General features: G+C 44.8%; 1 long non-coding RNA gene across 1 annotated transcript; it reads right to left on the minus strand.

Moving 5' to 3' along the window:
• Positions 1-33,091: 33,091 nt before the first annotated feature.
• On the minus strand, positions 33,092-48,739 carry LOC142591041 (uncharacterized). Its single transcript, XR_012830314.1, has 4 exons — positions 48,615-48,739; positions 39,174-39,200; positions 37,266-37,292; positions 33,092-33,165 (listed from the first exon to the last, which is right to left on the minus strand). It is a non-coding gene; the product is annotated as an uncharacterized LOC142591041 (long non-coding RNA).
• Positions 48,740-72,089: the final 23,350 nt, after the last annotated feature.

The following is a 72,089-nucleotide window of genomic DNA, read 5'->3' on the forward strand; positions in this document are numbered from 1 at the left end:
TAACTGGCGAAACTGGAGTAACCTTATTCATTGACTTCGAAGGGCTTGTCTATTTCCAACATTAAATTCACTCCCTTACCTTACCAATTTTTTTGCCAAGAGCTCATTCCTAATTTAATATCTATAACAAAGTGCAACTTTTAACCCACTTATGCTTTTCCCCACTGCGGAATTGTACTGTAGAGAATACTATGAAATCATGCACCAGTGAATGTCACTTGGCTTAACCGCTATATGCTTCGTGATGCAGTTTCTGAAAAAATTGTATCGTTCTGGCAATGACTGAGTTTATTTCTTCAATTGTATATGCACCCCAGGCCCGATAGGACAAATGTTAATTACAGGATAATTTTTAAATCCCATTCGTGCTGAAGATTGCGCGAGTTAAATTTTCGCTAACCTTATGGTGCTTGATCAGATCAAAATTTTATAGTATGTTAAATACTGTACTTTCATATATTGCAGGCAATGGTAGCAGAGACAAGATGCATGCATGTATAAATAACATGATGACGTGGCCAGTATTATAATTGCTGTAAAATGCAGATAGCTTTATTAGCTACGAGAATGCTGTGCATTATGACTGTTTCACAAAACAACATCAAGTGCCAAGACGCATTACTCATGAAGCTTAGTAGCATATGAACTTTCATCAGCCTCGGGAGCAATACGTCCGCACGCACTTATCGACTCGCGGATAATTAATAATTCATGTTTTGGACAGACGTCAAAGCCCGCAGGTCATCTGTGTGAAAACTATCAGGCGTCGATGACCGAGAACATTAGTTCGAGGGATAAGAGGACGTCGCCCTATTATAATTTGGAAATGTTCTATGTATACATTAGTTTCAGTAATCGGTACTTTGTTATTTTTTTTAATTCATTACTTCCTTTCGTCGCTAAATTTATGAGCGATCTGTCCAGTACAGCCAAGAAAGTCATTCCGTATGACAATTTATCAGAACAGCACAAGGCTGTTCAAGTATGCTAAGGACACTTAATGGCTCGTAAACCGTATATCGTGGTGGTTTCAAAACAGAACCATAAGGAAACAATGAAATTACGGAAACTAATACAATAAATAGTTCAGCTTAACATGGCTACTACATAGTCCAAAAATAAGCAAATGTCCTCAATCTTGCACATACGTTGCCGTTCATGATCTAGGAAAGCTTGCTGCATTTTTCTATTCACGATGGATAGCAGGAAGACATCTTATGTATAGAATGTGTAAATTAGATCCCCCGCATGCTGCCACTTATCTTTGCATACAGATATATTTTTTTTGTTTTTTGGGAGATGTGCTGCGATTTTTACATTGAGACGCAAATTATTCACCACCCATATTCTCAGTTTCTTTATTCAGCAGCCTTACAAATATTCAAAATGGTAAATCTGAATGACTCAGCACAGCGCTGCCGTTAGCATAGATAATGGATCTAAATATGAAATTGATCGGATACCTGCTACGAGCAGAATGTTTGTGAAGACTGCTCTTGATAGCTAGTCTGGATCACCATAGACGGCGAAACAGCGTTCGCTTTAGAAGAGATGTCAGGTTTTATGGAGGCTTTGGAAAGAAGCACAGCGAGTACACATCAGTTTCCTAAATATATGTACAAAGATCTATCTCTCTACCATTATTTGGCTATTTTAATTGCCGCCAACCTTGTGCACGTAGTTGACTAGCTCTCGCTATTTTTTATGCCAAGCGTTGATTCGGTCTTGCTGCGTGACTACTTGAGTTTATGCACAAAACTCCGGTATCGATTCAGAACCGTCGTACGGAACCCATCCAAGTCGCAGCCATTATTTCAAAAGGTGAACTTCTCGTAAAACTCGCATGTAGGGATTTACAGAATCGCTCAGCGTGACTGCGAAGAACGCCATGGATTATAACAAAATGATGACTTTCGTTGGGCCAGGACTTCTCTTAGGCAGACACCTGAACAATCTTTGCAGCATGTTGCAATTGCGATATGGCTGACAATTGTTCAAGGTAGGCTTCTGGTCGTTAAAACAAAAATGCCACCATCTAGTGTAAACACATTTATTACTTGCAGTTAATTCGTTGCTTTGATATTCAAATATAAGGCTCATGACCATTCTTTTCACCAACATGCGTGCTTGCGTTCCCTTAACAGACCGCTAGAGGAAAACAAGGGTTGGCGGAGCGGCAGGAACTCTATCCAGTACAACTTGGCAAAACCTGAAAGAGAGTTCGTTCAAGCCATGTTGTCCAGAACATTCGTCGATCGCATCGTGATAATGAAGCAGACACTCGGTAATCCGCAGGAACACATTCTCACTCTAGCCTATATTTGATTTAGGTTACCTACATGTTGTTCCACGCAACACACACAAATATTATAGATGGGGATGAAAATAAATGCCTCATGATGAACTGGTGCGCTAGTTGGTTACACATGTCTAGAGTTCTTCACATGGCAATAAACCAGATACAGCCAGCACTTCGTAATGTCTTCACTCTGTCGGTCCCTGTCGATTAATTGCGCGCATTGATCAAATTACATATAAGCTCTTTCGAATAGAAATCGAATGCGAATAAAATACGGTGAACTCATCTCACGATGACGGTCAATTTTCATGGGAATAGGAATAGGTAAATCCAGCGATTCATCACATTCGTGAAGTCACCATTATGAAACGTGTTTAGTGGTGATTCTGCCTTTTTCGTTGCTTCGACTATATGCCACATACTCCGATCTTGGCATGACGCTCGCTTATCAAGGTGGCCCATGAACATAGAAGCAGGACAGCGACTGTGTAACGCTGAGGCAGTGACGATGGAATAAGGAATTAAGAATGACATCGATGGAACCATAGGTGCGCCTACTACCAGGGCGCTCCAGTACGCAAGTTGCCTACTATATTTATGCAGGGAGGGCAGAGCCCTCCGGCAATGCCGAAAGCTGCCGTCCCTCCACCTAAACTCTCAGTACCTGAGTTGTATTACCCACCTCATTTGAGGTTTCTCTTGAATTGCCGTTACCCTTTCAGTGAAATTTTATTCCGTTTTGAAGGCCACTGAATCATTGTCGGTGAGGACGTGCGTAGTTCTTAATTCATACTTTCGTTTTATTTTCGCAAATTCTGACAGCAAGAAAACACAATTCCGTTACAGGTACCAGCGGCGGTTACCTCATCAGAATTTTTATCTTCAAAAATTTTAAATTTGCATTATGAACATAATGCGCAAACTCAATATACTTATACGGTCAAAGGTGAGTATATACGGTAAGTATATACACAGGTCAAAGTTTATTGTACTTTTTCATGGATAGGAGGTAGCAACTAACAGTTATGTATAATTGTATGGAGAGCCTATGCCTAGGTAATTAATATGTTGTAGTATGTTCGCCTCGCTTCAAATTGTTTTGCGTGCGTTTCCGATCCTAAAAGAAAACCTGCAGACTTGACAACTTCTGCAGAATAGTTTATCAACCCTGTGTCAAACGCACATGAAAGATATGTGTCTCAGTATTGCTTCCCTTTCCAGCAAGCTGTACTAACGAATCACGAAAGAAAAAACTGGTCCGAAAATTGCAACATTTCCTAGAGATGGAAACATCGCCACTAACATCCAGAGGTCTTAAATATATAAATATAAATATATAGTTCAAATAGTAACATAAATGAGTAGTAACATCACTACTCATTTAGTAACATCACTCGAAATAAGAATCAATACAAGTCATGCGCAGCAGCGTTTATACTCAGACTCACAGTGAAAAAAAAAAGAGCTACACTTTCACAGGAGATGCGAAGCGGTATAAAAAAATTACACGAATTTCTTACAGTATAAATTTGTCTAATAGCTGATCCTATGTAACGGCCGCACCACCAACTTGACAGCCGTTGATGAAAACAATCCAACCGAAAAACAATCGCGTTCGCTACGCTGATTCCGGTCACACTCAACAGCGAATTTTCGCCTGCGGCGTCACTTCGCGCGTCACTACTAGATGGCGAGAGGAGGCGATCACGAAGGTTCGCGGGGCATTCCACACGCGTACTGGAAAACTTTCGCCAAGTGGCCGAGTCCCATGTAAGCCGCGTCAAAATAGCGACTAAGAAGTACGGCGCTTACACGACTCTAGCCATTAGTTACAATGGCAATATAAGTTGTAGTAAGCATTAAATTACTCATTAAAATAACAAACGTGGTCTAATGCACGGACCATGTAAACCTGTAAATATATGACTGGATTACCACTAGTCTTAACTCTTGGAACGTTGGGATTACGAAGAACGCCGGCAGCTGGGGTGAAGAATTCGTACAGCCACGTAATTAACATCGACGACGCAAATTAGATCCATCACCATGAGAACCTGCTTATTTTTCATGTCCACTACAGGACGGCCTGTTAGCGACCTCCCCTTACCACTGTCTCAACTTTGACTACGCGATCTGGAACGCTTGGGGCACCGTAAGCCAACTGGGAAGGAATAGAGCGCCCATAAATTTTGTAGCCATTCCTGCTCGCCTTTTATCATTGCACTCTTCAACGAATGCCAACAGTTAGATACGACTGTCAGGTTGCGTAAGCGTCAGCCGCGCACAATCGTTCACTGCAATGGCAGGGATCGAGAAGATGCGCAATCTCCTTCGCAAGCACGCGTTTCATTACCACGTGACCTTTCACTTAACCAAATACTGAGGACGTGCAAACAAAGTGCCCGTCAAGTCGCGACCCTTTTCGGCTCACTCTTACGTCTTACACTCTCAGGCAAAGTTACACCCTTGGGGGTGTATCGATGCCGCACAACAATAATCGTCATCTGCCTTGGTTGAGTTTCCTTTCTTAAAAACTCCACGCCTGCTACTTTCCTTTCGGGAATGCTATGTCATGCTGATAATGCGCATGCCGTTCGTTGCTCGGAAGTACCGGGCTCGTCGCGTTAGAGAAAGGAAATACGGACATGACAGATGACAATTATCGTTGTGTAGCAAAAGGGTGCAATTTTGCTTAAGAGTGTACTTTCGAACCCACTATGTATGGGTTTGTCACTCATATGCGTTGCGTCGAGCTCGCTTCCAACGTTGCGCAAGTCGCAATGTGTACAGGCTAGAAACACGGCATGAGCGCCAATGAAAAGCCAACATTGGGAACATCGCATATCGTCAGTTCCCCAGAATTCATATGACGCTCAGACAGAAGCGTATTTTCCACTGTATAAGCACCAGCGGGAAGATAACACTAGGCGTGTGCAGGGAGAGAGTGCACGTGAAGGGGCAAGCCATCTCGCATTCGGAGCTTGAACCCGCCGCAGATTACTTCCAAAGTAAATCGCGCTATCCGCGTATGTAGTACTCTTCAGGCGTACGGACAGCCCGCGCCTGAAGCGTATTTATTTTAGTGTTCCTGTATATGATCCCGCAGGGTGTAGAGTTGCGCATGTGTCCGGCATTTGTCCAGCTAGGCACTGAAACCACTCCTCGCGCGCGCAGCAGGCAAATTCCGCGCGATTTTCCACGTGCTTTTTGTCTGCTGGTCGCGAGCTACATGCAGCATTGATTCAGATGACACTTTTGATAGCAGGTTACAATCAAACAATTGGCGTAGCCGGAAGGGAGTAGTGTGCCAATCCCCCGCAAGCTTTAGTTCGTATGTACATACATATACGCACTTATATAAAGGCACTCACGAACATACATATAGGGGGCAGGACTCTTATATGCACGTTATATAAGGACACATTAAAACCCCTATAGCCCCCATCGACCGCAGGGCGATCGAGGCTTTCCGCGCCACGGGCACAGTCAGGTATTTGACTGACTGACTACGCCCCAGGCTCGAACAGCTCAAACGTTCGCCTGCAAACCCACAGTACCTTGCAACAAAAAGCGGTGCAATGTATTTCAACATGAATATGAAGTTTTCTCGTCGAGACAGGAAGGTAAGAAATATTTCAGAGGATGTTTAAAGAAAGCTTCACACATGTAATGTAGAGAATTACGTGGGTGTATTTTGCCTGCCGAAGCCAGCCGAAAAATGGTCGTCGACAAGCGAACTATCATTACTGCAGTTATGCCAGTGACAATTAACAGAGCGTCATTTATCACTAACCTTATAACCCGCATTCACAGCAGCTGCAGCTTTTTTATATATGCGGTGCGGGCACGTAAATTTAAATGCATTTCAAATGTTCACATGCGTGTACTTTATGCACAGGTTATTTTTACGATTAATTCACACCGCAGGCTAAACATGTGCTTCGTAGCAGCAGATCTGCAAGTGGGAAAAGATTCCAGGTGCAGGAGTTTCTAGATCAAATTTATTTCATGCAAGGGATTGGATAGTAATGGCTGCTGACAGCAGGGGATGAGCTGCTGGTTCTTAGAGCCTAGGGGGGCAGAATCCCAAGCCACTGGAAAAGCAGCATGCTATTAAGAGTAACAGCTTATTTCTATTGCATTAATCACACCAGGATGGCAAATATGCAAAGTATTTATTCACACATTGCAGACCACAATGTGAGAAGAAATCTTGCTTGATCTCTTCTTACTACTCAGGTCAATTTACTGTACCGCAGCGTTTCATTACCATACAGGCAGAATTTTACATTCCTCATGTCGACTACGGCCGATCTAACAAGCGGGAAGGTCTATTGCGGGCGCTAAAGGCTCAAGCTATCACAGCTGTCTAATTAGCGAGAGCGTGCGAGGTTTTCGCTAACTACGCAAAAATGAACACTAGCACATCAATCAACGTTACGTGAAAATTACAACGCCTGCAAAAAAAGAAAAGCAGAAGCGAGAAAACCCAGGGTGCAGCGGGCAAATTGTACCAGCTAGTATTTACTCTGTTTGGAACACACAGTTCGAAACCCACATAGTCAGAACAATCGTAAAAACAGCACAGGAAATTGGGCGAGTTAGTAAGTTAACATTCTTAGTGTATATGTGCAGCGCGACACGGACATATCGTTCATTCTTTGTCACTCGTCTCTCGCGCTGCACATATACGTCAAACATCGTTCAAAAGTGAACAACCTCTCAAGCCAGGCGTACGAATCTCGGCATTAAAAGTGGAGTTACTTAGTATAAATGTTGCTTTAGTGTAAACAAGGCGAACGCACCTCACATATCCGGTCCCTTTCGAAGCCGGCCAGTCGGCCTGTACACAGTAGCCATACAAGTCGCCGGCGCTCATCTATCCGTTCGCACGGTACTACGTAAAAAACTGTGCCACCTTCCGTGTGGTTTGTGCAGTTTGGTGCGCTGCACCCTGTCCTACTGGAGTGCAAGTGCCAATATGATGTCTTTCGTATCACTTCACGAGGGCCCTTGAATTAACGGACACTAAAGGCACATACTAAGTCAAGCTTAAGTGTTATATTAGAGCTCGGGAATATCTAAGCGTCGATATTATGGTGAACAGAGCCTTAATAATCGAGAAATCGAGGTAAATGTAGGACATGATTAGAGACTGCTCCGGGAGATTCAAGCACTTGCCCGATGACGAAAACACTCCTAGGTTAATTTCTTTCGTTAGTACTCAAGCACTCGTTGCAACAAAAAAAAAACATCACCGTACTGTATTAAAGATGAATACAAAGAGGGCGCCAAATAAAACAACAGACGAAGGAAGGACACATGAGACACGTAGGCGCTCTTTGTAATCATGCATAACCAACTCACCCACCAGCACGTCCTCAGTATAAGATGAAATAAAATGATACTTGTTCAGTTCCATGTTACTTTCAGAAAAAAGAACTCATTAAAATTACCGTTGACAACAACACGGGTGGTCGAAAGGTTTCGTTTCCACTCGGCTCTGCGCCGCCCAGGCTTTCGTGTTTCAGTACTTTGCTGATCGCGAAGTGCTGCGCTGGTTTTGCTGGCTCGCGAAACTCGCACAAACTATAAGTTGCAAAAAATTCAACTTAAATGTGGTGTCACGGGATGCCCGAATGGTCTACGCCACTTGACCAAAAAGCAGCTACAGCGGCGAATCCACCGCTCTGTCTTGGCTCGGTGCCGCCGTCTGTCGGGCGCAATTTTTCTCGCAGACGGCAGCAAAGGACGGTCACGGCGTATGCAATTTCACTATTCCCCGGTTGTGTGTTGGGAGATATGAACTTGGAAAAGGTATTCGGACCCTTCAGATACAAGTTTCTCGTAAACTATGTCTTTTCATGTTTGGAAACAAGTGTTCCGATGTTTCTGGAATAGTATTTAAATAGTACACGTCGACTTATTATTTGCCTTTAGTGTCCCTTTGAGAAAATGGTTTCGCTCGGGTGCTCCTATCTAAATACATGTAAAAGGAGAATTCGTTTTTCTCGGCAACCACGGCGCTAAATTTGACATGATTTGTTGCATTTTAAAGAAAAACTTAAAGTCTAGTGAATATTTGTTTCGAATTTATAATTTAGGACGCCATATATTTACTAAATATGGGCAAAAATTGCTTTTCATAAAACAAAACTATCAAGTTTACATCTCCGTAACTCAGCAAATAAAAATATCCTAATTATGAGAATTCAATCTCGTAGTACAATTAAAGCGGACAAAATTGGTATGCTACATATGAATCTCATAAAATCTAGTAATGTGTAAATACAGAATTTGCAGAACCATTGTACACAACGTAACAAATTCACGTAAAATATAAATTGACATACCTAATTTGTTCGCTTTTAACAATCTAAAGAAAGCCATTTACCGAACCACGATGACTGTTACTGAAAGACAACTATTAATTTGTGAACTTCGTGCTTCCAATGCTTTCCAACTTTATTTTTTGAAGATTCTTTCCACAGTATTCATCCCCTAAATCGAAATTCCGCCCTCAAATGCAACATATTTTATTAAAATCGATGCAGGCATGATCTCAGAAAAGCTTTTTGTGCGTTTTACATGTATTTCGATAGGCAGCGTCCATGTTGGGCACGAGCTTAAGCTTCAAATGCACAAACGCTTTTTTGAGATTAGCGTAGGACCCCCAGCCGATGATTGCAACACACGCTCGACGGTCTGCTGGTTGCAATGTCGATTGCATTGGCGGAAACGACCAGTCGGTGTCGCGCGCGTAAAGTTAGCTTCCTAGTTGCGTAGTCGAACTTTTGACGTCATATTGCGTCACGTGATAGCGCTCGGTGAATAGCGATGCGAGCGGTGCCGGAAAAGTTATGCGCAACACGGGCCCCTGTGGGAGCATATACAGGGACGCTAATTCATTTATTCCCGGCCACGGCAGCCGCATTTCAATGCAGGCGAAATGCGAAAACACCCGTGTACTTAGGTTTAGGTGCACGTTAAAGAACCCCAGATGGTCTAAATTTCCGGAGTCCTCCACTACGGCGTGCCTCATAATCACAAAGTGATTTTGGCACATAAAACCCCATAATTTAGGATTCATTTATTTCGCCGGAGGGAAATAAATGAAGCCAACGGCATAAGGCATGCTTTCACAATTAGTCAAGCTATTGCGTTATGGAGTCCCATTGTATATGCTTATAAGTAACGTCATAAGTTGTGTTCAGGAACTGGTATAGTGAATTATAGTGCTTTATGTTCTGTCCGAAAGAATCTCATCCTGAAATTATTTCTTCATTGCATGTATGTGCAATACAAATTCGATTTTTCATTCAAGTGTATTTATGCCACATAATCAGCACAAAACAAATGTTTCCTCCTACTATGCTTGATTGAATACGCCTGTCGTACGGCTCATCCGAGAGACGACAGTCTTTTGGTGGTACGAGGTGACTCAGGCTGTGCAATTCAACTGTCACCTGCTAGGGTATATATATATATATATATATATATATATATATATATATATATATATATATATATATATATATATATATATATATATATATATATATACATATACATGCAGGAAAGAGACGACCAACTTTTAGGAAGACTTATTTAGTGAACGTTTTCCGCTGGTGGACCGTCCTTCGTCAGAGAGTACAGTGACTGTACTCTAACGAAGGCTGGTCGACCAGCCGGGTTTCAGCGCCAATTACGCCTTGCCAAAGCGTCAGTGCGCTGGCTGTGTGACAACTCAGGCGAAAACCCTCGTCTGCGAAGACAACGTGGGGGCAAATTACGCTTTCATAGCACAGACTGGTGTGACTGGGATGCGGAGGAAAATTTGTGCGATCGTTTCGGCTTGCTTCAAGCACTATGCGTCCACCAAGCCCGAGTGTCAGGCCATAATGGCCGGCGTCATCAGAGTACTGCGGCACCAGTAAGGAGCTGGGGTTGAAACCGGACCAACCAACCTGCGAAGGGAAGTGGTCACATTATACAGGTTGTCTCAGCTAAGTTTAGCCAGAGCTAAAAAATATACGCCCTATAAGGCGGTGCCAAAATGCATGTTGCTGACTATTGTATCGAGTAAACCACACAACTAATTTTTCATTCTGCTCAATAGGATAATGAGAAATTAACCAACTTCTGAAGCAACGAAGTTAGACCAAATATTTCAATTAGGAATTTGCAGAGCGCTTTGCGAAACGTCCGATTAAACAGCTAGTGTTTCTATCGGGCATTGGTGTTATTCCGCATACTGCAGATACCCACAAAATAAAAAAGATACCGCGCTCCCAAACAGTTGTCGTACAAACGAACACATCATCTAACATGGCGTGCTGCCGCTTTAAAGGCGACAGCGCAGTGACGCAGGTGCTGGCTGAGCGATCAACGCCAACGATGTGCTTCCCTCGCGGCGGTTCATGATAGCGGCAAGCAGGCGCCGCGGCAGCACACCCGGTTAAATGTTATGTTAATAATAACATTTGGGGTTTTACGTGCCAAAACCACTTTCTGATTATGAGGCACGCCGTAGTGGAGGACACCGGAAATTTTGACCACCTGGGGTTCTTTAACGTGCACCTAAATCTAAGCACACGGGTGTTTTCGCATTTCGCCCCCATCGAAATGCGGCCGCCGTGGCCGGGATTCGATCCCGCGACCTCGTGCTCAGCAGCCCAACACCATAGCCACTGAGCAACCACGGCGGGTAAATGCTATGTTCGTTTGTACCCTGAGCGTTTGGGAGCGCCGCATTCAGGGCGTGCAAGCGTACATGTCACGCGCTATATTTGTGTATTTCACGGGTATCTGCAGTAAGCAGAGAATCACTAACACCTAATAGAAATACAGTTAGAAACTGTTTATACGGATGTATTGGAAAGCGCTCTGCAACTTTCTAATTGAAATATTCCTACTAACTTCGTTGCTTCATAAGTTGGTTAATTAATGCTGAATAATAATAAGTTATCCCAATTATGCATTTAAGCACAATACAAAAATAATGTGACTTGCTCCATATGATATTAAGCAACATGCATTTGGTCGCGTTGTCTTAGATTGCATGGGAATATTTTTAAACTCTGGATAAAGTTAGCTGGCACGCCCTTATAGGGGGACTCTGAATGGATGCGCGGCTGCCTTCTGGTACAGCACGGCAGAGAGCTGTTGTTGCAGCTACATGGCACTGCTGCACTGCACGGACAGAGAGGTGAAGGAAGATACATCGCCAACACGAGCCGCCTCGGTTGTCCAAACGTCCACTTCTCCAGGTGGCAAGTGATTCGGCTCACGTACTGCGTGAGCAAACGAGTAGAGAGATAAACAGAGAGAGAGAAAGGCAAAGGAAAGACAGGTAAGTTAACCAGAGATTATCTCCGATTGGCTACCCTGTACTGGGAGAGGGGGCAAAGGGATGCGATAAGTGAAAGAGAGCAAATGATTTGAAAAAATGAAAAAAAGAACATGTACACACATACAAATGTACACACAAGACAGACTGTTTCAGGGGGCACTGTCACAAAGTTTGTGAAGGCGTTCGTAGTGTTACACAGTGTCGCCGTTCAATGCTACGTCACACAGGGAACAGTCACAGTTTGTCATAAATTCCCCTGTCTTTTAAGTACCACAGCAGCGCCTTCATAGCGAAGCGCGTGTGGCTGATGAAGGAGATGACCTGCGACTTCTTCCTCTGTCAGAGCAGGCCATCGCTGACCGGAGGAACAACGCCCGTGTGGTCATGCCGAATGAGCTGCTGGCGCGATCTCCACTCGGTGGTCCGGCAAATTGTTGAGCGCCTCCTTTGCGGCAAGCAAAAGTACGATACAGGCCGCCTGATGGTGGGCGGCAACGTTCCCCCAAGCCGCCCAAATTACGGCAGTGTCACATTGGTATTCGGCATTGTTGGTGGTATAACGCGAAACGTAACAAATTAGAAGTTGGTCTAATGCATATTCAGTGTAGATCTTGGAAATTTTAAAACGCTTATAAACCACATTAAATTGACTCTCAATGTTTTACTAAATGCATTTACTTTATAACTTGCTTGTGCATGTAAATCCCTCGGTGGAACGACAAATGAGCGAAAGAAGGCACCGATCATGCATCAAAGCTATGATTCGGTGGGCTCCAGTTTTTCGACAACCCAAGAGGCAATGCCCAAGAGCTGATAGCCATCCAGAGTGAATCTAGATAAAGTTATGAAACTGGATGCGTGGCAACGGGCAAAATTTGTCTTGGTACCATTAGTTCTTTCATCTTGGGCGTCACAAGAGCTCGTAAAGATCCCGAGTTAAGCCAAACTCCACTCATCTTGCATATCACTCCTGGATTCAAGACCGAGCCCGACACTTCAACGCGCTCAGTTTACGTGCATGGAGTGCTTTGTGCCAATTAGTCGCCTGTGTACACGAGATGCAAAACATTACAGGCAAGAGCGTGTTTCATCGTAAAAATTGGCACAAGCATTGTGATTTAAGCAATGATTTTTTTATGAAAAGCAGTGAAGTGTGTTTATTTTCCCAAGTATAGGTAACAAAGCAATATTTATCGCCAGCAATAACTGAAACAAAAATGAAAAACTACTTTTGAGAGCTGCCACTGGTTAGCAATTCTTGATTTTTCTTCTCCTCTCCTCTCTTCTCCGAATGATCGTGGTATTTGCATTTTTGAATGTTAGGTGTCAGGTCATCCATAGACGTCTTGCACTTTTCTAAGGCATCCAGACATTTGCTTTGTGTCTCATACACAGTACGCATAGATGCCCACAATATGCAGCTGATCCCTTCTGAAAACATTTTCAAATATTGGGCTCAGCAAATGCTTTCGTAGTTGATATGACGAGCTAACAACAACAACAACAACAGCAGCAACAACAACAACAGCAAGAACAAGAAGAACAAGAAGAAGAACAACAAGAACAATAATGATAATAATAAAATATGAATATTGATATATACATAGATATTATACACATACGTATATCATATGTAAACTGTTTAAACAGTATTTCATAGGCAGCAGGCTATCCTGCTCTGGTTGAGTCTCTCCATAGGGTTACCAAAGGAGCAACAAGTTTTTTTAAGACTGACAGCTGAGCGGGAGACGCGCGTGCATTCGTAAATCCTTCTGTGATGTATTCGTGTATGACACATTTTATTGTAACATAATCAGGTCTTTATTTTTGCATGTTCACACATACAAGCCAGATTCAGGAGTTCATGTGCTGAAAGTTGGTAGAAGGGTGTGCTTAAGCCCTGTCTTTAGACTCAATTCGCCTTCTAATCAACATGTGTCGCAAGAGACAGCAACAATTATTGTCCCGATTCTATTCCAATGTACAGTTTTTAATATGCAGTTACACTCTTAAGAGTGCTGCAAGCACTAGCCTTGTCTTGAGGTTCCGTACAGTTGTAGCTTATGTACGGTAATATTATTTCATGTGCACGCACCTTTACTACAAATAAGGTTACTGGAAATATGGCAGTCTGACCTTTGCTTTTTTTTCCTGTTCGGAAAAGCAATGAACAACAGGCACTGGGGCATGCAAGTGTGAATAGTAAAGCGATTTCGAAATTAGGTGAATAATGATGCAATAGCCCATGGAAATTTCAGTCATATTTGATTGGTGAGTTTTGAAATCTCTGTGCCATAGCCACCGACTACGGCGCCCGAGCCCCCTCCGGAGTTCTTTTTTTCTTTGCGGGGGGGGGGGGGGGGGATGGGGGCTGAGCCTATCCCGGTGATGCCGTAACCTACCCCAACTCCCTCTTAATCTGTCGTTGCAAGAGTTTTGTCATCCACATCATTTGAGGCTTCTTTTGACTTGCCTCAACTTTTTCGCTTAGGATTTCGCGGTGGATAATAGCTTACTGCATCATTGTTGGTGTGGACATGCATGAATTTAAACTGATACTTCGCTTTATTACTGCAAATCCTGATATTATGAGAACACGCGCATTAAAAGTACAAGCGGCGGCTGCCTCAACCGTATTTTCTCACTTGTTGGTTAAATTTCCACTGTAAACATCATGCACATATACAATACATTTAATATATGCACAGGACAAAGTTTATTGTACGCACTTCGATGGGGGCGAAATGAGAAAACACCCGTTTACTTAGATTTAGGTGCACCTTAAAGAACCCCAGGTGGTCGAAATTTCCGGAGTCCCTCACTACGGCGTGCCTCATAATCAGAAAATGGTTTTGGTACGTAAAACCCCATATTTCTTTTAAAATTTATTGTATCTTGAAAAAGAACTATGTAGCCAATCAACAAGTATTTCTAAAGATACAGATAGCATATGCCTAGAGAATGAATATGTTGCTGTATGTTCACCTCACTTCATTATTGTCACGTGTAGTGACGTATAAAGAATACAGTAGCAATACTGTGCAAGACGAAACTAACTTTTATTGGGCGAACCTGTGCCCACAAAAATAGGCTACACCTAAAGAACGGCGACAACAGCGAACACAGTCGGCGATCGTAAAAATCTGATCAGCGGGTCAAGCGCGTCGGCTTTTGTACATCAGACGTCGAATGTTCCAGAGTGGTCACTGGGACCCGCTTGCCTTCCACAAAGTCCTACATTATTCTCGTCGTGCAGGCATGCAATCAGATTACACAACGTTCGGTCACAGACAGAGGATGGAACCATCGATAACCTTCGAGAAACTTCCGATACATGCAGGCGTGTACTGCGCTGTGCGATAACAATTGTTGGGCGGTGAACCGTGGTCGCCTGATAAAGATAGGCAAGTACACGTGTCAATATGCTCTTCCTGCTTTTGTGACCCTGAACAAAACCTATTAAATTTATAGACCCCTTCGGCAGAGTCTTTCATCAACGCCGTGTAAAATGCCCGTGAATTATATGTGTCTCATCATCGCTTCTCTTTCCAGTAAGGAAAAGTAAGGACTAATTAAAAAAGCACTTTTAATAATTTAGAACATTTATTAGGGATGGAAACGTCACTTGCACGCAGAAGTAATAAATATATACAGATTGTCCCTACTAACTATCGTGCACGAAGATTATAAAAAATCTCAGTGGCCTTCCACTCTTTGAAGAAGGATGACCAGCGAAGCTGTGTACGTGGGCCCCTTAATGGCAAACTGCACCTCCGCTGCGGGTCGGCCCGGCTTTGCACATTCTTCGGGATCGGCCCACGTGAGGGGAGTGCTTTACTCCTGCTACACCTCTGCCGCGGGTAGCCCCGCATTGCACTATCTCCAGGATCGGCCCACCTATAGGGAGTTTTTTGCTTACCACGCCAACGACACGAAAATTTCCTTTCACGGTAGAGATATACAACTTCCCTGTAAAAAGCAATGCATTACTCTAAGAAAATCTAGTGCATATTGTTTCCAGTATAGTGGAATTGCTGCCAGTTTTTGTTTAGTTACACAGAATTAATTAGGTAATTGAAATAATTATCTAAGTCGGGAAGTACTATCCTTATTATCGATGTGCCAATATGATATTTGTAGGCACAGCCAAGCGACGTCTAACTGCGGTATCGTAAGCACTTTACTAACTGCGCACAATTTTTTCCGACTGAAGAATCATCATCAGCCTGGTTACGGCCACTGCAGGGCAAAGGCCTCTCCGATACTTCTCCAACAGCCCCGGTCATGTACTAATTGCGGCCATGTCGTCCCTGCAAACTTACTGATCTCATCCGCGCACCTAACTTTCTGCCGCCCCCTGCTCCGCTTCCCTTCCCTTGGAATCCAGTCCGTAACCCTTAATGACCATTGGTTATCTTCCTTCCTCATTACATGTCCTGCCAATGCATGCCGATTTCTTTTTCTTGATTTCAACTAAGATGTCATTACCTCGCTTTTGTACCCTCATCCAATATGCTCCTTTCTTATCCCTTAACGTTACACCTATCATTCATCTTTCCATAGCTCGTTGCGTCGGCCTCAATTTGAGTAGAACCCCTTTCGTTAGCCTCCAGGTTTCTGCCCCGTAGGTGAGTATTTATTTATCTATTTATTTATTTAAAAACACCTTACAGGCGCTGTTGGGCATTGAGTAAGGGGGGCAATGTAACAAAGAACTGTTAAGTACAATGGAAACAACTCAAACATAAACCTAAGACAACTGTACAGTGGCTGAACTAAAAGCAAAACAAAGCATAGCATGATCAAGCATAGCAGATATATAAAAGAAAGGAGATTATGTAAAAAGCACGTACAGGCGTTCACGAAATATTTTACGATCAGTTATCGTGACGATATCATCAGCAAGGCCATTCCAGAGGGATATGGCACGAGGTACAGCAGATAAATTGCAAGCAGTGGTTTTACCAAAAATGCGCTTGAAGCTAAAATGATTCTGTAATCTTGAGGACGTTCGGACGAGGGTTTCGAGAGGTAATATGCATGGTTTATCGGAATGAGCATATTTGTGTAATAGACAGAGCAAAGCAATCTTGCGGCGGATATCTAGGGGCTGTAAAGAAATATCGAGCTTGATCTGCGTTATACTTGACTTTCGATCAAAATTCCGAGTTATATATCGGGCAGCTCTGTTCTGGATGCGTTCCAGCATGGTTATTAAGTATTCTTGGTGTGGTGACCACACAGCGGTTGCAAATTCTAATTGCGGGTGTACGAATGTCAGGTATGCTAATTTACGCACGTCAGCAGATGAATTTTGCAAGTTGCGCCTCAGAAAGCCAACGGTTTTAGATGCGGTTGCGCAAATTGTAGTGATATGCGGAGAGCAAGAAAGGTTACTAGTCAGGTTTATACCAAAGTATTTGTAGGTAGTGGTACGTGACAGATTCGTGTTATTTATGGTGTATGTGAATATGGAGCAACTGCGCTTGCGTGAGAACGATATATTATTACATTTGAAGGGTTAGCAAACATTTTCCAAGTATTACACCAGTCGGTAATAATGTGAAGGTCATGCTACAAGGCGGTATGAACGTCAATGGAATTAATTGGTCGGTAAACAACGCAATCGTCGGCGAACAGTCGTACGCAGGAGGAAATGTTTGAAGGTAGGTCGTTAATAAATATTAGAAAAAGCAGAGGCCCCAACACACTCCCCTGCGGTCCACCAGAGGTGACCTCAGTGATAGGAGAAGTACAATCGTTAACAACGGTAAATTGGCGACGAAGCGACAAAAAGTTTCTAAGCCAAGAAAGGGTTAGTGAGTCGATACCTAGATGAGATATTTTAGAATTGAGCCGGCAATGGGCAACGCGATCAAATGCTTTTGAACAGTCCAGGAAAATGGCGTCTATTTGTTGACTGTTGTTCATACTGCTGTGTAGATCGGTGGTGAACTCTAGTAACTGTGTTTCACAAGATAGACCTTTCCTGAAGCCATGCTGGTACTGTACTGGTAAGACAGTAAGACAGTACTGTACTGTACAGTACTGTACAGTACTGGTAAGACACAGGTATTATACATTTATCTCTTGAGGGATAATGGCAACCTGCTGTTCATGATCTGGGAATGCCTGCCAAACGCACCCCAGCCTAATCTTATTCTGATTATTTTCTCATGATCCGGATCCGCCGTCACTACCGGCCCTAAGTAGATGCATTCCCTTACCACTTCGAGTGCCTCGCTACCTATTGTAAATTGCTGTTCTCTTCCGAGACTGTTAAACATTACTTTAGTTTTCTGCAGATTAATTTTTAGACCCACTCTTCTGCTTTGCCTCTCCAGGTCAGTGAGCATGCATTGCAATTGGTCCCCTGAGTTACTAAGCAAGGCAATATCATCAGCGAATCGCAAGTTACTAAGGTATTCTCCATTAACTTTTATCCCCAATTCTTTCCAATCCAGGTCTCTGAATACCTCCAGTAAACACGCTGTGAATAGCATTGGAGAGATCGCATCTCCCTGCCTGACGCCTTTCTTTATTGGGATTTTGTTGCTTTCTTTATCAAGGACTACGGTGGCTGTGGAACCGCTATAGATATCTTTCAGTATTTTTACACACGGCTCACCTACACCCTGGTTCCGTAATGCCTCCATGACTGCTGAGGTTTCGACAGAATCAAACGCTTTATCGTAATCAATGAAAGCTATATATAAGGGTTGGTTATATTCCGCACATTTCTCTATCACCTGATTGATAGTGTGAATATGGTCTATTGTTGAGTAGCCTTTACGGAATCCTGCCTGGTCCTTTGCTTGACAGAAGTCTGAGGTGTCCCTGATTCTGAAGAATAAACGCTGCGAAATATGGCGAATACCACATGACTGCCCTCCTACCCGCATCATAAAGCAGCGCCCTCGAACAGGCTCCTTTGGACTTAGCGAGAATGAAATGACGGAACTCAAGAAAAAAATCACTGTCCAAACACCCCGTACGGGTGGTTAACCAGCAAAGCTGAAACGTGCGCCCCGTTGTTTATCACTGTGGTTATCACGACGGTTAATTAAACGACGGCTTGGTAGGCTGCCAGGTCCTCGGTACGCAGTTTCTGCTTGCGCTCGGCCACACGAGCCTGTTTTTGTCCCGGGCTACGCCGTCCCGGGCTGCAGCATCGGGACGGCGTAGACGAGCTTGTTCCTCTTTCTGCTCGCGCCGTTGCTCATCGAAAGCTGCCTGCTCCTCAACGGTACGTATGGCGAGTGGCCTATACCAATTTTGGAGCCGGAGAGAAACTGCTGCGCGCGTGCTCTGCTGCGACAGAGAGTAATGACGTCACTACTGGCGCAGCAAATTGCGCGCCTCCATTTTTTCGTCTTGCTTTGTTTCGCGCACGCGAATGGGTTTTGGCTGTACAGGAGTTTTTGGCGTACTGGCGACAGGCGGACTGATGGATGAATTGGCTAGCAATATACAACTTCGCTGTAAAACATCTTGATGAAGCTAGTGTCCTTCCTGCCGCGCCTCGGCCGAAGTGACATGTCGCGTTCTGGGTTAGTTGGAAACATGCTGTGATAGCGGTTATCTTAGCGTAACGCGCACGCATGGTTCTTTTTTTGCCACAAAACCTATCCCACAAAAGTTATTTGATAACGTGAGTTTAATTGTTTAAAGGTACCGTTTATATCGTTCCAGTCGCCATGTCTTCCTCTAATGAGCTAAAGATAAACATAATCCTTGGATTGGGAGCTGTAGACTTCAACAAGAGGAAGGCCGCCATTATATATATATATATATATATATATATATATATATATATATATATATATATATATATATATATATATATATAACATTCATGGAACTTCGGCGATAGGGAAAAGGCGCCAACTATCATTAGAATTGTTGAAAACCTGAGACAAGCCGGGAGCTTCAGGAAACAGTGGCGTAGGACTACACCTTTGGGTCCTAGCTTACGCTCAGATCTTTTATCATTTCTTGCCTCAAACCCTCATGCTAGGGTGCGGGTCGTGGCCGCCCAGGTGACAATTTCCAAGTCATATGTTTAGAGGTTTCTAAACGACGGCCTATCACCCGTTCCACCTTAACCAGCACCAATGCTTGGAACATAAGGACTTGCAGAATAGTCTAGTTTTCTTGAATTGGGTCCTCACAAAAGCCGATGAGTCACCGGACTTTGAAAGTAACATGATGCACACAGATGAAGCTAATTTTCACAGAAACACCCAGTTAAATTTACACATTCAGACTATTGGAATGATTACAATGCCCACTGGGTAAATCGGAATCGGTACCAGTAGCATTGGTCCTTCAATGCGGGGTGAAGAATTTACGCCGGTACTGTAATCCGTCCCATCTTCGATCACACACTGCCTGGGCAGCGTTACGTGGAAGAAATCCTTGAGAAGTGGTGGATGAGTTTCTCAGCGAAGTGCTGCTGTCACATCGTCCCCTTCTGTGGTATCAGCAAGATGGGTCACCGGCACACAGCAGCAGCCGTGCACGAAACTGGCTGGATGCTAGTTTTCATATGCAATAGATTGGAACACACGGGCCTGTAAATTGGCCAGCATGGTAACCTGACCTCTCTCCACTGGATTTCTTTCTTTGAGGTTATGTGAGGAGCGTGCTTGCATGATCGAGACGGACGTCGAATTAGCTCAATCCAATGATAACGGATGGCTGCTTTAGAATTTGAGTGTCGGTCATCAAGAAAGCCACCGAAGATGCGATAAAACGGTCTCAGTACAGCGTAGCTGCAGAATAGCTATTTGAACACGTCCTCTAGGCAGCAGCTGGTGTGCAACGGCGCTTACGAATTCACAAATAATAAAGAAACACTGAAATGTGATTGATTTTTTGTTGATTTTTTGAGTAGGGGTCCCGATTGCCAATTGGGCTCATTTACTATCACCTAATTAATATCTTGAGCACATCAGTTCTGACTTTTCTCAAAACGTAGGTTACTTCCCTATCGGTTTATTTCGCTATTTCTTTATGGCAAGAACCTGTCTTTGCATCAAGTATACACTCTCATGATAATCGAAACCGTCAGTTTCTTTCGGATTTTGTCCGAAGCAAGCTTCTGGCGCGAAATATACCTGCGCTCGCACTCTGTCGATGCGGTGCGGGCAAAGTCGGGATTTTGAAATATGCTATGCCTCTTACAATGTCGTTCGCTTTTCGAGCGCAGCCAGAGCGGCACTTCAGCCGCGTTATAAAGGGGCTTCTGTCATCAATGTGATCAGTAGGCCTTGTGAGACGGATAACAAGTGTGACGCATCCACAGGAAGGAATAGCTGCAAAGCCACGAAACCTGCTCTTTGTGCTCCTTCTGTACAATTATCAAGATGGTGCGCTGTCTCTTGAGGTTTGCAAAAGGCAATGCAGTTGCTTTCAATCAGCCTGTTTCACGGCGCTGCTTTAAGAGGTGGCTGGGAGGACATTCACGTGATATTTTTTTTTATATTTCCTGCCATTCGAAAAAAAATTACACGCATCAGTACGTCGCTGAAAACACAGCAGTTACACGTCATTTAGGGTTGCGTGGGAGTGCCTACAAATGCCTCATTGACACTTTCATAATTAGGAGAGTACCTCTTGAATTAAAAAAATTATTTGCAATTGTCGAATTAAAGTTTAGGAACGAAATCATTACTGGGGGCTACTCAGCTCTACTGGAAACATTGTGCACTACGTTTTTCTGGGCGTAACGCAACTGCTCTTTTTTGATGTTCTTGGTGCATTATAGTTGGGACACCCTGTATTATTCATTCTGTAACCGAAATGAGGCCAAGCCGGATTCACTTGAAATCTGAATGAACGACAGTTATGCATAGGAGCGCTTATATTCGGACTCGGAGGAAATAGAGAGAGGCTGTAGTTTCGCCGGAAAGGCGAAGCAGTATTACTGATAGCTAAGTGTACGACAATTGCACGAAAGATGACAATACCGAAAGACGCCTGATTCTTGGTGGCGGGAGAAGGCTCAGGCTGTCAAATTTAATTGCTGCCTACTACGAGGTCTTGTATATTTTCACAATAGGCCCTCACTTCAGTAAACTATTCTTGGAGGTCACACGAAGTTTCAAGTGGAAGACTTATAGACAAGACGTCAGGAAGAGAGATACGATCTCTCCAATGCCATTCACAGCGTGTTTACAGGAGGTGTTCAAAGACCTGGATTGGGAAGAATTGGGGATAAGTTAATGGAGAATACCTTAGTGACTTGCGATTCGCTGATCATATTGCCTTTCTGAGTAACTCGGGGGACCAATTGGAATGCATGCTCACTGACCTGGAGAGGGAAAGCAGAAGGGTGGGTCTAAAAATAATTCTGCAGAGAACTAAAGTAATGTTAAACAGTCTAGGAAGAGAACAGCAGTTTACGAAAGGTAGCGAGGCACTGGAAAAGGTAAGGGAATACATCTACTTAGGGCAGTTAGTGGCCGCAGATCCGGATCATGAGTCTGAAATAATCCGAAGAATAAGAATGGTCTGGGCTGCACATGACAGGCATTCTCAGATCATGAACAGCAGGTTGCCATTATCCCTCAAGAGAAAAGTGTATAGCGGCTGTGTCTTACCAGTACTCACGGACGGGGCAGAAATTTGGAGGGTTACGAACAGATTTCTACCCAAATTGAGGACCATGCAACGAGCTATGGAAAGAAGAATGATAGGTGTAACGTTAAGGGGTAAGAAAATGTGAGATTCGGTAAGGGAACAAACGGGAAGTAATGACATCTTAGTTGAAATCAAGAAAAAGAAATGGGCATGCGCAGGATATGTAATGATGAGGGAAGATAACCGATGGTCACTAAGGGTTACGGACGGGATTCCAAGGGAAGGGAGGCGTAGCAGGGGGCGGCAGAAAGTTAGGTGGGCGGATGAGATTAAGAAGTTTGAAGGGACAACATGGCCACAATTTGCACATAACCGTTAATTCCGGACCAGAAGAGCTGGATAAAAAGACACTGAGTAGTCCTAGTACCTGGAGGACATATGCCGCATAGGAAGTGGAAAATTATGCGACGTAGTGACGCAGGAACAGAAGGGCGAGGGAGAAGTTCTGCTGAGACAGTGCGCAACAAGGACTTGGGCGTGCATGGATAGGGTACGGGCCGTAGTCAGAGAGAATGGGGATTCTCACGGAAAGTGGCGAGTTATAATAGCATTCTGCTGTGAAAGCGCATGAACGGCGGTGTTGTCATCGCCTTTCATGTGGCGGATATCGGTTGTGAATTCCGAAATATAAGCAAAATGGAAGAGTTCGCATGGCACGCACTTTCATGAGTTGGTGCATAAAATATACGCGAGTAGTTTATGATCGGTAGCACGTAAACCTGGTATCCTTCCAGAAAATGGTGAAAGTGCTGTGTCGTAGTGTGGATGGCTTGTAGTTCTCGGCCAAAGGCTGCAGCGGGTTTCAGCGGGAAATAGCTTCCGAGAGTAAGAAGAGAAAGATTTCAACTCAGAGTTATTTCCCGGCTGTAAGATGGCTCCGATGGCCACGCTAGAGGCGCTGAAATTTTCGCTGCTCCTGCCACTAAAAGAAAGATGATCGTACAGTTAGGCCAACAAGTAACTGTACCACGAGAAAGAAAGCAGGCCGCCACAGTTGCAAAACCAAAGAAAATATAATACAGTTAGTGTAGAAAGAAAATAGGCCACTGCAGTTGCCGCATCATGTATACCATGCAGTCAGCCATACCATACAGTCCACGCAGGAGAGAAACACGTCAATAAAGTTGCCACGAGAAGTATACGATACAGTGGGCCACATCATACAGTCAGTGCAGGAAAAAAGGGAGCCACTATAGTTGCCCGCAAAAGGAATATGTTCTACGCTTAGTGTAGAAAGCTGGCCACCAGAGTGGGAGAAGACACACAGTCGGTGAAAAAATACGACACCACGCGCGAACCCTCCAGCCGCATAGCGCGATGGGCCTTGCGTTTGCAAAAGTTCGGGCCGTTATACAAAAGCGCAACCGCCACGCTGATGCTGACTATCTCGCACGCCTTCCTCTTCCCAGCACTAACTGCTTTGATGACAACTTCGATCAGTATCTTGCCGCTATTGACGTTCCGTTTGCTGACCTTGCTACTTTCGGCAAGCACAGCACGGCGACCATAGTTTGGATCATTTATTCGCTTCTCTAGTTAAAGCAAACGCCAAAGCTGTTTTCTGGTTAACAGCGATCTCCGTTAAAAGGAAAAAATATTCCGGCCAAGGAGTCCGTCTGCTTCTCGTCATTCTACAGCCCTAGCGCTCCCAAGTTTTTCGCGTCATGCATGACCATCCTACCTCTGGCCACATGGGCTTCGGCAGCGCGTCCCATCACGTAGAGGAAAGGTTCTCGCTCAAGACGCGACGCGGCACTGAAATATACGTTGCACGTTGCGCGTAATCCCAACGTAATAACCGCCCTATGACTACACCGCTAGTAACCCGCCGAGGTTGCTCAGTGCCTATGGCGTTGGGCTGCTCAGCACGAGGTCGCGGGATCAAATCCCGGCCATGGCGGCCGCATTTCGATGGAGGCGAAATGCGAAAACACCCGTGTGCTTAGATTTAGGTGCACGTTAAAGAACCCCAGGTGGTCGAAATTTCCGGAGTCCTCCACTTCGGCGGGCCTCATAATCTGAAAGTGGTTTTGGCACGTAAAACCCCACAATTTAATTTAATTGAACTACACCGCCAGTACTTCAACCCCTGCCACCTCCTCATTATCCCTTGGATATTATTGTCAGTATTCTAGGCCCAGTTCCACAATCACAAAGCGCCAAGTGACAGGTAGCCGCATGCATCGAGCGTCAGATGCACTACGCAGAAACTGCCACAATACTCGCTGCCACGGTCTTGCACGTTTCGCAGTTCATTGGCGCTTTCTAATTCTGAGCCATAGTGCTCTACCCGTCCTCATCAGTGAACAGAGACGTCAATGAGTCGCTCACGTCGTCGAGGAGACCTTCCGTCAGTCTGCCTGCCAGTGTCACCATGCCACGACATATCACCCACAGACCAATGGTATTGTGAAAAGAATGATGACTCGCACGAACATGCTATCTATTTATGTTGATTCTCAACACCAAAAGAGGGACCATGCTCCGTTACATCGTCTACGCGTACAACACCGCGAAGCATGAAGCCACCGGGTACCCCTCCATTGTATATTCTCTACGCTCGCTATCCTGGCAACGACTTTGACACTATTCTTCCTTTTACAGTGGACATGGATGCCTCGGTTGCCGAGTCGCTATGCCATGCAGAAGGGGTCCGTCGTATTAAACACCTAAGAACACTGGCATCCCAACAGGGATCGAAGACGCGCTACAACACTCGCCGTCAACACGTTTTTTACGCTAAAAGTAACCCTGTGTGAATGTCAACTGCGCCTTTAAGTCGGAAATTCTGATCCCGCTACTCCGGTCCGTTTGTAATTCTTGACAGCTGCAGAGACATTACGTATGTAATCTCTTGCCTCCCAAGTGCCTCCCAGTTGACTCACAACCAGCGCCTCAAGCATTAACACCATCGATTATTTGTAGATGTATTTTGCAAAGATATTTTTCGGCGATTCTGTCGCCTTGGTCACACCTTCACCATCGGCGCGTGCTGATTGGCTGACTGAGCAAAATCCGATGACCTAAGTGGCTGGTTGAGCACTGCGTTAATCTATTTGGCTCAACCAGCCAATTAGCATGCACCTTCCGGTGATACTATCGCGTAGGCGTCGCCGAATGTGAACGTCGCAAAATACGTCCGCTGATTGACTCACATATAGGAATCGGCTGGGAACAACAAAATGAAACGGGCTGATGGCAGGTAAACGAACAAGAAGTTAGGCTGCAGTACGAACGTCTGCGTAGAAGGGCTACCTTGAGCTATCATCGGCCATCAGTTTATAAACACTAGCCATCCTAACAATATGCCTATAATGCTTGATGTATAGTAAAAGAACGTAACGGGAAAGGCTGCCAGAACAGCAATATTTGGTTTTTCTCAACGGCCTTGCAGTGCCTTCGTTTGCCATCGAAGCTACGGACGCCCCAATGAACGGCAAGATACGACATGTTGCGGTAGTGTCAAAGTAATGGCGTATGCGCAAGTACGAGCTGTCTAATGGCAAGCGTTATCTCTAGAAGTTAAAGTTCAGCCTGAAGTTTGCATTAGAGCACTCTAGAAAAGCGCACTGATGAATGTAAATAAGAGAATCACGTTTTTGTTTTAGTTATTGCATAGTCAAGCATGAGCAAAAGCGCAGCGAAGGGAAGGAGAAAGAGAGTGATAGAAGCCTTCCTGTCACCTTTAACGCATCGCACATTAGGCAATATTTGAACTAGAATAGAAAAGAACAGCTGGATGAAAAAAAAAAACTAACCAAGACAGCAGACGCCAAGAAGTGAGTTTCAGGAATTCCGATTATTCGGTACCATTACACAGGAACGCCACACTCTGAGTTGATTTGACCTGAATTTTCCATTTTGTTGTACTCGTTTTTTCTTTCCACTCTCGACTCCTATTTTAATACCTTAAGTTCAAGAAATAATGGCGACAGTGTTGTTACTTAATCCTTTTACCTAATTTTCTATGTAGCAGGTGCTTTTCTTTCTATTCTTCGCGCTTGTAACGTCGACAAAATGTAAATGACAAAATTTTAGTACTTGCGAGAATGGTTGCTAAAACAACATCTTGCAGTAGAAGTTTGTAATATTAGTAGATGTATTTTGTGCCTACTCAACCTAAACACGGGAAAGCTGTGGTGAGTGCTTTGTATCTCGTTTTGCGCAGCGTGTACGTCTTAGTACCGTTCTTAGAGTATACACCCCTACACCATTTAATATGTTTGCCCCGTTTTTTACTTATCAAGTCCCACAACAATAATCGTCATCTATCTTGGCCGCATTTCTTTTCTTTAATGAAGCGAGTCCAGTAATTCCAGGTCACGAACGACATGTGCGCTATTAGCATGACATAGCATTTTTGACAAGAGAGTAGCGAGTGCACAATCTTCACAAAATAAAAGCAAGCAAGCCAGATGACGGCAATTGTTGTGGGACAAGATAATCGCCAAATGGTGCAAATGTTTTTGAGAATGTATGTACGAGTGAGGCAGACAACCACATGGATACAAACCGCCGTATCCCACTTTGAACTTTTGGCAGACAATACTGCTTCTCATAGCCTGGCTCTGGAGTTTTCCCGCCAAGAATACGTCATAGACTCCACTATTCGGGAGGCGAATTTGACGAACCCTGCCAGCGTGCCTTACCCCTCCCCCCTACCCCATCTCACTCATCGTCCTTGCAACGTAGAATAGATTGTAGCGACTAATAGGTGACTGGATAATGCTTCCCTATGCATAACATAATAATATGAGGCTTCACAAATACACCTCCTTGCGTACTTGAAATTCTTGAGTCACCGACCACATTACCGACTGTTTTGGTATGCTGAACACAGATTGATTTTTTGCATTGGAAACAATAAGGCGTTCGCATAGTGGAGTAAATATCACATTACAATAAATATAAAGCGCTCTTTCCATGGGGCAACTTATACACAGTTATACTTACCATCACTTTCTTTGTCAAGTACTACAAGTAGGCAATGAGTATCAGCTTCCAGGACCTTGAAATGGCCACGAATGTACAATTCTTGCTCATTTACGTGTTCCACATCGCTTGCTGTAACCGTAAAAAGAGAACGCAAAAAAATTGAAATAATACAACCATTTTTCGAACAATATGCCCGTAATGGGATTTCATAGCTTAGCTTGTAATATGTCTCGCGTATTTTTACCTAATGAGTTCCAATTATCTAGTTTGCCACAACTACAAATTGGTGTGCTGTCAGTTTATTCACAATTCCGTAGGACATTCATTACCATTTGCCAATGTCATGTAGAAATATTTCCCACAGCTAACGGGGTCGCAGTTTTATTGCGTTATCAATTCTATGGACTCCGCAGACGTATTTCTGTCGTTGCCGTGAGGTTCCCTATTAACTACAAGGGCGAGAAAATGGTCGCCGGGCGCCGTATACTCTGTGTGCGAGTGAAAGCATGCGATGGTGAGCCATCGATGACGGCTCAACCTCGCGCACGCAACAAAGGAAAGCGGGTAGATAGCGCGCCACCTTTCGTCGCGCGCAAGGCTCCGGAGGAGGTTAGGGGGAGGGGGGTGTTCTACTCATGTATTTATTTCTCACAGCATGAAGCTTTCCAAGCTCTCAATGTATGTTTCGTATTACTAGAAGTACCTGACATTAGTCCGCTTTTCTTTTTTATATAGATCATCGCATTGGCTTCCTGCCTAGTATCATGCTTGATTGCTTCCGGTCATATGCATAGCTCGCTCATATCGTAAACTGCAGGCTAATCCTAGCCCTGGATACAGACACTGCGTTGCATCGATTTTGTGCTTAACCAAAACTATCAGCAGTGTTCTACATACCTGACGCTAACAGCATGAAAGACGACAACCAATTGTTTAATGCTAATAATTCTGACTGGTATACACGTTCAGGCGATTTTTCTTTCGTTTTTTCACATCGCATGGAGCATTACAGTCTCAGAACCATTGGCAAAAAAGTCATCCGCAGCCTCAGGGGCGAGGGCAAGCTGAAACTAAAACAAAAATCATACAGGTGCGAATACACTACATTGAAAAACTTCGCAGTGTTCATGGAGGGAAATCACACATCTGTCCACAACTGCAGAAAGTAAGTCATGGCGAGTCTGAAAAGACAAGCCATCATGCACATAGAGACACACAGCCTATCAGAGATCAAGCACAAGTTGCAGCCCAGTACCATGGTTGCTGCCTTGCACAGCACCGCACGCCAAATACAATTATGCTCTGAAACTGCTGAACACACTAAGATATTACGTGTCAAAACACGCCCCGAAGAAGAAAGCACCCTCGGTGTGTTTTCATGACGCTTATGACAGCTGACTGCAGATGACGTTTGTTGTTCTGTGTTAAGATAAAAACCAAATGGTGTCTCTTTTTTAGAGTGCACACTCTAAGAAAAATTTATGCCCTTTATATCGTATCTTGCCACACAACGATAAACGTTATCTGTCTGGTCCGCATTTCCTTTCTTTAACGCTGTGAGCCCGGTACTTCCAAGTAACGAACGGCATGCGCGTTATCAGCATGACATATCATTGCCGACAGGATAGTAGCAGGTGCGGCGTATTCAAGGAAGGAAACGCCAGCGAAGCCGATGAGGATCGTTGTTGTATGGCAGATATACATCCCAAACGGTTTAACCTTTCTTTTTTTCTTTTTAGAGTGTAGGTAGTGCTACTTTGCAGTGCGCTCCTTCGTACTTTCTTAGGCACGTGATTCTCTTCCCCTCAAGGCGCCTTGCTCGTTCGCTTGCTTCGCGGCTTCAGACGCTTGAGACACCATTAATAATATTTGGGGTTTTACGTGCCAAAACCACTTTCTGATTATGAGGCACGCCGTAGTGCAGGACTCCGGAAATTTTGACCACCTGGGGTTCTTTAACGTGCACCTAAATCTAAGCACACGGGTGTTTTCGCATTTCGCCCCCATCGAAATGCGGCCGCCGTGGCCGGGATTCGATCCCGCGACCTCGTGCTCAGCAGTCCAACACCATAGCCACTGAGCAACCACGGCGGGTTTGAGACACTATTGCCGATGGCGCTAGATGGCCGGCTACGCTTGTGCGTAATATGGAATGTTAAGCTAAAAAACATCACCCCTGCTTATGCAAAAATTCAGGATGCGATATGCGGTGTAACAGGTGTTTCAGCAGACATTAAAAACTTTTGAAACGTTGCCGTCTGGCCGATAGCGCAATTTTCGTTCATGAGCTGGTGTACTGAAGGCGGCGGACATTACTTGCACAAGAAACTGAAATGCATGATTGGTTGTTTAAAAAAATAACTAATTAAGTTTTTAACTATTTGCCTTATGGCCCATATTCGTATTCACAAATTTTAACCGCGGAGATCGCGAGGCGGACCTACTTGAAACGAATTTTCAGGACACCAGTACCGAGATGTTATTTCCGAACTTTGCGGAGAAAAGCGTTGTCGTTCCACTTACTTATGTGCTTGAATGCATGAAAGGACATTTAGTTAAGAAAGTAACTGGAACGCCAATGCATTGTCCAGAAGTTCGGGAATTATCTTTCTTGAAACTGGTGTCATACTGAGAATGCATTCCAAGTGGACTCACCTTGCAAACTCTACGGCTAGGAACTGTAAATTGCAATATAGACTGTAAGGTAATTAGTTAAAACATAATTAGTGATTTGTTTAATTATTTGCTTACGCATTTCGATCATTTGTGTGAGGAATATCCGCCTCTTCGAGTAGACCAGCTAATGAAGGCGAATTTCTCTATCTGCCGCTATGAATTTTTGAAAGGGTTCGCTGAAACAGCCTGCATTTAACAGGACAATACTAGAACGGAAGGGCTATATTTCTCCCGTCGCCGTCGCCGTGAGGTTCCTTACGGAGTACAACGGCAAAAAAATTGTCGCCGCCCCGTATGGTGTATGTGCGAGTGACAGCGTGATAGGGTTAGGCGGCGATCGTGGTTCAATCTTTCATTCACGAAGTGGATGAAAGCAGTGAGAAAGCGAGCAGATTTCCGTCACTCTCAAAGCATCGGGGGGTGGGTAGGTACCGGGGGTGCGTTTTACCCTGGGCAGCCCTCACGGCCTCGTGCAGGCCGCCCGACAGGGCCGCTGTATCCTAAATGTCATTTACGATGGGACAGAGACAGTTTTGCTCTGTATTGGCAACTTTGTTCGCATTGATGCAGGTGGCGGCACGGTGGTCAATTCGCAGCTGCAGCTGCCACGTTTTCTCACTGCATGGTTACTACAGCGAGTTTCCGCGGTTATCGAAAGAGATGTCCATGTTTGCTTGTGCGTGATTGACACCGCGAGTGTTAGTTTAGTTAGTATATCAATGTTCACCAGTTTAACGGAGCCGCTGTGGTTGCTTAGTGGCTTTGGTGTTGCGCTGCTAAGCACGAGGTCATCGGACCATATCACGACCATGACGGCCTCATTTCGATAGGGGTGAAATGCGGTAACACCCGTTTGAGGACGAATTGGAGAGGCTTCGCGCGCTGGTGCCAAGGCCAGCGGAAGCAGACGACAGGGTGTCTCATAGAGACGTAGCGCCAGTGAAGACGAAAATTAGCCCCAATTAAACAGCGAAAGAGTTGAAGAGAAAATCATGTCTATGGATGAGCGTAACTTGCAATAGTCCGTAGGTCTCTCATTATGAGACACTTGACACAAACTTTCGTGCGAAGGAGTGGCTGTAACTGTAACCTGCGCGTTATAAAATTTGGCCAAACCATTAGAGGAACCCTTTTAACGTGAAGTTCAACCTACCTGCACCACCTAAATGACTCCAATAGTCCATGTCAAGTGAAAAAAAGAACAGATGGATACATCTGTTGTTGCGTCCACTATTGCCATCTGAACGAAGTAATGTATGAAAATGGTTACCCTCTATTACGCATTAGACGACGTTTTCTGTTCTTTGCGAGGCGCGGAATACCTTTCTTCACTCGACTTACACTGCGCCTATCGGTACGTGCCTCCAGCTCCTGCTGATTGTTACAAAATGAATTGGTAACATCGAGTGGCTCATTTTAATTTGCCATTTCGCCTTTTAAGCTTTGCAATGTCCCTGCTACTTCCGAACGGCAGTTGGACAATCTACTTTTTGCACCAAAGTTGAAGACACTTTCTTGCTATCTTGACAACGCATTCATTGTTTCCTCTGCCTTTTCAACTGACATGTCCCGCCTCGAGCAGGCCTCCAGCTCAACATTAGAGAAAGACATGGCATGCAAAACAGTATTCCACCAGAGGGTTCAAAATCTCACGCCGTTACGAACCCTTCTTGGGCTATGCCACTCATTTCGTTGCTTCGCCAAAAATTTTACATTTGTCATTACTTTGTTTAAATACCTTCTTACAGGGCCAACAAGCCTTTTTTACCTGGTCCGCAGATTGTAACAAAGCGTTTATACTTGACGTCGTCGGTACTTATTGTCTGTGCTTATTGTACACTTACGTCGTCTGTACGCGTTATTGCTTATGTGAGCCGCCTCCTCACACCATCGGAGCGCGACTATTCCATTACGGAACGAGAATACCTTGCTGTAGTCTGGGTGGTTGCGAAGTTCCATTCTTACCTTTACCGTCGCCCTTTCTCCGTAGTCACTGACCATCATGCTCTCTGCTGGCTCTCATCGCTAAAGGATCCTACAGGCCGGCTTGGTCGATGGGCTTTGAGGCTACAAGAATTTTCATATTCCATGGTCTACAAGTCTGGCCGCCTGCACCAAGATGCTGACAGCTTGTCGCATTACCCTGTTGACGACCCTGACTCCTCCAATATTACCAGTGCTGCTTGTGTATTCCCTGTGTCGCAGCTGCTTCATTTCGCCGATGAGCAACGTCGTGACACCTACATCAGAGCACTCATCGACTGTTTTGAACACTCTCCGGCCGACGCCACTCTACGCCTCTTCCTCCTCCGCGACGGTACTCTGTACCGTCGTAGCCATCATCCGGACGGCTCTGAGTTCCTACTTGTCATACCTAAACACCTCCGCTCAACCGTTCTACAAGAGCTTCACGCCGCACCAACGGCAGGACACCTCAGCGTATCTCGAACCTATGACCGTGTACGTCGCCGTTTTTTCTGGCCGGACCTTGCCCGTTCCGTACGGCGTTACGTAGCTGCTTGTGAACTTTGCCAACGTCGCATGAAGCCTTCCCAGCTCCCGGCTGGTTACCAGCAGGCGCTCGACATTTTCCCGAGCCCTTCCATCGTGTCGGCTTAGACCTTCTCGGCCCAATTCCGGAATCTACATCAGGAAACAAGTGGGTTGCAGTCGCGCCTGACTACGCGACCCGCTACGCCGTAACCCGCGCTCTTCCGACCAGTTGCGCAACTGATGTTGCAGACTTTCTCCTGCATGATATCATTTTGATTCATGGTGCTCCGCGTCATTTGCTAACAGACTGTGGCCGTACGTTCTTAGCCAAAGTCATTGACAACATTATGCGTGCCAATATGCGTAACAATATCACAGAAAATTATGCTTTTTTCCACGCTTTGAAATAATTTGTTGATGTATTCATTCAAGTTTGGAACCTCCTTGCTGCAATGCCCTACGGGGCGATGCAGGTAACAAATAAATAAATTAAATAAAAATTTGATTAATTAATATCATTTGCTTATATGCATGCATATCGTGTAATTAATTTGTCATTAGCGCAAGAGTTCCCGTAATTTATTAATGTAACTGCTCGTACTAATAATGTTTGGACTAGAAAGAGAAATTAAATGAAGTTAAAAAGAATGCTATTTAGTTTGAGTAAAGCTTGGTTAGGAACAAATGCTTACCTAGTTGTTCGTAGTCAACAATGATAACTGACTGACTGTCATTGGTGATCACTGTGAATCTAGCGTATTGTATTCTGAAATTGCAAGCACATGCTGTTATTTACATTTTTTTATTTTTTTCTCATTTATTGTGCTCTTAAATACTTTCATATTGCTTTATTGAATTATTATATTTATTTACAATTAGGGCAGTCTATGGCTGGGCTGTGGCATATCTGAGAGGAAAAAGTGCGAAAAAACAGAAAGAAGCGAAACTAGCTGTTACATCGCTTTGCAATGACTTACATGAGTGCCTCGCAAAAGTAGAAACGAGGAAAAATTGTAAATAAGAAAAAAAGAAAACCATATACAATTAATTGCACAGAGCTGGTTAGTCTTTCCTCTGTTTGGGTCCTGCCCAAATTGTGTAGGGCAACGCGCGGCAGCATGTCCTTCTTGGCGAAATGTTGCTAGCTTTCATTCTTGTCGAGACTAGATTTGATTGCAAAATAACGGTCTGTGTCTTAGCATAGTTCTGTTTTCTGTCTCCTTCCTTGCCCCGTTGGAAAGCTACACTTAAAATTTTTTTTTACGTTTTACTACTACAGTCACAAGTGTAAGGGTTCTTTTTCTGACTCACAACTAGATCGTTTCGACACTCATAGTATTCTCTGCATCGCTGGTGTAATGAATAGCAGGTTCTTCTCTTCAATAACATTGTTAAACCATGCATGCAACTTTTTATGATTTTACAAAATGAAATTTTTAAGCATTCCTCGTATGTAAACGTGAAATTGTACACTGGAACCATCGCACTCACATGTTCAGAAAGTTGAAACGTTCCAAGGAAATGGTGATGCGGCTCGTTTCAGCTTCAAGCCGGAACTCGCCAGTAAACATCTTCCGCCGTAAAACTCTTTATTCACTTTCTACTTACCGTAGTTAATAAACAGCGGCCCTCCTAATTCCTCGGACTCTTCCTTGCCTGTTGCCTCTGGAAACGCTTTTCTCATTATGGCTGGCGCTACTGTTATTGACTGCTGAAATTTGTATCGTCTACTGAGTAATACCCCTCACTTTTTTCATCATCATCAGCCGGGTTATGCCCACTGCAGGGCAAACGCATCTCCCATGCTTCTCCAACTACCCCACTCATGTAATAATTGTGGCCATGTTGTCCCTGCAAACTTTTATTCTCATCCACGCATATAACTTTCTTCCGCCCCCTGCTGCGCTTCTCTTCCCTTGAAATCAAGTCCTTAGCCCTTAATAACCATCGGTTATGTGCTGCCCATGCCGATTTCTTTTTCTCGATTTCAACTAAGATGTCATTAACTAGCCTTTGTTCTCTCACCCAATCTGCTCTTTTCTTATCCCTTACACTTACACCCATCATTGTTCTTTTCATAACTCGTTGCGTCGTCCTCAATTTAAGTGGAACCCTGTTCGTAAGCCTCCAGATTTATGCCCCGTACATGAGTACTGGTAAGACACTGCTGTTATACACTTTCACTTGAGGGATAATATCAATCTGCTGTTCATGATCTGAGAATGCCCGGCAAGCACGCCCCAGCCCATTCCTATTATTCTGTTTATTTCAGTCTCATGATCAAGATTCGGGGTCACTACGTGCCCTAAGTAGATGTATTCCCTTACCACTTCCAGTGCCTCGCTACCTATCGTAAACTGCAGTTCTCTTCCGAGACTGTTAAACATTATTTTAGTTTTCGGCAGGTTAATTTTTAGACCCACCCTTCTGCGTTGCCTCTCCAGGTCAGTGAGCATAGATTGCAATTGGCCCCCTGAGTTACTAAGCAAGGCAATATCATCAGCGAATCGCAAGTTACTAAGGTATTCTCCATTCACTCTTATCCCAAATTCTTCCCAATCCAGGTCTCTGAATACCTCCTGTAAACATGCTGTGAATAGCATTGGAGAGATCGTATCTCCCTGTCTGACGCCTTTCTTTATTGGGATTTTGTTGCTTTCTTTGTGGAGGACTACGGTGGCTGTGGAGCCGCTATAGATATCTTTCAGTATTTTTACATACGGCTCGTCAACACCCTGATTCCAGGATGCCTCCATGAGTGTTGAGGTTTCGAATTAATCAAACGCTTTCTCGTAATCAATGAAAGCTATATATATATATATATATATATATATATATATATATATATATATATATATATATATATATATATATATATATATATATAATTTTTCAAGTCTTTGGCGTCCCCTTTCTTATGGATTAGGATTATGTTACCGTTCTTCCAAGATTCCGGTATGCTCGAGGTCATGAGGCATTGCGTATACAGGATGGCCAGTTTCTCCAGATCAATCTGCCCACCATTCTTCAACAAATCTGCTGTTACCTGATCCTCCCGAGCTGACTTCCCCCTTTGCATAGCTCCCAAAGCTTTCTTTACTTCTTTTGGCGTTACTTGTGCGATTTCAAATTCGTCTAAACTATTCTCTCTTCCACTATCGTCGTGGGTGCTATTGGTACTGTATAAATCTCTATAGAACTCCTCAGGCACTTGAATTCTTATCCATATTAGTAATGATATTGCCGACTTTGTCTCTTAACGCATACATCTGATTATTGCCTATTCCTTGTTTCTTTTTCACTGCCTTTAGGCTTCCTTCGTTCCTGAGAGCATGTTCAATTCTATCCATGTTTTAATTCCTTATGTCAGCTGTCTCACGCTTGTTGATTAACTTGGAAAGCTCTGCCAGTTCTATTCTAGCTGTAGGGCTAGAGGCTTTCATATATTGGCGTTTCTTTATCAGATTTTTCATCTCCTGCGATAGCTTACTGGCATCCTGTCTAACGGGAGTTACCACGGACTTCAATTGCCTACTCCTTAATGATGCCTATAAGATTGCCGTTCCTATCTTCAGCACGAAGGTCCTTTTCCTGAGTGAGAGCCTAATACCTCTTCTGGTACTTGATCCGGAATTTCTCTATTTTCCCTCTTACCGCTAACTCATTGATCGGCTTCTTATGTACCAGTTTCTTCCGTTCCCGCCTCAAGTCTAGGTTAATTAGTGTTCTTACCATCATATGGTCACTGCAGCGCACCTTGCCGACTCACTTTTTTGGGGGGGACAAATATTTGCTTTTAAACTTCATAAACGTTAACCCTATTCACCCTGTTACTTGCGCAATGAGCGTGGATGTAATTTCCAACTTTGCTTTAAACCTGGAAACTAAGAAAGAAGCGGGTCCTGATGCAATCACTGTTGCCTTTTTGGCCCGATATTCGCGTAGGTTTCTCAATATCTTGCAGCTTTGGTTCAATGCTCAAAAGATTGTTCCTAGTCCTTGAAACAAGTCAATGTACCTCATGCATTTATATCTGGCAACAACCAACACTTACGTACCTATAGGCTGATCTCACTGACATCAAGTTCTCTCATAATGCTCGTCTGGATAGTTTATGAGCATATCTTTGTATTCCTAGAATAACATATTTTTTTAAGTTCAGAACCAGGAAGCAACAACCGAAGCCACAGCTGCGCCCTAGCTGGTGCCACAGCTAAAGCCACAGTTGAAGCCACCGTAGAAGCCACCATCGGGGCCATAACCCATGACAGGGCCGGAGCCCAGGCACAGTAAACCATACAGCGCACCACGGTAGAGTCGACAGCGCCGACTCCCAATAAATTGCCTAAAGACGGCCGGTAAGTGGTTCTGAAGCGTTGGTGACTAATAAATACCTTTCGTGCAGCGTTCTTCTAGCTGCATATGACGTCAGGGTGAAGTGTAGTGGAAGTGCTGTATTCTCTTAATCCTGTGCTAGCAAGCCTCAAATAAGCTTCTTAACTCACTCGCAGCCTCCTATACGCACAAAGCCCGCTATGGCCCTTGGGTAATCTAAAATTGCTTAAACATAGATCAGCAGCTTTGCGACTTTGGTGTCACGTCGCTTCGCTGTACATGCAGTGAGGACTCTTTCTTTTTTCTTTCTGTGCCCCCTTTCCCTAACCCCCAGTGTAGGGTAGCAAAGTGGACGCTCGTCTGGTTGACCTGCCTGCCTTTCCTCTCATAGATGTATCTCTTTCTCTCTGCTTAAACTCAAATACTACCTAGGTCGCTCATGTACATCGATAAAATACTGAAATTCGTAACAAATCGTTGCTCTTTTGATAGTGAGGTAATGACAAAAAGTTTATTTTAATGTTTACGTACTTACTGATTAGCCTTTGAGAATAAGGTCTAAATCAGAGAGGAAAATACAAGTGATGAGTGTCGTTATTCAACGCCGCATTGTCAAAGCAAAAACTCCTAAATAACTTTATTTCAATGCGGCGTCATTCCACGCCAATCGTCCCAATCATGGCGCTTTAGTAACAACCAACTGCCTAAAATATTACAAAAGTGACACTTACCTGTACATTACATGTACCGTAGCTTCCCAGAATATATTGAGCAGAAAAATTATTTTGTGTCCGTGAGAGTCACTTGAATTTTCGTGAGCGTGGAAAACCAGATGTGAAAGAAACGTTTGCCAAAAATGGATCTTTTCGGCCATTCTTTAAGGCTGCATTTCAGCATTGTCTCAACATTGTGGTTTCAGTATAGTCCGCTTCACAAATACCTTTCATTTTTTTTTCAATCCTTATTATCAAGGCGCAATGCGCTGAGCACAGGATTTCAAATAAAAGAATGACTTTGGGAAAAAACGCTATTTTGGCGTACTTTTGCACGTTAGTAACACACTAACGTGGTGTATCATAAGTATGTAGAAAAGCGTACAAAACTGAAAAGCATACTTTTTGCTATGGATCAAGTACAACCTCCACTTTCAAAAGGCCGCATGACGATGATTTTGTTTGCTCCTGGGATTGGGTGGTAGAGTAATACAACCCCGCTCGGTCCGTGTGCCTTGATTTCCAACTGCAGTTCTGTTAAGTTGTATTCTACTATAGTAATCTCTATTTTACGCTTCTTTTCTGCCCGAGTCCATTTGACGCGGTTTCTTGTTCGCCATGTAATGGAGCGGTGTATCTCACAGGCGTAACGGCAAGATACACCTTATTTCATTTCTCTTTTGCGGGTTTACGCGTCCTTATGGCGAAAATTGGGCGTTATGCAAATGTGTACTTCTAAAGATGCAACCCCCCCTAATTTGAACAGAAATGTTACCTTGGCATGCCCCCCCCCCCCAAAAAAAAAATATCCTGGGTACGTGCCTGACCTTAGGTGGGCATATACGCCAACGAGCTGTATGCCTTAGGTACGCAAAAATTCTTACGAACTTCTGGTGATTACGGCATTTATTTTTCTCCAACAAACCACCACCTGTACAATCCTGGTTTCAATTTCGCGCCAAGTTATATCAGGTGACATCCATGCGCGAGCGAGAATATTAAAATGATGAGACTCAAATAAACTTTTTTTTTCGCTCTTTAATGACGTAGTTTACCTTGGTTAAAATTTTTCTCGCGAGAATAGTTATGCTTCACTATATTCTTGTTATTCCCCCTACCGAAGTCTAATAAAGGCCAAAATAGCATTTGTGCCAAATTTGCGCTTTGATTTTAGGACCCGTACAGAGCACAGAGGCAACAATAAAATTTTGGATTATAGTGCCTTTAGGGGAACTTTTAGGACAGTAATCCCAAGACTCCTTCTGTAAAGATATTCGGGGAAAAAATTCTGAAATAAGCTAAAATTGGGGCCCTTTTGCCTCTGTCTTAACAATAAATAAGAAAAAGTATTTCGTGAGACACTAGACACTAGACACTAGAAGTGTCGAGACAACGCGAAAAGAAAAACCTTGAAAGAATTCAGTCGCCAGGCGATTTTTGGAAGATCCTGTTTCACACCTGGCTTTCCATCGTTTGGTAAAATTCAAATGCCTCTAACGCACCCAAATTTGTTTTTGTTTTCTGCTGGGAATATATTCGGCAAATGCAATACAGCTAATGCTTATATTGGTGCGATCTTTATTGATGTTTTGGAGAGAAATTGGTATTAGTGGAGCGCCAAGATTGGTACAGTTGGCGTGGAATGACGCCGTGACGTCTTGCTTTCTATGGCATTCGAACATGACCAAATATTTATAAGGACTAGAAAGAAATGAACAATACGTACACTGCCGCGTTAGATCCATGAGCAGCTCTGTGAATGAAAGCAAGATATATATATTTTATAAGTGACTAGAAGCAGAATGTAATCACATAAAGGGTGCCTTTTTTAGGTCGTACTGAATTTTTAAGAATAACCTGTGGCTGCTAGCGGAATTCTAGTCATTGAGCTGGATTACCAAAAAGGTAGACACAATTTACGTGAGAAACTAAAATGTATAATCGACTCATCATCATCATCATCAGCAGCAGCAGCAGCCCGGTTACGTCCACTGCAGGGCAAAGGCCTCTCCCACACTTCTCCAACTAACCCGGTCATGTACTAATTGTGGCCATGTTGTTCCTGCAAACTTCTTTATCTCATCCGCCCACTTAACTTTCTGCCGTCCCCTCCTATGCTTCTCTTCCCCTGGAATCCAGTCCGTAACCCTTAATGACTATCGGTTATCTCCCTTCCTCATTAGATATCCTGCCCTTGCCCATTTCTTTTTCTTGATTTGAACTAAGATGTCATTACCTCGCATTTGTTCCCTAACCCAACCTGCTGTTTTCTTATCCTTTAACGTTACACCTATCATTCTTCTTTCCATAGCTCGTTGCGACGTCCTCAATTTAAGTAGAATCCTTTTCGTAAGCCTCCAGGTTTCTACCGCGTACGTGAGTACCGGTAAGACACAGCAGTTATACAGCTCAATAATCGACATCATCATCATCATCATCATCATCATCAGCCTGGTTATGCCCACTACAGGGCAAAGGCCTCTCCCATACTTCTCCAACAACCCCGGTCATGTACTAATTGTGGCCATGCCATGCCTGCAAACTTCTTAATCTCATCCGCCCACCTAACTTTCTGCCGCCCCATGCTACGCTTCCCTTCCCGGGATCCAGTCCGTAACCCTTAATGACCATCGGTTATCTTCCCTCCTCATTACATGTCCTGCCCATGCCCATTTCTTTTTCTTGATTTCGACTAAGGTGTCATTAACTCGTGTTTGTTCCCTCACCCAATCTGCTCTTTTCTTATCCCTTAACGTTACACCTATCATTCTTCTTTCCATAGCTCGTTGCGTCGTCCTCAATTTGAGTAGAACCCTTTTCGTAAGCCTCCAGGTTTCTGCCCCGTAGGTGAGTACTGGTAAGACACAGCTATTATATACTTTTCTCTTGAGGGATAATGGCAAGCTGCTGGTCATGATCTGAGAATGCCTGCCAAACGCACCCCAGCCCATTCTTATTCTTCTGATTATTTCCGTCTCATGATCCGGATCCGCCGTCACTGCCTGCCCTAAGTAGATGTATTCCCTTACGACTTCCAGTGCCTCGCTGCCTATTGTAAATTGCTGTTCTCTTCCGAGACTGTTAAGCATTACTTTAGTTTTCTGCAGATTAATTTTTAGACCCACTCTTCTGCTTTGCCTCTCCAGGTCAGTGAGCATGCATTGCAATTGGTCCCCTGAGTTACTAAGCAAGGCAATATCATCAGCGAATCGCAAGTTACTAAGGTATTCTCCATCAACTTTTATCCCCAATTCTTCCCAATCCAGGTCTCTGAATACCTCCTGTAAACACGCTGTGAATAGCATTGGAGATATCGTATCTCCCTGCCTGACGCCTTTCTTTATTGGGATTTTGTTGCTTGCTTTATGGAGGACTACGGTGGCTCTAATCTCTAATCGACTAATACCCAATAATTCAACAATATCTTGTTATTGATTACACTCTAGGCTGATGGTGAAATTTGTCAGCAGACCTCACCGCCGTAGTTTCAGCCGAAGCGTCATCATGCCATATGAACACAGATTAAACACAGGTTAAGTAATGAAAAATCATTGAGTGACAATTTTTGGATGATAACGTTATAACAAAGCTTTGTAGAGGCTAATGCTGACTAGTAATGAATAATAATGTCTACTAATGACTTGTAATGGCTGCTAGTGACTCCGAAATCACCAACAAGTTTAACGACGGCTGCTAATTACCACAATTGATTAGAAATTACGAGAAATTTCTAGTAATGTGTAGTAATGACTAAAATAACTACTAATGACTTGTAATGACTACTAATGGTTACGAAGTGGCCAATACATCTAAAGATGGCTTGTAATGATCACAGTTGATTACAAGTGACTAAAATGCTTACTAGTGACCAGGAATGACAAATAATGACTGAAATGACTTGTAACGATTTGTAATAACTACAAAATGAACAATATGTTTAACGACCACTCGTAGCTACTACAATTCACTACAAATAGCTAAAGCGCTTAGTAATGAACAGTAACGACTAATAATAACTGAAATGACCTGTAATGACTACTAATGACTACGGCATGACCACTATGCCTAACGATGAATTTTAACGACTACAATTTATTACAAATGAGTAATCATGCTTACTAATGAGCGAGTAGGCTTTCCCCGTCCACCTATTAAGAGAGATCTTAAGAGTCCCTGTAAATTTTTTTGACACGCACATACTGCAGTTTATGAATCGTAGCCAGTGAATTCGCATGGCCGTATCCACTTTGAACAAACTGTGAGGATGACACGAGTTTTGACATCCTCATTCCCCTTGTTTGCGACAAAATATAGAGGCGTTCCAGCTAATTGGTGATTTAATACTAAAACCAACAGTTCGATAACAAAGTAAGTGCAACCATACTGCATTTCACTGCGCATATATCGAAACCCGCGCGGTCATTAAAAGTTGATCCAAGTGAATACGCCTTGAAAACTCACCAGCTACAGTAGCTAGATTGCGATATCTGCCCTAAGGACAGTTATTGAAAAGTTAACTATTAAACGATTGATAATTTTTTAATTATGCATTTAGATTTCCCACACGAATATCAGCCGCCGCTGGATGTTCTAGCTGATGGGCTACAACTACGGTATCTGCCACGTTCTTCGTTCATTCTGTATGGTAAAAAAATACATCCGCAGTAGAATATCATACATTAAAACGGAAGGCAGCATTTTTGATACTTCGCGTACCTGTTTAAGATTGCAATGGTTTCTTTTCATGGGTACACTCCATTCGTTTGTCACGTTCATAATCATCTTGTTTTCTTTATTGGTGCCAATTCTATTACGATCATCATCATCACCCTAGTTTATGTCCACTGCAGGACAAAGGCCACTCCTTGCGATATCCATTTACCCCGGTCCTGCAACAACCGATTCCAACTAGCGCCCGCGGATTTCCTGATTTCAACGCCCCACCTAGATTTCTGCCGCCCTCGAATGCACATTCCTTCTCTTGGCACCCATCCTGTAAGCGTAATCGTCCATCGGTTGACTAACCCGCGCATTACATGACCCGCCGAGCTCCATTTTTTTCTCTTAATATCAATTAGAAAACCAGCTATACCCGTTTGCTCTCTGATCGAAACCGACCAGAAAAGTTAGGTGGGCGGATGAGATTACGGAGTTTGCAGGGAAAACATGGCCACAATTAGTACATGACCGGGGTGCTTGGAGAAGTATCGGAGAGGCGTTTACCATTCAGTGGGCGTAACCAGGCTGAAGATGATGATGATGAATTTTAGACATACGAGTCGACTCATTTGTGACAAAAAAATACTTAACTTTTCTGGATTCTGCAGGCATGTTCAATAAAGTTGTTCTCTCCCTCTCTCTCACTTTTCTGGACATTGCGTAGTGTTCATAACGCCTCTGCACCATCTGTGGCAATGGCAATGCAGTTACTATTCATGTATTTGTCGCCTCGACAGTTTTATAAGCAGGAGGCCGACCTTTAACGTGATCCCTCCCCCCAAAAGAAATTTCTGGCTACGCCACTGTTACTGTCGATAGTCATCGCAAGATGAGTTCTGTCGAATGTTCTTTACTGCATGCGTAAAGAAATTGAAGGATGTATTGCTCGTTTAAAAATATATCTGGAAAAGAAAACGGGTACATGGAATACTGCAGTACGCAGCACCCCTTCGTTTTGTGAAAGTCATAACATGGCTCGCGAGGCGTGCGATGGGGATTAACCACGCACTTTTAACGTGGTGGTCGGAAGTGAGATGGAAATTGGCGGATCGTGCCGGGAAAACTAGTAGTGCAGCGGTTTCATCCGCATGCACCCTTTCAAAAAATTTCCCTACCCTAAACAAACCTGGGAGGAGGCGCAAATTGAGGCAACATAAGTGGGAATATTGTTCTTGTGTATGCTTCCAAATGGAGGAGCGATGCACATACGGCAGTCATTTTGTTCCAGAAATATGCGGTGAAGATACTCATCGGGCGCGCTGGTGCCAAACGAAGAGCACCGGAGTGTGTAAGACGGCGGTGCCGACGGGCTGGGCGGCGCGAAAGGTATCTTATGTTGTTCCAGTGAACGCATAGCGAAGCAGTGTGCGCACTAAATTCACGGCTTCAGAATGTCTCGCACTCTTTTGGATGCTCGAACAATTATTTTGACTCTCCCCCGGAAACTATTTTCATGCACAAGCATAACTTGCCAGCTCTTCAACTGGGTGGTATTTGTCTCAGGCAGCCAAGCATGCGAACGAGGTAAGCGTCTGAAGGTGAAGGAAGTCCTATGCCGGGGATAGCACGAAAGAGCGGCAAATTACCGCCACCTACAGGAATGTGTACGTAACACTGAGCGAACTAGAGATGGAGTGGAGACGGAGGCAGGGAAGGCAGGCGGATGAGCGTTGAGCTGGCAGTTGCTACTCGTTTTCTTTGCGATGTATACGGGATGGGTTTGTCCCGTAGTAACGTAGACATCACGCCGTACGCTGTGTGTGCTGGTGAAAGCATGCTATGGTAGTCCGATGATGGCGCCTCAATGTAGCGTGTGCAAGGAGATAAGATGCACCATATTCCGTCGCGCGCTCGGCACCATGGCGCCGGGAGAATGGACGGAGTGATGGCGTTGTACTTCGGCCGAGCGTGGTCGCTTGCGTGTTTTTACGTGATAGCGTGAAGGAGCTAGTGTAGCAGAAAAGCCGGTGTCGTCGGCGGCGTTGGCCATGAGCGAAGAACGGCGGAATGCAATTCATAAATAAAACAACTTGCAAGATGGGTTGGGATGGAATCGAACCAGGGTCTCCGGAGAGTGAGAACGAGACGCTACCACTCAGCTATGAGGTCGATGCTTCAAAGCGGGACAAAAGCGCCTCTAGTAAATGCTGTGTTGCCTTAGAAACGTGCCATAGAAAGTTATACTGTGGTGTATATCAATAACTATGAGCATGTAAATTACAGAAGTCGCAGTTCAACGAGTAGCGAAGTACATTTCCGCTACATTTCTTCTGCGCTTGGCACGCAAGCACAGCCATTTTGCGGCAAACACAGAAGACCCCCTCCTCGCATTGCAGAGCGCAGCCCGGACAGGAGGCGTGCCACTCGCCCGCTTTTCGCCGTCGTCATCATGGCGCGTCGCGTCCCGGTTGTCCATGCCGATCACGACGTTTGGGTCGCGTAGATCGTTTCTCCCTCCGAAACACTGAGTTCTTTGTTTCGTTCCGCTTGTTCCGGTGCAAGTTTCGTTTTTGTGTGACTCAAGAGCATGCCGAGCGAATGAGTGGGGGTGCGAACGGGGTGCGATAACGTTATCGCGTTCCACTCTTGAAGGTGAAGCTTAAGCGTCCTCCAATTTTTTCTTGAAGCGATCTGGTTTGGGGGCACGATCAAGGTGGGCTGGCGGCTCCTATTTTGCAGCTCCAATAAGCGGCTCCTACAGACGTCGCGTCGCTCGCTGCTGCTGCCGCGATTCCACATGCCAGCATTTTGACAGCGAGTATCCGTGGTCATCGAGTGTGGACAACCTGCAATTTGCAAGTGCGCGCTGACACCATAATAGGTAATTTAAAAAGTAAGAAAATGTTTATAACAGGGCGTTCTACTCCGGCTGCTGCTGCGTGTGCTGTGGGCGCGGGAGCCCAGTCTTGAATGCGATCTGTGATGCACAGAGTGTGAGCGTCTTAGGCGCACAAAAGGCCGATAGCGTCGTGTGCGCTATAGTATCCATACGCTTTCGCGTCACCCTCGTTCACGAAGTGAAACGTCACTGTAACTTTTTTTTGGTTTCTCAGTGCTGTCGTGCAAGAAGTGCAGCGGTGACGTAGAGGTAGGGCATCCGCCTCAAATGCAAGAGGACCGTGGCTCGAATCCCGGTAGCGCGTAGTTTTCCACCGGATTAAAAAAAAGAAATCGGCACGTAGATAAACTTGCACAAACAGGCCTAGACTGTGGCGTGATCGCGGTGACGAGAAGCGGTAATGCACTCCCTCAGCAGAGCAGGATTGGCCACCCTCGTGCAGTAATTGGCCATTACCTCCTATATGAATACAACAATCAAACCCAGGCCCTCAGTCCCCAGCAGCTGCGAAGCAACTGACCATGGCTGCGGCCAAACCTGTGACGCAGCAGAGGGTACTAACAATCTCTGGGTCCACACACGTCACCATTGCAATCTGAACGTGCCAACGTTTAACGCTAGAACGTTACCTCCTGAGGCGAGTCTAGCAGTGCTATGGGAGGGATTAGAGGGCAGTAAATGGCATATAATAGGGCTCAGTGAAGATAAGAGGACAAACGAAGACTACGCAGGGTTAAAAAGCAGGCACGTCCTGTGCTACCGGAGCTTAGCGGAGAGACGAAAACTACCAGTCAAATTCCTTGTTGTTAAGGATATAGCTAAAAATATACAGGAATTCCATAGCATTAACGAGAGGGTGGCAGGTCTTGCTGTAACTAGCGATTGGCTGATCATATTGCCTTGATTAGTAACTCAGCGGACCAATGCATGCTCACTGACCTGGAGAGGAAAAGCAGAAGGTTGGGTCTAAAATATTCTGCAGAAAACTAAAGTAATCAATAACATCCGCGGAAGACAACAGCTTACGATAGGGAGCGAGGCATCGGAAGTTTAAGAGAATACATCTACTTAGGGCAGGTAGTGACCGCGGATCCGGATCATGAAACTGAAATAATCGGAAGAATAAGAATGGGCTGGAGTGCGTTTGGCAGCCTTTTTAGATCATGAACAGCAGGTTGCCATTATCCCTCAAAAGAAAAGTGTATAACAGCTGTGTCTTACCAGTACTCACGTACGGGGCAGAAACTTGGAGGCTTACAAAATGCGTTCTACTTAAATTGAGGGCGACGCAATGATCTGTGGAAAGATGAATGATGGGAGTAACGTTAACGGATCAGAGCAGACTGGGTGAGGGGACAAACGCGAGTTAATCAAATCTTAGTTGAATTCAAGAAAAAGAAATCGGCATGGGCCGGACATGTAATGATGAGGGAAGATAACCGATGGTCATTAAGGGTTACGGACTGGATTCCAAGGGAAGGGAAGCGTAGCAGGGGGCGGCAGAAAGTTAAGTTGGCGCATGAGATTAAGAAGTTTGCAGAAACAACAAGGCCACAATTAGCACATGACCGGGTTAGTTGGAGAAGTATGGGAGATACTTTTGCCGTGCAGTGGTCGTAACCAGGCTGCTGCTGCTGATGATGATGATAATAATAATCCTGCACTTCTATGCACTTTCTTTCGCGCGCCTCTAAAACGTGCCTAGAAGTTTCGTAATTGCGTTATAGCTCTAACAGAACTGAAACAAAACGATCAAGATGCCACAAGAATTTGTGGTGTGCACTTCGTTGGCGATCAGACATCGAATAACAGTGAATCTACTTCGTACATAGTGAGAATTTCACGCATGCCTATCCTGAACGTAAATGCGGCCGCAGGGAAGTGAAAGTCGCAGATTCAACGCGCTCACTGTTTACGTTGATGGTTCACTTACAGAAATTTTCATTCTGCTACTAACAGACCATGGTATGAGCGTGGCATCTTCTGATGCAGTTTTCGAGAAAGATATTTCAAAACAGTAAATGTTCTAGCCATATTAAGCGTAAACAAGTTACTGGGCCTCTGAAAACTGTTACATGTATTTCATTGTAAGCTCACATTCATGTCAATTCATGTCAATTCATGTCATTACATTTAGTGCATGTCATGACACGTCATTTATTTCAAAGCGTATGATGCCCAGCATGGTTGCCAGTCGGGCCACAAATGTCACGTAATTCGTGATGTCATGGATGCACGGCACTCTTCTCATGACATGCCATCGCCATATTGCATGACATGAATGACATGTCATCCATGCCATGTCAATTATTTGATGTACGTCATCACCGCTTTTCATGTCGTGCAGGCAGGTTAATCACGATCTCCTGATTGACCTGCGTGCACGACCTGCATGACGTAATGCACCAATGACGTAATGCAGGTCGTGTCATGTCATGCGTGTTGTCATGCATGTCATGCATTTCATGTCGGGCACGCAGGTCAATCACAATCTCGTGTCCTGTATGTCGTAATTATCATAACATATCCTGTGCGAATGAAATATGTACCACGTTGCGTCATTCATGTCATGTCGCGCGTGATACCGAATTGGCGAATCGCCATTTCTATGAGATCAAATTTTCCGAACAGAGATGGCTTCTCTGGAGGCGGCGGAGCATTTGACACCATTTTAGACCACGAGTGGCGCGAATGGCTCAAGGAAAAGGTAGGTGGAACTCTGCTCTCTTTGGGAGCATATACAAGGAAACTGGGGGAAGCACGAGAGAGAAATCTTGCTTCATACATGCCTCATACATAGTCTGCTTCAATGGGGATGATAATTTTTTTAACTACAGTGCTTCAAAGCAAATCGCATTAGTGTCGATAGTCATAGTAGGATTGATTCTGTCGTAATTTTTTGGATAGCGAATAATCCAGACACCTTAAGAAAGCTTCCTTTGCGGTACTGTGCAATAATTGTGATGGAGACATTCACCGCATTTTATTTACCCTGCTGGGCAATGACATAAAGGGCAGAATCTCCATCGTAATGTATGAATCCATCGAAGACATATCTGACGTTGTTGTCGTATGTTAAGCCTTCTTATGTGTTTTTTTTCTTATAAGATTAATGGCCTATACTCGTGCATGATATGCCGCTGCATTGGTTGTGGGCTGGAAATCACACTAATACGTTATCCTAACAATTTTCACAACTTTCTAGAGAATATTTTCTCAAACACTCTGTATGTAATAGAAGAACTAAAGTTTCCAACTATTGAGAATAAAAAGAAGATCTTCCAATGTAATTAAATCGATTGGGCTGTTAAATTTCAGGAGATATTCCTCAGGTTATATGAACTAGAAAGCCGGCACAAATATTCGCTGCCCGTAACCACAGCTGTACATTTGCGCCATATCAACTCAATCACTTGAACAACCAGACATTTGTGGTTTATGCAGAGAGCATGCAGTTGGGCTTCATATTGTTGCATTTGAAGTACCATGTTCACTTGAAGGCAAGGACAACGAAGTTACCAGTGCAATTTCATAGAGAAAGTGATCTTGGGATGTCCCCAATGTGTGGTAAGAAAACGACTAATTTGAAACAATTCACATTTTACTCACGCCGAGCGGACGTAGTAGTAGCGCTCTAGCGTGCGTCCTACTTCGGTATCTTCAGGTCCGTTCACCGTGAATTTTGACTTCAGGCAGATACATTCACCATTTTTCTGTGCCTGTGATGAAATTCTTACCAGGTATACATCCCTCGAAGCCTGAAGGAACTGCATCATAAAGACACAAGCCCTATGTGCACCAATGAAATCTGCACAGTAAAGAGCATATGTGTAACAAAAACACGCACTTCATATGTTGTTAGAAATTGAATAATTCTAATGCAGTCGTAGTTCACTGAGTGCCATTTATTTTCTTTGTGTTTCTTTACAGGTACAAAAACGATTCATTATTACGCTCGTTTGTCACGTAAAGATAGGCAGCATGTTTGTGTAGCAACTTTCAGTTTCTTACAGTAGTCACACATCTCTAGTCGAATGGCAAGACCCCGGCAAATGCTTTATAGCAATTTCTATTCTGTGTTTACTAGATACGCGCGTTTTATCAAAATGAAAAAATAAAAAAAAATAGATAATGCGTACTACAAGCTTCATTTTGCTTCGCATTTCAAAGGCAATGAACACGGCTTACAACGAGAGGTGTGCACTTGATACAGTTATATAGTATAATTTTTGTTCGACGGTTAAACCTTCGAAGAGTATAGGCTCGTGGAAAAGTCACAGTTTTTTGGCGGGCAAAGCATTGATTGTGGTAGCAATTTAATAGACAGCTGTACGCAGTAGGGTCAGCAGTTTTCCAGCCATACAAACTTCTGGAAACATTCGCTTGCAATATAATTTATTAAGCACGGGGCGCGTGCCCGCCGGTGTACTTCACATCTCCCTCAATGAATTCGCACAGTCACTGTCAGAACGCTGGTGTAATTAAGAGAGGCAGCAGCGGCGAGAGGATTCCCCATCGCACTGCCTCTCACGTCAACACACACTCGTCGCAGAGCGCATGCGATACAATTTATTATTTAGTCTTTTGTTCAATGACTACCCGGCTTAGCCCGAAGGCGCTACAGCAGGGGGCTACAATGTCGAAAAAAAAACATGTTTATTGACACAGCACACTGGCTGACTTGACAGGCGATTCCATTTGCTAATGGAACGAACAAGAAATGATTTATTGTATACTAGTTCTAGTACAATATTCTAATGTCCTGAAAAAATTATCGATATGAACAGAAATATAAGGAGACCTGCGTAAGTATATTTCCTTCCGGATGCCGGTTTTAACATGAAATATTTGATAAAGGAGCTTTAGCCACAATTTTTTTTGTACGAGAGGAAAGAATTTCCCATCCTTTTTCATTTTTTATATTGGTGCAACTGCCAGTTCTCAAGTACCGGCTTATGACAAACGTTGCTGTTCTGTTTTGGACTTTTTCCAGTTTATCCCTTGGTGTTTTTCGCAAGGGTACCTCATGGCACAAGAATATTCGAGCAATGGTCGAACATATGCTAGGTAAGCAGTTAATTTTACACAAGGCGGCGCTTATATCAGATTTTACTGTCTATGTTTTAGCTCCTGTCGGCCTTAGAAACTATTGTATCAACGTCGGCTTTCTATTAAAAATCGACTGCGAATATTAAACCTAGGCATTTATACGTGAATTTCGCTTCATTATATTATTGCTTATGACATAATCGCAGGCTAACCTGTGTTTTTTATGTGTACGAGTAATATGAACCATAATTTTCAGTATTTAAGTTCATTCCCCACCCTGAAACCGTTCAAGAACACATAACTTACTTTGTAAGTGGGCAACAGCAGCTTCTTTTCAAATTTTCACTATATGAAACAGTCATCAGCCATCAACCGTACACTGAAACACATTCCTGAACAAATGTCATTTGTATATATAAAAAATATAAGTGGCCCAAAAACTGAGCGCTAAAGGACACGCGAAGCGATATCTACGAAACTGTATCTTTTGCCATTTTATAGTATGCATTGTCGGCGGAACGACAGATAATTTTCGACCGAAGTTTGAACTCTCTGTTCAATATCTAGTGCTGGAAGTTTAAAATCAAATAGTGTTAAACGGTATGAAACGCCTTTTGAAAGTCCAAGAAAAGGCAATCAGTTTGCCCGCCAGTGTTGATATGAGATACAAGGTCATGATAAAATTTAATAAGTTGTGGTATGCAAAATACACCCTTAAGGAACCTATATTGTTGTGAAGCCAGTTACTTTTTTTAAATAAATGACTTTTTATCTCTTTATATAAGATGTGTTATAATAATTTACATGGTGTGAACGCAACTGAAATGGGCCTATAGCTATTTACATCTTTTTTAGACCCACCTTTACGAATAGAGACGAGATGTGCAATGTTCCAGTCATCCGGGAGGGCACCCGAAGATAAAGATTTGGTGCAGTTATTTAGAGGTAAAGGAAAATTGGCTCAGCACATTGCTTTAGATTTCGTCGAGAAATGCTGTCTAGTTAATTTTCCTTATTATCGTTTATTTTGCTTTGTAACGCTCTGATTCCATTCACATTTATCTCTACTGATCTTACAGTAGGCACGAAACTTGCCCGGATTGTAGGACTACAGCTATGTTTTGGCAAATATACTGAACGAAAGAAATTATTTAGGCAAGTAGCTTTACAAATATCATCGAATAACCTCTCATTATTAAATACACTTTTGGTGATGCCCGCTGGATCTGCTCCGTAGCCTTTCATGTATTGGCAGATTGCCTTGGCATTCGTTTTTTATTTCTCTGCCGAGTTTTGCAGCCCACTTTAGCAGCCTTCATATGTTGTTTATATTTATGGGCTGTATCATGTAACCATTCAAAGTGACAATTGCTATTAGTTCTTTGATGTTTGAAGTACATTTTATTCCTAATTATCATTAAAGTACGCGTAGTCATCCATGGTTTGTCGCGCTTTTAAAGTCTACCGCATTTCATAGTAGGAATGTAGGTATCGGTAAGCTTGTTGAGCTTTTATTTAGACTTATCCCACAATTCTTGAATCTCACAATCATCTGAGAGACAATGAAAAAGCAGAAATGATCAAGAATGTTCCCTGATACGCTGGCATAATGACCTCTGTCATGTCGGTCCATTGTCCTGGTCTCTTTCTTTGTCTGGTTCTTTTCGATTTCGCAATTGTGACGACAGCAAGGTGATCTGTTCTTCCCGAAATAACGTTTACAAATTTCACTATATTTGTTAGTTAAATGTGGTTTAATGGCGCAAAAGCGGCTAAGGATATGCTGGGCCAAACACGAGGTGTTTTAAAATTCAGTTTGGGAAAGAACAGCCTATGTTAATAATCAACATTTTATGTCAAAATCTAGCGTCATCTAGAAATTTACACACGTCAAATAATGCGACTAGAGGGTCATCACCTAAAATTAAAGCAGGGTGTAAAGGTATGTATAATAGATATAAGTTGTGCAAAAGGTTTCGTCTGTGTATTTCAATGTGAGTACACGTGAGTAATATATGCAAACCTGTTAGTTGTTCTTGGAATTTCCCACATGTTGGTGTGTCTTCTTTTGTAAGTAAATAATTGTGTGTGAGGTGCGTGTGCCCAATGCGTAGTCGGCGTAAAACTACTTCGAAGAACCGCTCTTGATGATAACATGACTTCCACTCACCAACTATGGGTTAGTGAGATGTAGCTTGTTGTCGGCGAAACGGTCCCATTCGTGTGGCCATTTTGACGTTAAGGCTTTCGTAATTGCACAGTACTATCTTTATAAGGAAGTGTTGAGTTTGTTATGTCTTTCTGCACTGCCATCGATACACATCTATCAGCGGCTCTGTTAGCCGGTATCCCAACATGGCTTGGAAACCTGCAGAAACGAATTGACCTCCCACATTGGTTAAGCGCTAGCGTGTTTAAAATGTATCCTGCCAGGGGTTCACACTCAGATTTCATATGTGCAGCCTCCAGCGTGCTTAAGAAACGAGTGTATATGGCATAAATTTTGTCTTGATCAGGGATTTTTTTTTAACAACAACCCGTATAGCGTAAACTTCAGGACGGCATATTGCAGGACGGCATCCCAGGTCTTGTGTTCGACGTCAACGTACTACATAGCTAGCATGTCGGCGAGGGTCGTATTCGGGCGCTCCGTAGCACCATTCGTCTGCGGGTGGTAGGCAGTTGTCCTCCTGTGGCCTCTCTGGCTGTATTGCAGAATGGCTTGGGTGAGCTGCATTGTAAAGGCTATTCCTCTGTTGGTGATGGGGACTTCTGGGGCAGCATAGCGCAGCAGGATGTTCTCGACAAAGAATTTCGCCATTTCGATGACGCTACCTGTCCGCAGAGCTTTGGTTTCAGCGAACCGGGTGATGTAGTACGTTGCAACGATGATGCACTTATTTCCGGAAGATGACGTCGGAAAGTGTCCCAATAAGTCGATCCCGATCTGCTGAAATGGTCTGCAAGGAGGCTCGATCGGCTGCTGTAATGCTGCTGGCCTTCTCGGTGTTGTGTTGCGTCGCTGATACTGTCGGCATGTCTTGACGTAACGGGTGACGTCGGCGGTCAGGCGTGGTCAATAATACCTTCCCGGTATCTTCCATAGCACCCGGGAGAATCCAAGTCCGATCTTCATGCAAGGCGTGCAGTACTTCTGGACACAGCGCTGAGGGAACAACAAGTAGCTCGCTGGCGCAGAGCGACAAGAATTTTTTTTTTACAAGTGAGTTATTTTCAAGCGTGAAAGAAGACAGTTCTCGCTTAAGTGTCCTAGGGACAACGCCGGTTTACTCTTTCTAATACTCGATGAGAAGCTTTTTAGCTCCGGGTCTGTTCGTTGCTGTTCAGCAAAGTTTTCCGCGCTTATTATTCCAATAAAGACGTCGTCATCCTCGTCATCTTGCGGCGGTGGCGCGTGATAGCAGTTGGCATCAGAGTGCATTCGTGCTGGCTTATAAAGTATAGTGATGTCATATTCTTGCAGTCTGAGGCTCCACCGCGCCAGCCGTCCTGAGGGGTCCTTTAAATTAGCTAGCCAACACAACCCGTGATGGTCGCTGACGACTTGGAATGGGCAGCCATATAGGCAAGGGTGGAATTTTCCTGTAGCCCATAGGATGGCGAGGCATTCCTTTTCAGTCGTAGAATAATTGACTTCCACTCTTGACAGCGACCGGCTAGCGTAAGCTATCACCTGTTCAAGGCTGTCTTTCCTCTGAACTAGCACAGTACAGAGGCGTAGGCTACTGGAGTCAGTGTGGATTTTGATACCAGCGTCGTCGTCGAAGTGCGCAAGTACCAGCGGGGACTGCATGATTCGTTTGAGTTTTTGATGTGCGCCGGCCTGCGGCGTTTGCCACTTGAACTGGACATCACATTTGGTTAAATGTGTCAGCGGCTCAGCAATGCGTGAAAAGTCCTTCACAAAGCGCCTGTAGTAAACACACATGTCAAGGAATCTACGCACTGCCTTCTTGTCGATGGGCTACTGGAACTTTGCGATGGCGGCTGTCTTTGGTGGGTCGGGGCGCACTTAAGATTTGCTAATGATGTGACCTAGGCACATTAGGTTATTGTATGCGAAGCGGTACTTTTCCGGCTTTAGAATGAGCCATGACGCCTTTGTGGCCTCTAGTAATGTCGCAAGCCGCCTTAAGTGATCGTCGAAATTTCCGGAGAGGACGGCGACGTCATCCAAATAAGCAAGACAGGTCGGCTACTTCAAGCCTGCTAAAACCGTGTCCATCAGGCGCTGGGACGTTGCAAGCGCAGAGCAGAGTCCAAATGGCATAACCTTGAACTGATAGATGCCGCAAGCTCGATCCAATAGGTCGCGAAGCTTCGGTCGAAATGCAGTTCAGTAAAAATTGTCATCGACATCAGCAATAGTGGTGATCGGCTCAGTGATTGAAGTGCCACTATGTTTGTAGGGAACAAGCATTGCGAAAGAAAAAAGCGTTCTTTAATTCAAGCTAGACAAAGTTAAATTCATTCACCGAAAATAAAATTTTAGGTCGATTTTATATATTCGTGAGGAGATAAGAAAATACGAGTTTATTAAATTTTATGCTTATTAGTAAATACATTTGACTTCAGCGCCTATCGTTACAGGGGGCGTTGACGCCGCTATCAGTGGCAATGCAATGCTGTTCTTGGAATGTATAGAAAGGCGGGCTCGTAAAGTTCACCTGTTGAAATACGCCCCCCCCGCCCCCCCCCTCCCCACACACACACACGTTGTGCTTTTGCCTTGCCGAAGTGTTCCTGAATTTTGTAACGCGGGTAGTTTCATCGCTTCTTAACATGTTGAGTAAAATACTAAGTAGAGTCCGCCAGATCATAGTTTAGTTGTTTTCGCGTGACTGCGCTGGCCGACGGGCTTGGCGTCGGACGATAGGACCAGCAATCAACACCTAAAGCTTTCATCGGCCTCAAAAGAAAGTACGTTCTGTGCAGGGCTGGCCTTACGGCTGGCCTTCTCCAGCATCGCTTACGGAGCTGAAAGCTTGAAACGCCCATCAAGTCTAATGGCGGGACCTTTAAATATATAGCTGTAAAGGCAGGCCAGTAAAACAAATTTCGCGCCTTCGAAAAGAAAACTACGTCACTTCGGTTTTTAACAGATATGAAGTCACATTATTTTTTCTTCTGCCGGAAGTGTTGCCTCAACATACAGATGACACTAAACCCCATGAACCACCGATAAATCGCCATGTTTGGAACGTATGCGCTCCAACCGAAACTTCGCTACCAGGTATATTTACCTTGGACGCAGTCCAGCTTGATGAAGGTGGTCTTGTCGCGATCTCTTTCATCGATTTCTATTTGCGATTAGCCAGACTTGAGGGCCATCGACGAGAAGTAGTTAGCGTTGCAGAGCTGATCCAATGAGTCATATATCCGAGGGAAGGGGTACACGTCCTCATTCGTGATGTCATTCAGTCAATGGTAATAGACAAAGAAACGCAGGGCTCCGTATTTTTTTTATTCTGCGAGACTGCAGGAGATGCTCACGGGCTTTTCGATGGCAGGATCATGTCACGCAGCATTTCGCCGACTTGCTGCCTTGTAGGTTCACGTTCTCGCGTCGAAACTTCTGTTGTTATGTGATGCTTTGGAACTGACGTTTAATGAATCCTCGATGACGCCGAAAAGCACTCTTTGTATTGTCGGAGAAGACTTCTGAGCGTTTGCTGTTAACGCAGGAGGAGAACTGGATTTATGTTGGTGTCTGGTTCGAGAACTATAGTCATCGGGGTAGATGCGGCAGAGTCAAAGACGAGGAACGCATGGCTTGTTTTCATAATTTCCTCAATGTATCCCATCGTTGTGCCATTGTTAATGTGCTTGAAATTCTAGTTGAATTTTGTCAGCATTACTTTCGCTTTTCCTGCATGCAGTCAAGCGATTCATCTTGCGACGGAAAGTGCGGATGAAGCAGTAGACGTTCATTGCCTTCGATGATTCCTTGTACGTCTGCAGGCGTTTTGGTGCCGACGGAAATGGCAATGTTGGAGCGAGGTGGGATGCTCATTCGATCTTTGAGCACACTCATGGCGTGGTGACTACGGAAGCTCGCTGTCGGTATCGCTTGATGTTCGGACAGCGTAATGGACTTCGACCTCCGGTCGATGACGGCGCCGTGTTGGTTCAGGAAGTTCATGCCGAGAATTACATCTCGGAAGCACTGTTCCCTAACAACGAGCGTTGCAGGGTAGGTCCGGTTATTAGCTGCAATTCTTGCCGTGCCGATTCCCGCGAGCGTTATGAGGTGTCCTCCAGGTGTCCAAATTTTGGAGTCGTCTCTTGCAGTCTTCATATTCTTGAGCTTGGCGGTGAATAATGCCTTGATTACGGAGTAGTCGGCTCCTGTGTCCACTAAAGCGGTGACTGTGTGGCTGTCGAGAAGTACGTCGAGGTCGGTTGTTCTTTGTCTTGCGTTACAGTTAGGTCTCGGCGTCAGATCACGGCTGCGTCGTGTGGACGTTGGTACGTCGCGTCGTCAGGCCTTTCATTCTTTGCTTCGTGGCTTCGTCGGGATGGCGGCGTGTCGTTATGTCATCGAGATGGTCTCTTCGGCGTCTTCGTTGGCGGCGGAGCATCTTCGTCAGTTCAACGAACAGCAACCGCACCCTCATTGTTTGCTGCTTTTATTTTTCCGCTTATGGGCTGGCGGACAAGCGCCGGGCTAGGCCAGTGTATGGACGGTGCTGCAGCGGCTGGTAGCGGCCCGGTGAGGGCAACAGGACGGTCGTTGAAGGCGCCACTGAGTAGCGGCGAGGTAGTCGATAATATAACGAGGGCGTTCACCTTGCAGCTGGAGCGGAGCGTGGACGGTGAGCCCTCGTAGTCCCGTTTCATGATATGGGCATCGGCGGTAAACGTGTCAGGCTTCCTTGCAGTGATAACAGAGCGGGCAGTAGTCGGGGGTGGGGGGGGTGCAGATGTCTAGCTTTCCTTGGGTGGCTGCGCTGGGAGACGGTCGGGAGAGCTGGCGGCAGTGGCTGACGGCGGAACTGAATCGTTAGAGCACCCTGCTGCAGGCGTGAGGGGAAACGTGACGGCTGGCTGCGGCGACGTACGTCATCGCTTGCGGCTGAGGCTGCGGCGATTGAGGTACTGCGAGCGATTGTTGGAGCTTTTTTCACGTACGATGTCGGCTTGCGCTGAAGGGAACAGCTTCTGAAGCTCCTCCCGCACGACCGCTCTGGCTCGCGCAGGTCGTTGGTGGCCAGTGATTTAACTCCGCCCTAGTTTGTGGAGTTGGTGCGGCTGTTGAATTGCGGGTACCGCATGTCCAGTGTTTTCTTCGTTCTGGCGGCCGTGCGAACAAACTCGTCGATGGTCTTAGGTTGGCTTCGTACCATTCCAGTGAAAAGTTCCTCCTTCACACCACCCATGAGTAGGTGGACTTTCTTCTCCTCAGACATTTCCGGGTCGGCGTGGCGGAATAGACGGCTCATCTCTTCCTTAAAGATCTAGATGGCCTCATTCGGCAGCTGCACTCGGTTTTCTAGTAGAATTTGGGCTCGCTCTCTGCATACGATGCTTGTGAATGTCAGCAGGAGGTCGCTTCGGAACAGGTCCCACGTCGTTAAGGTGGCTTCTCGATTCGCGAACCACATGCTGGCGGCGTCTTCCAATGCGAAATAGTAATATCGCAGCTCGTCATCGCTGTTCCAGCTACCAAACATAACATCCCTCTCGTACGTCTCCAGCTAGCTTTCCGGTTCCTCGAATGTTGGACCGACCACGGCACGTTGGTGGCTGCCTGGGCTGCTGTGGCACGATCGTGCTGGGCGACACAGCGGCTGTCATAGCAGCTGCTTTCGTGGCCGTGGACTTCCTGGCCTTCTCAGGCAAATGTCCGTGCTCCAGGTGTGGTCCTAGCAACCTGCGGCTAGCTCGTTGGGCCTTGGCGACGTCAGTGATGCTTTCGTCGATCGGGATTGTCTCACGGCTCTGTAGGGGCGTTCGGTACACGAACGCACTAGCAGCTCCACCAGATGTCATGTAGTAGTGACTGTGAGTAATACAGCTATAAAACTGTGAATGACGAAATTGTTTTTTTATTGGTCAGAAGTGTGCCCACAAAACCAAGCGCAGCAATAGGCAAAAGCAAGTGCAGCAATAGCGGGAAAAGCAAGCGCAGTAATAGCGGCGTACATTGTCGGCGATCGTCGAAAATTTGATCTGCCGGTCAAGTGCGTCAGTTTTTATACGCGAGCTATCGAAGGTTCCAGCGTAATCGCTGGTGCCTGCGTGTCATCCAGAAAGTTCTACACCATTCGCGTCGCCCACGCATGCAATCAGATTACACAAGGTTCAGTGACGAAATGTATTGGATAGAACCATCGATAATATTCCAGTAACGTCCAATACATGCAGCCGCGTGCCGCGCTGAGCGATAACATTTGTTAGAAGCTGAAAAGTTAAATTATGAGCTTTTACGTGCCAAAACCACTTTCTGATTATGAGGCACGCCGTAGTGGAATACTCCGGAAATTTCGACCACCCGTGGTTCTTTAACATGCACCTAAATCCAAGTACACGGGTGTTTTCGCATTTCACCCCCATCGAAATGCGGCCACCGTGGCCGGGATTCGATCCCGCGACCTCGTGCTCAGCAGCCTAACACCATAGCCATTGAGCAACCACGGCGGTTGGCGCTGAAAAGTGCTTACACGATAAAAATAAACAGGTCCACGTGTCAGTATAAAGAAATGAAGGAATAAACAAATAAATAAATTAATAAGTAAAATAAACAAATATACAATAAATACATTGCAATTCCTGTTGTCGGCTTCAAACCCAGTTCTACTAGCACAGACACGCGATACTCTAACCATAGAGAAATAAATTCAACTTGAGGGCACACTCGGCAAAAACTGGCAAAAGCGAATACGTCACGCCTAGCGTCAACTCCATCCGTTAGTTGACGTGGCATCGGAAAACAAGAATGTGAAATGAACACACAGACAACGTTTCATTTCTTTTTTTATTCTTTCCCGTTAAAACTAGGAAGTTTTGCGAATACATAACCTTATGCTTCGCGACTTATTTTTCTTGCGTCACCTAGCAACAAGCTAGCGGCACGCCGGACGCGCCATATGCATGAGTCATTCGCCAGACATCCACCGAAACGAGTGAGGCCTGCTGGACATGTGAAGCTCGCGTGCTCGGCGACCCGTCTTTCTTGGATGGAGCCCGTTTGTCGAACTCCCGTCGTTTTCTTGCCTTCCGTCTGCATTTCTACACGGCACCGCTGCACTACTGGACTATAGCAAGGTGAAGAATTTTGTTTGACAGTCTGCGATGCACTTCTAGCACATTTAGGCTTACTGTAAAAAACTGAACCTACATAGCGACGGTTATCAAAAAACAGCTCCGCTGTCTAGGCCTAGTTAATTTGACTAAATTACTCGTACTGGGAGATATTTGCGACGCTTTTTATGACCCCAAGCATTATAACTTATTACGGTAGTTTTTGGGCTCGCCGCACCTGGCTTAGTGACAAAAACCACCTTGGCCGTGTGACGCAGTTTCGCGTGTACTTAATCTTGCTGGGAGAAGTTCGTGACGCATTCTCTGACCTACAACATTATTGCAATTCATTTCGTAACTTTTTGGGATACTTCTCAGGCATGCTCGCCGCGCCTGGGGTTGTGAAGCTGTTAGCAAAAAAGCAAGCCGGCTGTGGTGAGCTAGTTTTACGGGTACTTAATTTTAGTGGGACAAGTTTGTGATGCTTTTCATGACCCTGCAACAACACATACTTTATTTCGGTACTCACGCTTGTCGAAAACGTGACGAGCGATTGCCGAGACTGATAACACGGGAGTGTGCCGCTTGCGCCGGCAGGACGCGTAAAAGATAACGCCGAGAAACTCAAGAACTAGACATTTCTGTCTTCTGAGCGACTGAAAACAAGCTTTGCTACACGAATCTGTCTTGAGTGTGACTGGAAGGCACTCTGCGAGCGTGTAACATGGTCTGGCTGAGAGCCTGTGTTGTAGCCACCACTGTGTACTTGGCGTACCATCGCGTGGACTAAGGCCACGTTGTTTCTTAGAAATGCGCAGTAACCAGTGTATTTTTGCTCTTTAGGTGCAGGAAATAATGCCCGGAAAGGGAGGGATGCTTGCAAATCGGTTGTTACCTTCAGATATTATGGCATTGTTTGGGAGGAGTCTATTTACTGCGGAATGTATGTAAAAGTGAATTTATCTGTAGTGCCGCTCATTCATCACTTACGCACGTTTTGCCTCTACACGCAATGTTCTTGTTAGGTCAGTATACCAAAATGATTTTTTTAGCTGATGGCATCCGGTGGAGCTTCGTACAGCATCGGGTGCTGCTTACCTGGTGCCACGACATTGGATGAATGCACAAAAAGCCCGTAACGAGTATTTATATAGAGCAAAATAAACAATTTGTCATTTCAGAAGACGTCTTGCGTTTTTTTTTATGAAATTGCACGCCACACAGATTCGGTGGACTCTTATAAAGATCGCTCGAAATCATTTTTACTAAACATTCAAACGACTCCGCGCCGTGGCCGCCTGTGGTTCAGCAGCAGAAGCAAATAAATAAATGCCGCGCCGATCAGGGGAGCTGGCGTGGCATGTACCAACTCGCGTTCAAAGCGCGCGAGCCCAAAACCGAAACCGAAAGTGGTAATGTAATCCACTTGGTGCGCTACAGTCAATTCGGCCGCTGCGCTCTATAAAGCCCGGAATACAAGGAGCGTTTTTGAGGCGATTTTCGCCTCACGGCGCCGATTTGACGCCCGGCGTCGAGAAAAAGCTCTCTTCATAATTCCTATCACTCTGGTGAGTTGTTTTAATCAAATGTGGCAACTGTATTAGGGCCTAGATGGAAGAGATAGGCGTGCATTTTGTGTGAAAAGGTTTGGTACTGCTTTCACCGTTCTCTGAAATAGGTACCCAGAAACGCATTGGCTGTTAACATGACGGCGCATCGTGTATAGTAATATATATATATATATATATATACACTTCACGAATACCATAACAGCAATCGCATGAAAGAGAATTTCGTGTTTAAGATGGAGAAGCAATCAAACGCAAGCGATGAAATGTCATAGTGAACCTCAGTAGCTATCATGGACGATATGGCACACCCCTCCCGCAACTGAAGCAACCGACTGTGGTTATCGCGAGGCGCGCATTGTTCGCGAAACCCAGCAGTTCACAACAACTTCGTACTGAAACCATGAAGTGGCTCTTTACAGCTCTAATTACAATGTCTATAGCATACTCCAGGCACTACAGCGCAGCTTAGGCTGCAATGAAATGGAAAATGCAAACATTCTGCCTCAACATTCTTCGATCCTGCGTTGTTTAATTACACAGACTGAAAACTATTTGCTTCGTCAGTGAATAAAAGAAAACCTCGCGTACCCACCTCTTAAAGAAGACACCACTAGTCTCGCATGAACAATTGACTTGAACAATTGAGCATGAACAATTGACCCACTGGGGAACAATATGTTCAATATGTGCAACACTACTAATGAATGGGCCTTTGGATTCTTGCTGGCTGCAGCGAACCGGTCCGAAAAGCATATTTCACTCCAATACTTGACCGGAGCAGCCTGTGTCAGTTCTCCGAACATGTCTGTTTCTCAAGAGAGAAGCACCAGTAAATTGCTCGTGAGCTGAACGTGTAGCACGGAAAGGGAATAAATATTGGTACATTCCTCTCCGTATGCTGCAAACAGCTGTAAACCTCAATCACTGTTGCTTCAAATTACCGCCACTTATGTTTAACCGGTGAAGAGCGGCCTAATATTGAGAAACAGTTAAAAACGCGAGTGGTGCTAGCCGAATCGACACTGCGGTGGCAGTTAAGTCCTCGTGTTACTGCCGAGGATTATTGTGACTAAATAGAAAAAATCGATATTATACCACGAACTATTCGTCGTGAGCAAACATGTTTTAGCGGGTTAAAATCAAGATAAATGCTGTAGAAGTCATATATAGTGAGCGTATAATTGTGACACGCATATTGCACCGTAGTGGGTTTGGAATCTTCACTAGATTCTTATGTGTTGTGCTTTTGCATCTATGCTTTTATTATTCACGTGAACTACCACTGTAAAGTGTTGATCTGCGCATGAAAAAACCGTAATGGGCTGGTCTGAGCTCCCTCGGGTGGCACTGTAGCGTTGCCTTCGAGAAATGTATTATCGTCTAGGAAATAAGCTCCTTGATTACATTTTCGCGAACGAAGACATCGTAAAATATATATTTTAGGGGCCCGTCATAAGTATACAAGCATTGGAAACGAGAGCGAACAAACGGAAACACTGCAGAAGGCGGTTGGGCACCACCCGAACTGTAGCAGACAAGCGCCAGTCCGTGCCCTGACGTCATGCGAGCGGCGATCGCAGCGCCCCTCTAGGTCGTTCTCGGGGCTAATGGGACTGTCCGCTGTTCAAATATATTTCTTTATGCTCCAACCATGAGGCTACGCATGCGTGCCTAAAAGGCGGGATGGATACTTCGCGCGTTAGGCGCGCCGCATAAAAAGAGTTTAGTTTTGAAAAGCGAGCGCAGACGTCTTGCAGCAGGTGACGAAGAAAGAAATTACGGGACTTGTTCGTGCACATTTTCTGCGTGTTCTTTGCCATACTGTTGCGCGGTGGCGCGTTTCTACAATGTCAGCCACGTCTTGCGTTGTGATTCATCGCCAATTTGATGCTAGAAAAAGAGTTTCCGGTTTGTCTGCGAGGTCGAGCATTGTAGTCGACGAACGCTTTCTCATTGAAATCTGCAGCACATTTCTAGTCATAATACACTATTTTACCTGGCTGTTTTATAAAAACCTCCCGTGCACGGAATCTGAAGTCCTGTGGGGTATGTACAATCGGGATCAAAAATACGCGGCTCACGGATCCAGGCGCACGATCGGCTTCGGGGCCACACCGCGGCGCTGCTATATCCACCGGGCGCCTGCTTTGAGAGTGCACTGAGTGACGCGAATAATTCTCCATTAGCCAATCTTCGCCCTCAGTCTCGTGCCGCCAAATGAGGCATTTGATAAATTGCAAGTGCTGCGTTTAGCTGTTCCGCAGCTGATGGTCAGTTGGAAAGAGGTTTCGTCAGTGCGCGTTTGCCTTGCTCCCCGCGCCAGCTCGCATCTCTTGCAAACGCGCACCGGTTCCGGCCGGCGCGCGTTCAGCCGTTCAGCAAAGCGCACGGAACGCATGCCTGGCAGTATCGTATTTGGTTTCGCGCTTCATGTTTACGTGCGCCTCGCGCCCGTGTCTGCCGCGCTTCCGTGCCTGGCGTGTGAATGGACGGCGCACGTGCATGCAGGCTCTCAACTTTAGATGCCATGGCAAGGCATTGGTGCATATGAGCAGCAATAAAAGAGCCACCACTTTGACTGGTGTTCACTAATGTTCCACTCTCATTTAAGGCGAAAGCGTTAATAGGCTCACATTGCAGAAACCGTCCGAACCTGCGAGCCGTGCCCCGAAGCCGACCGCCGCTGGCGTGCCAAGAACTACGGCAAACAAAGCAAAATGGAAGAGCGCCCTTCTACGCTGGCCATAAGAAGCGAAACAGCTGAGCGGCACACTTGAAATTTATCAAGTGGGTGACATCGCCGCACGAGAGTGAGGGCGAAGCTTGTCGTCCCTTCGTGCACCCTCAAAGCAGGCGTCCGATGTTTAGCCCGATGGAGATGGCAGCGCCGCGATGTAGCCCTGCAGCCGCTCCTGCGCCCGGAGCCGTGGGCTGCGTATTTTTGACCGCGATTGTACGTTTTGTACACAATACGAGTGAAAGGAACATTACGGAGAAAAGGACAATTGTCATTTGCAAGATGTGGTGCGCAAGTAATTTTTCTGCGAATGGACTTCCGTTAACTTGGTAAGTTATGACAGTATTGTGTGTCGGGCCTGCAATGTCTATCGCATTACGCAGATTGATTGTCAAGACCTGCATTGTTTGTATTTTCAGTTATGAACATAGGCTGAGCATCCCGTCATATAGAGCAACGCTATTGCTCTATAGCTTGAAGAATTTCTCCGTTATTTTTTCTGTTCAATGCTGCGACGAGGGTTATACACATTTTTTGTCTTCATTTGCCTTTCCTTTGTGGTTATTTTGTCCTTTCTTAATTGTTAATTATCGTATTGACGCCATGCCCCACATATCAAACGCATTTCTTATTCTCCATTGTCCGAAGAATTGTTTTTAATTATGAGTTGCACCACTTTGCTGTTTACATGCACTGTGTCGCATTCTGTAAAACCCACTCCAGGTTAACGCCAGAATAGACTTGCAGTGCGCGTTAAAAGATTGAGTTAATAAATATAATATAGCATAACATTTCTTACCTTTAAAGCTGTGTAACCAAGCTCAGTCAGTGCACTTCTTGTTAATCGTACATCTCTGCCTTCCTTATTTTCATTTGATTTATATTCGTATGGATACATCAATCGAACATCACTTTTAGTTTCTGCATAAAAAGCAGTGTTAAAAGAAGCGTAAGCTAAAATGTAGAGGTACGTGTAAGAGCAAAATAGAGACTACGCTTTACGCAAATAATAAAACCAATATCTTGCGACGTGCGTATGGCTGCTAAAACCCTCAGTGAGTTAGATGGAGTCACATTTCTTCGCTGATAAGTGAACGCTTATTTGTTCACAGAATGCGCCCTTTCTGTTGCACGCTTACAGTGCGTGCATTTGTTTTGGATGTCTTGGCAGGAGACGCGTCCACAAGGAGACTTGTGTTCATTAGGTCTCCGCGTCGAAACCTTCCCCTTCTGGGCATTTCTTGTACTACAGTTATTCACTTACTGCTTCCAGTTAACCTCGGCCTTGTTTAGTTATTTATGTACTTGATCTACTCTGTGCGGTATAGACACCTCAGTCAAGTGATATCTGTTATGAAACAAATCAATCTTTAATACCAATGGTACCTAACCAGTTCTTGCATATTTTGACACGTGTTGGTGGAGTAGAGGATTTGGCATTGCGTTGCTACGCCCGAGAGCACGGGATCGAATCCCGGCCATGGCGGGTCCATTTCGTTGGGGGCGAAATGCAAAAGCGCCCTCGCACTCTGCATGCGACGCGACTCGATGATACAACCCAAGATCGTCAAATTCTTTGTCTCCCCCCTTACGCCGTCGTAGTTTGAGGTTGTAAAACCCCAGTACTTATTTATGATTCTGTATAACAGGCTCGTTTACTTGTTATACATGCATGATATGTCTGCTTTAATTTTGCGGATTGTACACCTAGCGAAACTGGTCATAAGACACATGAAAACCTCAAGTAACCTTGTGACCTCCTCTCCACTGAAACGATGTGGAAAAATTTTAAACGTTTCCAAGACCCTAGAAAACAATGATCGCACAAGAGCGTTTCCATGTGTATTGTCTAAATCACCCTCTGCCACACGCATATGACGCGCCATCCTGCTTCTCTAGGCAAAATAAAAATCACAATTCTCAATATAAAATTGTAATTTTAATAAAAAACAATATTTAGCCTACCTCTCGCGCCATCCTGTTATTTCGTTAGCATTCATCTTTCAACGCACTTCTTAATTGCACGCTAATACACACAACTTTATGACACGCTTAGAAAGCGTCCTAATTGGGTGCTCTGTAAAGCATGGTATGATTTCCGCCTAACAACACTACGACATTTTCGCTTGTACATTCTCACGCAAATCTTTAGCCAACATCTCCAGAAAAAACATCACATAGTAAACAACCTCGTAAAAATATTACAATCCTAAATTTCTACTGGAGCCCGTTGGACGGCAGTGATAGATAGGCAGAGGGTCGTATGGACTTGAAATTGGCAGCGTCAAACTACGCTGAAGTTGTTGTATGAATTGAAGTGAAAGCTATAGAGCCTTTAAAATTTTGCATAACTTCCAACCATTTAGTCACTTACCGCACGTTGTATCAAGCACGCAGTTATTGTCCTTTGCACGGGCGTATCCAGCGTTGCACCCACACATTACATTTTGCTCACTTGGGCACTGCCAATAGGTGAGATCGGTGTCTTGACAATATACTTGTGGAACGAAGTCAGATCCACTGCAGAACATAGGACCTGAATTTTCCGGGCAGGCTGAGCAAGAAAGAAATGACAAAGACACAAAAGTGAAACGATTACTAGAATAAAATTTACCCGGTCCTAAGAGACAGGCTCTGACAACAAATGCTAGTAGTATTAAACTTGCGGCTGTCGCATCGTAGCATTGTAGCGTTGCCTAAGGTTACTGTAAACAGAGTGGCTGTCCGAAAACTGTCGTGGTGATGTTTACAGGAGAAGTTGCACTTTCGCCTGTAAGATGAGGCATTAATTGCGATAGCAAATTAGCAGACAGCTATACAAGGTAAAGATGGCATATTTATTGGCTGCTTAGACACGTATATGTTCGCCTACTAATTTGACAAGCATGGCGTCAAGCACGCACAGTCAAATATAAACACGTCTCGCTCACTAAGCATGGACACTCGCTGTCTAAACGCCGGCGTGAGGAAGAGCGGCAGCAGCAGCTAGCAAAAAGACATTCGTGCTGCCTCTCGATTCAAGGCAAACTGATGGGCTAGAGCACAGTGCGCAGTTAGCTATGAGCCCTCATGACACCTAGAGTCTGTATTCATGGCAGATCGCTTTCAAGAAAGTGTCGCATGGCTGACATTACTTATCGCGGATGACTTTAAAAATAAAGCCCGCGTGGCCATGCGCACATGTGCCTTACGTTGCCACCGCTAGAGAAGAACGCCCCCGGGTGCCTTGCACGCGGTGGAAGAGGGTGTGCTTCCTTGCCGAATTCCTCCCTTGCGTGCCACTGATGAAGCCACTGTCCCTGGCTCATCCTCACACGCTTTTACTCGCAGCTACAGCATACAGTGCATAGCCACGTTGTTATCGCGCTTGGACTGCATACGCTACAAGACGGCGATGCCAGAAGCGACGACGACGACGGATATACGCTTGGGGTGCGATTTAATTGCTATTGCAAAAAAATAAATTTGCTTAATTTCGCCCCATAGCAACTAAGCATGAGGATCGGATTGGTGTAGCAACTGCACTACAATATGCTAATATGTAGAGTAAAAACGACGTCTTGGTTACAATTGATAGTAAGCCGTCCAATAAGTAATTTCCATCTGCTAGAAGCACCTGCTAGCAGGCCGCAGGAAGGCGGCTAGTAAATTTCAAGATAAAAACATTAGTAGCAGATCTAGTGAGTTGGAATCTACATAAAAGGATATCTTTTGAGGGCAGAAAAAGCCCAAGCATGAGCGCATGCACGCACGCACGCGCGCGCGCACTCACAAACACACACATGTGCAAGAACGCTCAAACGCACACAAAGACAACCACACGAATGCACGGGCGCACACAAATTCGCCGAGTTTAATCCACTCGCTGTCTACTAGCAAGTACGACGCACGCCTTGACCGCATCATGGTTTCAGAGGCAGCAGGCGCGTACGTACGTAGCCCAATTCAAATCTAGTCTGTCCGCAAGGAGCCCTCACTTCCTCATTACCGCGAAGCCGCAAATGCTCGAACGCGAGCGGTCTGGATATTTTTCTTTGTCTCTCCTGCCCCGCTTGTGCCGCCGCTACCGCGTATGCGCGGAGGCGAGCGCCATATTGTGGTGCAGCATGGAACGCATTGGTACATGCAGAACGCTCGCTCGGCGGTGATTGGTTGGTCTATTCCGCAAGGGAACAGCCACGTCACAGCTCCCACCGTCATAAAACCCGGTGAAGTTCGCAAAGAAAAGCTTCACTATTAAAAGTAAAAGTTTCACATTCGACAGACTTCTGTCTGATTGGGAATACCTAAGTTATAGGACGGAATGTGACATTAGTCAAAATACTTTTATTTAGGAGCCGGAGCGGCTCTCTATTTACGGCTGACGATGGAGGAAACAGTGCGGCTTTTATACATTTTATTTCATATCGTTCAAGCTGGGCACAATGCCACGAAGTCATTCAGCGTACTAAGATGGGAGCGTCGCAAATGAGAAGCTTTAGGTTCCTTCTTGTCATCTGTCTACGCCAAGACTCCAAAGATGAGGCTATTGCCGTATTTGTCTCCAAATCTAAGATTGCAGCATTGCTCTCCTCTTCTGCGTAAGGGTCAATTATTAGGTCGTTAGTTTCCGAGTGCTCGGTAACCACGCTACGTGCGTGACCAATGTTTCGAAGATCGTTCGTGTGTTGGCGGTGGGCTCCGGAAGATTTTTCGTCCCGCCGATGTACGAACATTCGCAGTGAGAACAAGGAATATTGTAAAGAACCTTATATACTTTGCGCGTAGGTAGATGGTATTTTTGGCGCGGAAAGCAGCGCCTGCACGTTGAAAGAAGTTTTTCATGTAGGGTGAGCAGACGCGATTGCGCCAATGGAGAGGGGGTCCGGCGCTGCGTACGTGATTTTCTTGTTCTGATGACAGATAACATGACGGATGAAGGGCTTAGTGTAGCAATTCGAGACGAACTCATTGACCAAGGTTCTCTCTTCGTTGTGGCGACAGTGATGAACTGACCCACCGTAGCTTTTCAGTAGCCATTGCATTGCATTTATCACCAAAAAGACGCCCGTTCCGATTGCGGGATTCGGCGGTGTAATATTGAGGTAGAAGAAATGCAAAACGCTCGTCTAATGTGCACAATGTGTATGTTGAAAACCCCTGATGGTCAAAATTAATCCGAAGTCGCCTACTACGACATGCTTCCAAATAAGATCGTGGTCTTCACACGCAAAACACGCTATTAGTTATCAGAAGAGCTTATTGCACCTCAGTATTGGGGTTCTTCTGACCGATTGCTCATGGCCATTTGAATGATAGAACTTGAAATAAAAATACCCTCTAGTGTGTGGCGGCGTTTTGTAAACCGAGAACTGCAGTTCGGAATTGTTTCTTTTTATGAATACGACCTACAGGGGAAGGGAGCTGGCCTCTTCGTGCTCGAAGAGGAACTGTAGAGAACGTTCACTAGAAATTAGAGGGAAGAGAAGGCTGTCGATGGCTGATTTGGTTATTACGCAGAAGCAGTCTTCAACTTAGCTCACAGAAATCCTTGTTTTTAGTTCAAACTTTGTAAGAGTGGCGACTGTAAGGATCATAGGGGCACCCATTGAGGTGCCGGTAGTCGGCTTCAAAAGAAGTTCCTTTGCCAAAAAAATAGGTGCTTCAGAGGCATGGTCCTATAAGTTTGCAAATGTGCTCGACGCTCAGCGTGTTTCAGTTTTAAGAGACATCCAAGGGTAGAACAGTGAAAGATGCAGAAGGACACATTGATTCTCTGCATAACGAGCTAAGCGGTCTGAATTACAAACGTTGAAGTTCCGCCGGTGAGAGGTGCTAGAAGCGGACCTGCGATTAAAACAAAGAATGTGCAGGCTCGCTGACGAAGGGTATCTTTCCATATGCAGGGTTACCGTATTTAATGTGTTAGGGTTCTTTAGGTAGCTCACTCATTTTAAGCGATCTGTCTGTCTGTGTCTGCTCAGTCTGTCTGTCTGTCCATCTATCTACGTTGCTAAGTATCTACGTATCTACGTATCTACGGACCTATCTATCTATCTATCTATCTATCTATCTATCTATCTATCTATCTATCTATCTATCTATCTATCTATCTATCTATCTATCTATCTATCTATCTATCTGTCTATCTATCTATGTATCTATCTATCTATCTATCTATCTATCTATCTATCTATCTATCTATCTATCTATCTTATCGATCTATCTATCTATCTACGTATCTACGTATATATCTATCTGCGTATCTATGTACCTACGTTTCTACGTATCTAGGTATCTACATATCTATCTATCTATGTATCTACATATCTACGTATCTATCTATCTATCTATCTATCTATCTATCTATCTATCTATCTATCTATCTATCTATCTATCTATCTATCTATCTACTTAACTCTATATTCTTGTTTGTGTATGACCATATTCTCACCCTGCATCACTGGGGTACTTCGTGGTCAGATGGGTAGCCATACCAGGCTGCTCCGCTGAGGTAATCGGATTTGAAACCAACCATTGGACCAATTTGCGTCACTGAGCATGTGGCAGCGTTTACACACGCGCCGCTCTTGAACGAACGCCTTACATGCCGACATGGGTTAGTGCAGATGCGGGATTGGGTAAATACCGCTGTTAGAAAAAAAAACTATTTGACGCTACTAGGAGCAATCGGTATGCTCCACTCGGTCTGTCCTGCTCTCCAATAAACGTCCTTGATGTCACCTTCGGTCACTGGGTATGTGCACGTATGTGCACTGGGTATGTGCACCTCTTCAACAAACGTGTTCGACGCCAAGATGTGCCACTGGGAATGTGCCACCCTACAATGACCAAAAAGATCCCTTGAATTTCTTCAATGCTGAGGGGAATCGAACTCACAAAAGAAAGCTTCTTCAAGGACCGCACCGCATTTGCAGGCTGCGCCACGAATGCAACCGATAGGTGCCGCTTTTCAACAAACGGCTTTCACGCCCACGCTTCAGCGAACTGCCCCATAAATACACTAGGTGTGTACCGCTCTTCAGTGAACCTTTAGAGAAGTTTGGTCGCGGAGTATGTGCCGCTAAGTGTGCGACAAACGAGGCAACAATTTTCAGCTTGCGGCGGCACCGGCGGGTCACGCTTCTCGTGTCGGAGGCTGCGCTCAGACTTCTAGGCAACTGCACTAGAAGATGCAGCGTATCCTGAAAGAAGCGCGAGAGAGGAGCCGGTAGTCGCTTGTCGCGTTTTTCACCGTTAGCACGAACTGTCTATTCGTGCATTTCGGATGTCCCGCGCACCCTTCGCTGCGGCGACGCTGGATCGCGCCTAGTCTTTTTAGGGAAGCGTTAAAAAAGGAATCCCGCTGCAGGAAACGCCTAATCCATAACTAGTTTTCATGGTGACAGTACCTGGAATCCCGATATTGTTTGAATGCTAACACACTACCGTCGATAATCATCGCGACATATGTTCTGGCACCATTTTACAACGAAGCTCTATATGGAGAACCGATTCGTCCTTCTGTCCATGTGTCCCCTGTACGCCGAAAACTCCTCCGGTGCAACCCCGTGAACATGCTCGAAAGAAAAACAGAAATCGAGGAGCGCGATTAGCTTCGCCATTAGTGACTTCGTTGCTCTCCGTCGCAGTCGAGGGCGTGCGCAGCAGTTTCTTTCCGGCTCCAAAATGGGTAGGCCGCGCGTCATACGTACTCGTCAGGAGCAGGCAGCTATCGATTAGCAACGCCGCGAGCACAACCGGCAACGAGAAGAACCAGGAATGAGCTCGTCTACGCCATACTAATGCTGCAGCTCGGGTACAAGAACGGGCTAGTGTAGTCGAGCGCAAGCAGCAACTGCGCACCGAGGATCCGGCTGGCTACCAAGTCGTCGTTTAATGAACCGTCTGTATTAGCCCAATGATAAAGGCTGGGGCCACACGTTTCAGCTTTGTTGGATAACAACCTTAAGGAAATGCTAGGGCAGTGATTTTTTTCAGTGTTACGGTGTTTAAACGTCGCCGGGGTCGCATAGGATATTTCTTGTCCTTGCGCAGGATTATTGGAAGCGGTGCACTTTACTAGCGCAAGAAATTGAAACACATATTCTACAGGTAAACAAAAAATGTAAAGTTAGGTTCTTAATAATTTTTAGACACATTACAATTTGCGAATTGTAGCCAGTGAGCTTGCAAGATGTATCCACTCGAAATGAATTTTCAGGTAGACACTATTTGCAAGATATTATCTCCCACAGTGTGCGGCGAAATACATGGGTGTTCCAGTTCATATTGTGCTTGAACACACAATAGAGCGTTTTGTTAAAAAAGTAAGGGAAACTACAGAGTAACGTGATGGCAAGTATCATGGCCGATGTTTCCGAACAGGTGTAAATTCATCAGAAGTGTATAAGCGTTCCATGCTCACCAGCCACAATTCGTAAATTACCATACGTTCTATGAAGTAATTTTTGAGTTTGTAAA

Source organism: Dermacentor variabilis, chromosome 8, assembly GCF_050947875.1.
Source record: "Dermacentor variabilis isolate Ectoservices chromosome 8, ASM5094787v1, whole genome shotgun sequence".
Lineage (NCBI taxonomy): Eukaryota > Metazoa > Arthropoda > Arachnida > Ixodida > Ixodidae > Dermacentor > Dermacentor variabilis.